The 72,089-nt window shown below is 48.6% G+C and overlaps 1 protein-coding gene and 1 non-coding gene across 2 annotated transcripts; both read left to right on the top strand.

Moving 5' to 3' along the window:
• Window positions 1-47,507: 47,507 nt before the first annotated feature.
• TRNAK-UUU lies at window positions 47,508-47,580 on the top strand. Its single transcript has one exon. It is a non-coding gene; the product is annotated as a tRNA-Lys (tRNA).
• A 3,293-nt stretch (window positions 47,581-50,873) lies between these two features.
• On the top strand, window positions 50,874-71,888 carry ZC4H2 (zinc finger C4H2-type containing). Its single transcript, XM_038748189.1, has 5 exons — window positions 50,874-51,004; window positions 67,312-67,483; window positions 68,804-68,976; window positions 69,172-69,334; window positions 70,911-71,888. The coding sequence occupies exons 1-5, from the start codon at window positions 50,952-50,954 to the stop codon at window positions 71,022-71,024; spliced, it is 675 nt and encodes a 224-aa protein (XP_038604117.1). The 5' UTR covers window positions 50,874-50,951; the 3' UTR covers window positions 71,025-71,888.
• Window positions 71,889-72,089: the final 201 nt, after the last annotated feature.

Genomic DNA, 72,089 nt, shown 5'->3' with positions numbered 1-72,089 from the left:
AGAATAAATAGAATTAAAGCTAAATGCACATCATTAACAAAATAGACTAGTAAATATGTACAAGTAAAATAAATAGAGTAATAAATCTGTACAAACATATATACAGGTGCTGTGGGGAAGGGAAGGAGGTAGGGCGGGGGGGATGGGGAGGAGGAGAGGAAAAAAGGGGGCTCAGTCTAAATAATAATAATGATGGCATTTATTAAGCACTTACTATGTGCAAAGCACTGTTCTATGCGCTGGGGAGGTTACAAAGTGATCAGATTGTCCCATGAGGGCTCACGGTCTTAATCCCCATTTTACAGATGAGGTAACTGAGGCCCAGAGAAGTGAAGTGACTTGTCCAAAGCCATACAGCTGACAATTGGCAGAGCTGGGATTTGAACCCATGACCTCTGACTCCAGAGCCCGGGCTCTTTCCACTGAGCCACACTGCTTCTGAAAAGGCTGGTTGGTTAACACACCAAGGGCTAGCAATCAACCAACCCTATCTATTGAGTGCTTACTGCACGCAGGGCACTGTACTAAGCGCTTGGGATAGTCCAATACGACAGAGTTCATATGCTCTACTCACAAGGAATTTAGAGTCTAGAGGACTACTTATAACGTGTACTACCCAGGGACAGGGCCAATCACAGGGGACAAATGGGGAGGGAAGAGCAGGGCTTGTGAGTTGGCAATTTGGCCTATTTATTTATTTTATTTGTACATATTTATTCTATTTATTTTATTTTGTTAATATGTTTTGTTTTGTTCTCTGTCTCCCCCTTCTAGACTGTGAGTCCACTGTTGGGTAGGGACCGTCTCTATATGTTGCCAACTTGTATTTCCCAGGCACTTAGTACAGTGCTCTGCACACAGTAAGTGCTCAATAAATACGATTAAATGAATTTGGGGGCAGAAGGACTTGGGAAGTGACCCTGGAGGGAAAGATCTTGGAAGAAAGGTCCTCCATCAGGACCCCAGTGGAGCGAGGCTCCTCCCCTGGAAGTGGGAAGGGATCATCACTGATCGATCGTGTGGATCAGCAGCAGATGTGAGAGAAGGAGAGAGGAAGGGAAGGAGGGAGGGGAAGAAAGGCGTACAGCCAACTTCGGGAGGGAGGATGGCTGGAGGGATTCCCCTGGCCCTTCACAGTTGGGGGTGGGGGGGCTTATTTGGTAAGCTCCTTGAGGGCAGGCCAGGGATCGTGTCTATCAACTGCATCGTGGTCTCCCAAGCGCTCAGGTACGGTGCTCCGCACACAGTATGTGCTCAATAAATACCACTGATGGTGACGATGAGTCGATTAAGCTACAAGCGGTGGTGGTAACAGCCAGAAAAGGGGGAGAGAGAGAGGTTTAGACGAGAAGAGCGCCCCAATCTTGCCTGCCCCACAGGGGGCTATTTTGGCTGGGATTCTGGGAGGAGGAAGCCCCAGAAGACCCATCTGACTTATAAACACTTTAAAGCCTCAGTTTATTTTTAGAACGAAAAAGCACGGCTGATGAAAATGGCTTGCATTTTTCTTTTTCTCCAAATAATCTCCAAACTAGAAGCAGCAAAAAGGACCTGGGTTCTAACTGGGTTCAACAACAACTCTCTCCTCGACCCCCTCCAGTCTGGCTTCCGTCCCCTTCATTCCACAGAAACTGCCCTCTCAAAGGTCACCAATGACCTCCTGCTTGCCAAATCCAACGGCTCATATTCTGTCCTAATCCTCCTCGACCTCTCAGCTGCCTTTGACACTGTGGACCACCCCCTTCTCCTCAACACGCTATGTGACCTTGGCTTCACAGACTCTGTCCTCTCCTGGTTCTCCTCTTACCTCTCCGGTCATTCTTTCTCAGTCTCTTTTGCAGGCTCCTCCTCCCCCTCCCATCCTCTTACTGTGGGGGTTCCCCAAGGTTCAGTGCTTGGTCCCCTTCTGTTCTCAATCTACACTCACTCCCTTGGTGACCTCATTCGCTCCCACGGCTTCAACTATCATGATGACTGATGACACCCAGATCTCCATCTCTGCCCCTGCTCTCTCCCCCTCCCTCCAGGCTCGCATCTCCTTCTGCCTTCAGGACATCTCCATCTGGATGTGCGCCCGCCACCTAAAGCTCAACATGTCGAAGACTGAGCTCCTTGTCTTCCCTCCCAAACCTTGTCCTCTCCCTGACTTTCCCATCTCTGTTGACAGCACTACCATCCTTCCCGTCTCACAAGCCCGCAACCTTGGTGTCATCCTCGACTCCGCTCTCTCGTTCACCCCTCACATCCAAGCCGTCACCAAAACCTGCCGGTCTCAGCTCCGCAACATTGCCAAGATCCGCCCTTTCCTCTCCATCCAAACCGCTACCCTGCTCATTCAAGCTCTCACCCTATCCCGTCTGGACTACTGCACCAGCCTTCTCTCTGATCTCCCATCCTCGTGTCTCTCTCCACTTCAATCCATACTTCATGCTGCTGCCCGGATTATCTTTGTCCAGAAACGCTCTGGGCATATTACTCCCCTCCTCAAAAATCTCCAGTGGCTACCAATCAATCTGCGCAATAATGTACAATAATGTACAATAAATATGTACAAATAAAATAAATAAATAAATAAATAAATAGAGTAATAAATACGTACAAACATATATACATATATACAGGTGCTGTGGGCAGGGGACGAAGGTAAGGTGGAGGGGGGGGCGGGGGGGGCACTTGTCTAAGCACTAGGAGAAGATAGAAGCTAATCAATTTAGACACAGTTTGTGTCCCACATGGGGCTCCCGGTCTCAGTCCCCATTTTACAGATGAGTTAACTGAGGCATGGAAGACTGAAGTGACTTGCCTGAGGTCACACAGCAGACAAATGGCCGAGCCAGGATTAGAACTCAGGTCCTTCTGACTCCCAGGCGTCCAGACTCTATCCATGAGGCCTTACGGCTCCAAGTATCATTAAAAAGCCCATCAATGCTCTCTCCTCCCCCTCACCATCACTGAAACCTGGCTCGCCCCTGACGACACGGTCTCTCCTGCTGCCCGCTCCAGGGAAGGCCTCTCCTTCTCCCCCTCCCCGAGACTCACTGGGAAAGGAGGAGGTGTCGGCTTCCTTCTCACGTGCCAATGCCACTTTCACACCATCCTTCCTCCCTCCTTCCCTTTCTTTCTCCTTTGAAACCCACATCATCCGCCTCTGCCACCCGCTCCGGATTCTTGTGGCCATCATTACCACCCCCGGGTTCCACCTCCAACTTCTTTAACCATTTTGACCTCCCTCCTCAAATCTGCCAAACAACGACTTCCCCCCTTCAAAGCCCTACTGACGGCTCACCTCCTCCAAGCAGCATTCCCAGACTGAGCCCCCCTTTTTCTCAGGTCTCCCTCCCCGCCCCACAGCACTTGTGAATGTACGTATCTATAATTATTTTTATTTATATTATTGCCTGTTTGCTTGTTTCGATGTGTAAACATCTACACTTTATTTATATTGATGCCGTCTTACTTGTTTTGATGTCTGTCTCTCCCCTTCTAGACTGTGAGCCCAGTGTGGGCAGGGCTTGTCTCTCTTAAATGTACTTTCCAAGCACCTAGCACAGTGCTCTGCACACAGTAAGCGCTCAATAAACCCGACTGAATGAATGAATGAATTAAAGCATATAAAACATATTTTATGAAAATAAAACATTTAACATTAATAGGGTTCGTAATGCACTTTCCCCTTTCTTTCGGTACTACTAGAATTTCAAAAATACTAACTGATAACTGCTAAAAAATGAAGCAAGTTTAAAGAAATGGTGCCGGTAACACAGTTCAACCTGCTTATCGGAAATAAAGCTTGCAACCTGTATAGAAATACAAGAATTTTTGTATGTGCTCAAGAATAGTTTGTTAGCATATTACTAAAAGTCTATATAATAAGCTGCTGGGGAATTCTTTAATTTATGCATGTGTCATGTGCATGTCCTAGACAAAAATTAATGTTGCTATGAGAACCTGAAATTTTTCTATCTACAATTAAAAATAGAAAATGCCACCCTATTACTGCATTTTCTATTTTTTACTACTATTTCAATTATTTCACATATTTGCCAGAAAAGTATTTTCTTCATTTTTCTCTTCTTGCTCGTTTTCTCTAAATGACTGCTAGCTTCCAAAGACCATTCCTATGCTTGATGAGTGCCACCCAACAGGGAGGTTACTGGACAGATACACGCAAATCAAATGTTCACGGTTCGGAATTCCAACTCGCCGGCACAGGCTGAAAAGTGGAAAACTGACCACTGAAACTCTTCTCAGAAAGCCAACAGGAAAACTAGAAATTCTAGGACCCGATCTGGATGCGACTGTAAGAAAATATTTGTTTCCGACAGATCCCTAATTCGCTTTACAAAGGTCGACTCCCAGATGTACCGCCCTAGTCCCAACCTCTCTCCACTTCCATCACGGATTTCCTCCTGGATCTAGGATAGAATAATAGTAATTATAATGATAATGGTATCTGTTAAGCGCTTACTATGTGCCAAGTACTGTTCTAAGCTCTGGGCAATCACGTTGTCCCCTGTAGGGCTCACAGTCTTAACTCCCATTTTACAGACGAGGTCGCTGAGGCGCAGAGAAGTGAAGTGTCTTGCCCAAGGTCACACAGCTGACAGGTGGCAGAGCAGGATTAGAACCCGCGACCTCTGACTCCCAAGCCCGGGCTCTTTCCACTGAGCCACGCTGCTTCTCAAGTGGGCATCCCACCGACACCTCCAGCTCTACATGTCCAAAATCTAACTAACTCGTTTTCCCCGGCAAATCCCCTCTTCCATCCCACTTTCCCATCACGGTTGACACCACCACCCTCCTCCCTGTCCCTTGACATTATCCTTGACTCCTCCTTCCCTTTCATCCCCCATATCCAGTCCATTGCCAAATCCTATCAGTTCTTCCTCACAACACTTTCAGAATTCCCCCCTGCCCCTCGTCCCAAATGGCTATTAGTACTAATATGTGGGTGTCCGTACTTCACTCTGCTGCCCAGATCATTTTCCTACAACATGATTTTGCACACAACTCCCCACTCCTCCAAAGACTTCTGTGGCGGCCTATTCTTCACTGCAACCAGCAGAAACTCCTGATCATTGCTTTCGAGACTTATCCACTCCATTCCGGCTCATTCCGGCTCCTCTGAAACCACCCTACTCACTGTGCCTTGCTCTCATCTCTCCCCCCACCAACCTCCTGCTCACGCCCACCCCACTGCCTTGAACCTCCGCCCCCTTAAAACTGGAGAGATTCCCAGTTCTCCCCCCTTGGTCTTCTGGAATCACATCTCCCCCCCAGAGGTGTCCCCGGTTAAGTTCTAATCGCCCCTGATGATCTCACCCACTCTGTTCTTAACCTCCCATGGCACATTTGCCATATATTACACACCCTGTTACTTAACCACTAATCCACGGACACATTCCCTTTACCCTTCTTCTGCCTATCTTTTTTTTTTTAATGTTACTTGTTAACTGTTTATTACGTGCCAGGCACTGTACTAAGCACTGGGGCAGATACAAGCTAATCAATTTGGACACGGTCCAAGTCTCATACGGGGCTCACAGCCTTAATCCATATTTTCAGGTGAGGTAACTAAGGCCCGGAGAAGTAAAGTGACTTCCCCAAGCTCACGCGGCAGACAAGTGGCAGACTTGGGATTAGAACCCAGGTTCCTTCTGACCCCCCAGGTCCCCAGCTCTAACCATTATGCCACACTCCTTCTCCAGTTCCGTAATTCATTTTATCGTCTTTCTCCCTCCCTGGGTTGTAAACCCCTGGAGGGCAAGGATTGTGTCCATCAATTCTACTGGGCTCTCCCAAACCCAGACTACAGTGTTCTGCTTACAGGAGGTGCTCAGTAAATACTCTGTACTGATGGGTCTAATCAATCACAGAACTTAAAGGGCCAGATAAGAGCTCATTTCACCAGATTCCCATCTCACAACGACCTACACTGAAACCTCTCAGAAAAGAAGGCTCCATCTTTACCGTCTCTGCAGCTCTCCAGAAGAGATTTTGCAGCCACTCTCGGTCGCTTATTCTGGTGTTTAATCCCCTGTTGCCGACTTGTACTTCCCAAGCGCTTAGTACAGTGCTCTGCACACAGTAAGCGCGCAATAAATACGATTGAATGAATGAATCTGTGAGCCCATTGTTGGGTAGGGACCGTCTCTATATGTTGTCAACTTGTACTTCCCAAGCGCTTAGTACAGTGCTCTGCACACAGTAAGCGCCCAATAAATACGACAGAATGAATGAATGAATCTGCTCGATTTAAGCTCATTTCTACGTTTTCTTTGCATTACAGCACTAACCGGAGTCAGAGACTAGACTGCCTCCATTCTTTGAAAGACTCCTTAGCCTTCTCTTCTCCGCGCAAAACAACTGTAATTCCATTATGGCCTCACAGAACTTATTTTCCATCCATTAGAGCAGGATCAGATAAATATAGTTCCAATATAGTCCCTCTAGACTGTGGGCTCCAGTTGTATCGTACTCTCCCAACTGCTTAATACAGGGCTCAACACACAGTAAGTGCTCACTTAAATGGACTGATTCCAATATGAATATTAGCCCTGCAGACAAGAACAAAAGTATACCACTTTTTGTGTGCGTGTGTGTGTGTGTGATACATGCTAAGTACTTAGCCTGTGCTAAGCCCTGGACTAGATAAAAGATAATTAGGTTGGATTCAGTCCCTTGTTCCCAATCTAAGTCAGAGGGGGTCGGATTTAATCCCCATTTATAGATGAAGAAATGGAGGCCCAGAGAAGCTAAAGGACTGGCCTAATCCTCTAACTCTCAGCCCTGTGCTTTTTTCACTAGGCCACGTTGCTTCCTCCTGCCAATACTTTACCATCCTGCCCTCATCCCAAGGGGATAGAAATGAAATGAGAATTCCTCACTAACGATCTTGGGCAAACATCTCAGACAAGTGGGTGAGTGCCTCTTTGCAAGGCTGATTTGTAGATCAGTGCTACTGCCGAAGATCTATGCGATTTAACACAAGGCATTTCCATCCATCGCCGGGAGAGTCCGCGGCCCTTGGGGTCCAGGATTCAGTATCCTGTCGTTCCGCCGGTAACTACGGGCCCAACGCTGACCCTCAGCCCGCCAGAGCCCACCGTGCACTTCGAAAACCCAACCAGCTCTGGTTTAAATCCGGCTTCACGGATCTATTTCCAAAAAGAATACAGACTGAATTCCCCGAATGAGGGCTGGCCCCTGTAAAACAAACTTCGGGAACTTGTGTTCAGATCAGACCGACGGCTCTTTCGGCATTTCTGGGGGGACTGACTTACTCCCTGTTGCGGACTTACATCGTGTCGATTTTGACTTTCCAACACGAGCTCCCTTTTTGGCACTTGTTTTGGGAACATGGGCAGTGTTAGGTGTGGGGGTTTGGAGGAGAGGGCAAGAAACTCACAGGGAAACGAGGAAGCAATTTGAAAAGCCAGGACTGGCAGAAAGTGGGGGAAAAGTTTGAAGGCGGCAGAGAGGACAGAGTGGGGAGAGGCTGGGAGGGAGGGAAGAGGTTACTTGACTGTCAGGCAGTCACCAGGGAGGGTTGATGTATCCATTTGGAAGTAATAATAATAATAATTATTATTATTATGGTACCTGTTAAGCACTTACTATGGGTCAAGCCCTGTTCTAAGCGCTGGGGTACATACAAGTCACTCGGGTTGGACACGGTCCCTCTCCCACATGGGGCTCACACTCAATCCCCATTTTACAGATGAGGCAACTGAGGCCCAGAGAAGTGAAGTGACTTGCCCAAGGTCACACAGCAGATATGAGGCATACCCGCAATTAGAACCCAGGTCCGAGCTCTATCCACTAAGCCACGTTGCCTCTCTGAAAATGTAAAGGTCCGCTACCCTACAGTGGAACCTCTCCGTCTCAGTATATTTGTATTAATCAATCAGTAGTCTTTATCGAGTCATTCTCCGATTGTCATTCAGTCATCAATCAATCCATCAATCAGTAGTTGTTATCGAGTCATTCCTTGTTAATTCTCTCATTCTCTCCCAGGCGCTTAGTGTTTTGCACCCGGGGAATGTCCTGGAAAAATGATTGGTTGATTTTGATGGGCTCTGAAGATGGGGAGACCAGTGGTCTGTCAGACGTGAAGAGGGAGGGAATTCCAGGCAGGAGGAGGGTGTGAGGAAGAGGTCGGCGGCGAGAAAGACGGGATCGAGGCACAGTGAGAGATGGCTGGCCGAGAAGAGCGAAGAGTGCGGGTTGGACTGGAGTGGGGGAGATGCCAAGGTAAGTAGGGAAGAGACCTGGCTGAGTGTTTTAAATCGATCGTATTTATTGAGCACTTACAGTGTGCAGAGCACTGTAATAAATGCTTGGGAGAGTACAATACTAGCAGAGTTGGTAGACACGGCCCCTTCCCTGTCTAGATGGGAAGATGGTCAGGAGTTTCTGCTCGATGCGAAGAGGAATGGGCAGCCATCGGAGGGTTTTGAGGAGTGGGGAGTTTTTGAGGGTTTTAGGAAAACCATCTGGGTAGCAGAGTGAAATACGGACTGGAAAGAGGAGAGACAGGAGGCAGGGAGGTCCGTGAGAGAAGGCTGGTGTGGTAATCGAGCCTGAGTATTACAAGAGCGGGATGGCAGCTTTGATGGAGAGTGAGGGGTGGATTGTGGAGACGTTGGGGAGAAAGAATTGATAGGATTTGCCGACAGACTGAAATCGGGGTGGAAAGGGAGCGAGTAAAGGACAACCCCAATACAGTGGGCTTGTGAGACAGTGGTGTGGTTAACAGGGATAGGAAGGGAAAGTGGAGCGGGGGATTGGGGAGAGAAGATGAGACAAACGTACCTACAACACTTAGCTATGATTCACTTGTACTTCCCAAGTGCTTAATACAGTGCTCTGCACACAGTAAGCACTCAATAAATACGTTTGAATGAATGAATGAATGATTCAATGAGTCCACAGCTCGGGTAACTTTGATAACAAGAGATAAGGGTGAGTATCTGATATGGGTTCCAAAACCAAGTCCCCATTTATGACCTTATTCTTATGAGGAAAATTGGTGCTGCCATACATTTGCATGTCAGACGCAGCTTTCGGGAACCAATTAAGGCGCTTATTGAGTGCTTACAATGTGCAGCGGGCGATACCATCGATCCGACTGCTCCTAGCGGCACTATTACCGTAAGAAGTAACGGGTCGGAGATCCGCAATCTTTGGGACCAGGCAGAAGATGGATTTGTGATTTCTGCCACTTTCAGCTACCTGGCCCAGAGAGGCCGTCGGAACGTCCGGTATAGCTACCGTCTAAATTCTAAATGTCAAAGTTAAAAATGTATTATTTATAATAAATGAATACATCCTCTAGAATGTACGCTCCCCGTGGGTAGGGAACATGTCTACCCAGTCGTATTTGTTGCTGATTTGTACTTCCCAAGCGCTTAGTACAGTGCTCTGCACACAGTAAACGCTCAATATGATTGAATGAAATGAATGAATAGCGCTCTCCCAACCGCTTAGTGGACTGCTTTATACACAGAAAGTGCTCAACAAATAAATCGAATCATATTTATTGAGCACGATTGACGGATGGATGTTAAGTCTGAAATGTGTGTAGAACACTGAGCCAAAATTTTCTGGAATTTACTTACCCAGAATTAAGAGAAGGTCTCCAAATACATTCTCTAGTTACACTCTGTACTAGACTGTGAATGCTTGCAGATTTTAGCTCCTCTACAAAAGGATTATGAAATTCATGATTTTCACCTAAAGGCCCTGGGTAACCTAGGTGGAATCTATATAGTTGGAGTTACTATGCCAACCATACCTGGGTGTGAAAGTTAAACAGGGTGAAATGTTCCTTTCAAATACCGCTTTGTAATTCATTTTCGTATCTTCAATACAAATAAGGAAAACAATTTTGTAATCTGGCGGCCACAGGAGCAAATCAGGCGCCGAGGGACGGGAACGGCCCGCGGGCGTGACTTTCAGGATTTCCCTGACATTTGGCAGGCAGACCTCCAACAGATTGAAAAGGGAATGCTAGGAACCGCTATAACGCGGGGCTTCTGTTCCTAAGGAAAGCTCGCCCTCCCGTACGCGATGCTTTAGCATCACCGGGCACGTGTGCAGAACCGTTTCTTCCAAAACTGCATCGTATGCTATCCGGCTCTTCAAGCCTGTAGCTCCTAAGCATCTTGTGGGCGGGATCAGAAGCAGTAATAGCAAATACTGAGCTCTCACTTGGCGCAGTGAACTGTACTGGGCACTTCCCAAACCCTTCTTAACCAAACAATGGACTGTATTGAGAACTTACTGTGTGCACAGCACTGCACTAATAATAATAATAATGGCATCTGTTAAATGCTTACTCTGTGCAAAGCACTGTTCTAAGCACTGGGGAGGTTACAAGGTGATCAGGTTGTCCCACGGGGGACTCACAGTTTTAATCCCCATTTTACAGATGAGGTAACTGAGGCACAGAGAAGTGAAGTGACTTGCCCAAAGTCACACAGCTGACAGTTGGCGGAGCCGGGATTTGAACCCATGACCTCCGACTCCAGAGCCCATGCTCTTTCCACTGAGCCACGCTGCTTCACTAACCACTTGAGCTCTACTCCTGCTTAATAATAATAATAATTACGGTATTAAGTGCTTACTACGTGCCAAGCACTGGAGTAGATACAAGGTAATCAGGTTGTCCCACGTGGGGTTCACACAGTCTTAATGCCCATTTTACAGGTGAGGTGACTGAGGTGCACAGAAGTGAAGTGACTTGTCCAAGGTCACACAGCAGACTGGTGGCAGAGCTGGGATTAGGACCCACGTCTTCTGACTCCCAAGGGCGGGCTCTTTCCACTAAACCACGCTGTTTCTCACAGACGAAGACCGTGAGGAACACGTGGGCAGTCATTCATTCATTCAATCATATTTATTGAGCGCTTACGGTGTGCAGAGCACTATACTAAGCGCTTGGGAAGTACAAGTTGGAAACATATAGAGACGGTCCCTACCCAACAGTGGGCTCACAGTCTAGAAGACAGTGGCAGGGACTGGACTGGACTGGGCAGGGACTGGACCAGACCTGATGATCCCATATTCATTCAATCGTATTTATTGAGCGCTTACTGTGTGCAGGGCACCGTACTAAGCACTTGGGAAGTACAGGTTGGCAACATATAGAGACGGTCCCTACCCAAGAGCGGGCTCACAGTCTAGAAGGGGGAGACAGACAACAAAACATATTCACAAAAGACAATAAATAGAATAGTAAATATGTACAAGTAAAATAAATAGAGTAATAAATCTGTACAAACATATAAACAGGTGCTGTGGGGAGGGGAAGGAGGTAGGGCAGGGGGGATGGGGAGGGGAGGAGGGGGAGAGGAAGGAGAGGGCTCAGTCTGCTCGGGTGCCATGTACAGTGCTTGGCACACGTAGTAAGCGCTGAAAAAAGTACCATAATTATTATCGGGAAACTGAAATACAACAGAGCTCAGAACAGGGCTCTGCTCAAAGGAGGCACTCACTAAATACGATTGATTGACGGTTGGAAGACCACTCCCTTATTCTCTCAGTTTTACCCAAAATACGACGAAGAAGAGTATTCAGAAGGATTTCATACGGGGAAAGCTAGCCAAGCAAAGCATATTCCCCAGAATTACACGCTGGGAACTAGACGCCTTCATTCATTCACTCATTCATTCAATCGTATTTATTGAGCGCTTACTGTGTGCAGAGCACTGTACTAAGCGCTTGGGAAGTACAAGTTTGCAACATATTCATCCATTCATTCAATCGTATTTATTGAGCGCTTACTGTGTGCAGAGCACTGTACTAAGCTCTTGGGAAGTACAAGTCGGCAACATCTAGAGACGGTCCCTACCCAACAGCGGGCTCACAGTCTAGAAGGGTGCTCACAGAGAACAAAACATATTAACCAAATTAAATAAATAGAATAAATCTGTACAAGTAAAATAGAGTAATAAATATGTACAAACATATATACATATATACAGGTGCTGGGGGAGGGGAAGGAGGTAAGGCTGGGGGGGATGGGGAGGGGGAGATCCATTAGCGGAGATTCATTCATTCAATCGTATTTATTGAGCGCTCACTGTGTGCACAGCACTGTACTAAGCGCTTGGGAAGTACAGGAGATGATTCCAGGCGGTGTTTTTTAATAAAGCCCACATTTCACCTCCCCGTTATAGTCTATTTTTTACAAGAGGGAAAGTGAAATGATCAACCAGCGGCAGAAGGAGCTGAGAAAATGACGATTATAAAGAGCAGAAAGTGCCGCACGTGTACTTGAGAAAGACTGTTCTAGACTGTGAGCCCACTGTTGGGTAGGGACCGTCTCTATATGTTGCCAACCTGCACTTCCCAAGCGCCCAGTACAGTGCTCTGCACACAGTAAGCGCTCAATAAATACGATTGATTGATTGATTGATTGAGAAAGAAATTCACCATGACAAAGTTGGGGCCTAGCCGCTCCTTTTTCCCACCTCGGCCCTGACGTTTGTGGAGCTAATCTGTGTAAGATCCGCATCAGATCCCGGGGTTCGGCCAAGACCCCTGGATCTAAGGGAATGGGGGGGACGGGGCTGGACCCCTTTGAGAGGAGGTGGGCAGGGGCGGGGGTGACGGATGCCCCGGGCCCGAAAGGACCGGGTCCAAACGGCATCCGTCGATCCAAACGGCATCCGTCGATTCAAACGGGATCCGTCGGCCGAGGCCGACATGGAGCTGAAATGTTCCAAGGATGAAGCAATGCCCCCATCCCACTTCTGGAGGAATCCGTGCGGACGGCGAGGTCCGTTCCCCCCGCTTCACACCTCAACCAGCCCCATATGTCCCCCACCCCCGGCTCCGTGGGTTTCAGCAATTATTAGAGCACCTGTATAGATGTTTGGACGTATTTATTACTCTATTTATTTGTATTCATTCTATTTATTTTATTTAATTAATATGTTTTGTTTCGTTGTCTGCCTCCCCCTTCTACACTGTGAGCCCGCTGTTGCGTAGGGACCGTCTCTAGATGTTGCCAACTTGGACTTCCCAAGCGCTTAGTACAGTGCTCTGCACACAGTAAGTGCTCAAGAAATACGATGGAATGAATGAATGAATGAACAGTGTGGCTCGGTGGAAAGAGCCCGGGCTTGGGAGTCAGAGGTCATGAGTTCTAATCCTGGCTCCGCCGTTTGTCAGCTGTGTGACTTTGGGCGAGTCGCTTGACTTCTCTGTGCCTCAGTTACCTCATCTTAGTACAGTGTTCTGCACCCAGTAAGCGCTCAGTAAATACGACTGAATGAATAAAAGGGGGATGAAGACTGTGAGCCCCATGTGGGACGACCTGATGACTTGGTATCTCCCCCAGCGCTTACAACAGTGCTTGGCACATAGTAAGCACTGAAAAAATACCATCACCATTATCATTAATAGTATTGTTGTTAACCGTGCTTGGCATATAGTAAGCACTGAAACAATATCATTATTATTATTATCGTTAACAGAAGTTGGCACATATTAAGCGCTGAACCAATACCATCATCAATATCATTATTATTATTATTATTATCGTTAGTAGTGCTTGGCACATAGTAAGCGCTGAACAAATACCATCATTATCATTATTGTTATTGTTAACAGTGCTTGGCACATGGTAAGCACTGAGCAAATACCATTATCATTATTATTATCGTTAAAAGTGCTTGGCACATAGTAAGCGTCGAACCAACACCATCATCATTATCATTATTATTATTATTATTAACGTTAACAGTGCTTGGCACGTAGTAAGTGCTGAGCCAATACCATCATTATCATTATTATTATTGTTAACCATGAACAAATATCGTCATCATTATCATTCTTATTATTATTGCTGTTAACAGTGCTTGGCACATAGTAAGCGCTGAGCAAATACCATATCATTAGTATTATTATTGTTAACAGTGCTTGGCACATAGTAAGCGCTGAACCAATACCATCATCATTACCATTATTGTTATTATCGTTAACAGTGCTTGGCACATAGTAAGCGAGGAACAATTATCATCATTATTATTATTATGCTTGGCACATGGTAAGCGCTGAATCAATACCATTATCATTATTATCGTTAACAGTGCTTGGCACATAGTAAGCGCTGAACCAATACCATCATCATTATCGTTACTATTATTATTATTGTTATCATTAACAGTGCTTGGCACATAGCACTGAGCAAATGCCATCATCATTATTATTATTTTCGTTAACAGTACTTGGCACATAGTAAGCGCTGAACTAATACCATTATTATTATTATTATTATTATTATTATTGTTAACAATACTTGGCACATAGTAAGCGCTGAACCAATACCATCATCATCATTATTATTACTATTAACAGTGCTTGGCACATAGTAGGCACTGAGCCAACACCATCATCATCATTATTATCATTACTAACAGTGCTTGGCACATAGTAGGTACTGAGCCAATACCATCATCATTATTATTACTATTGTTAACAGCGCTTGGCACATAGTAAGCACTGAACCAATACCATTATCATCATTATAATTATTATTATTATTGTTAACAGTACTTGGCACAATAGTGAGCGCTGAACCAATACCATTATCATCATTATAATTATTATTGTTGCTGTTAACAGTACTTGGCATAATAGTAAGTGCTGAGCAAATACCATCATCATTATTATTATTATCGCTAACAGTGCTTGGAACAGAATAAGTGCTGAACCAATACCACCATCATTATTTTTATTATCGTTAACAGTACTTGGCACATAGTAAGCGCTGAACCAATACCATCATCATTATCATTATTATTATCAGTGCTTGGCACATAGTAAGTGCTGAGCAAATACCATCACCATTATCATTATTATCGTTTACAGTGCCTGGCACATGGTAAGCGCTGAACCAATACCACCATCATTCTCATTATTATTATTATTATTATTATTATTTATTATTATTATTATTACCATTAACAGTGCTTGGCACATAGTAAGTGCTGAACCAATACCATCATCATTATCATCATTACCGTTAACAGTGCTTGGCACATAGTAAGCACTCAGCCAGTACCATTATTATTATTATTACCATTAACAGTGCTTGGCACATAGTAAGCGCTGAACCAATACCATTATTATTATTATTATTATTATTGTTGTTGCTGTTAACAGAACTTGGCACATAGTAAGCACTGAACCAATACTATCATCGTTATCATTATTATTATTATCATTAACAGTGTTTGGCACATAGTAAGCCCTGAGCCAATACCATCATCACCATTATTATTATTGTTATCGTTAACAGTGCTTGGCACATAGTAAGGGCTGAACCAACACCATTATCATTATTTTCATTGTTAACAGTACTTGGCACCTAGTAAGCACTGAACCAATACCATCATTATCATCACTATTATTATTATTAACAGTGCTTGGTACATTGAGCCAATACTGTTATCATTATCATTATTATTATTGTTAACAGCACTTGGCACCTAGTAAGTGCTGAACCAATACCATCATTAGCATAACTATTATTCTTATCATTATTATTATTATTATTAAACAGTGCTTGGCACCTAGTAAGCGCTGAGCCAATACCATCATCACCATTATTATCGTTAACAGTGCTGGGCACAAAGTAACCGCTGCCAATGCCATTATCATTATTATTATTAGTGTTAACAGTACTTGGCACCTAGTAAGTGCTGAACCAATACCATCATTATCATAACTATTATTATTATTATTATTATTATTATTATTATTAAACAGTGCTTGGCACCTAGTAAGCACTGAGCCAATACCATCATCACCATTATTATCGTTAACAGTGCTGGGCACAAAGTAACCGCTGACCCATACCATTATCATTATTATTATTAGTGTTAACAGTGCTTGGCACCTAGTAAGCGCTGAAGCAATACCGTCATTATCATAACTATTATTATTATTAACAGTGCTTGGCACCTAGTAAGCGCTGAGCCAATACCATCATCATCATTATTATCGTTAACAGTGCTGGGCACCTAGTAAGCGCTGAACCAATACCATCATTATCATAACTATTATTATTATTATTATTAACAGTGCTTGGCACCTAGTAAGCGCTGAGCCAATACCACCATCATCGTCATTATAATCGTTAACAGTGCTTGGCACCTAGTAAGGGCTGAGCCAATACCATTATCATTATTATTGTTAACAGTACTTGGCACCTAGTAAGTGCTGAACCAATACCATCATTATCATACCTATTATTATCATTATTATTAACAGTGCTTGGCACCTAGTAAGCGCTGAGCCAATACCATCATCATTATTATTATCGTTAACAGTGCTGGGCACAAAGTAACTGCTGACCAATACCATTATCATTATTATTATTATCGTTAACAGCGCTTGGCACCTAGTAAGCGCTGAACCAATACCATCATTAGCATAACTATTATTATTATTATCATTAACAGTGCTTGGCACCTAGTAAGCGCTGAGCCAATACCATCATCATTACCATTATCGTTAACAGTGCTGGGCACAAAGTAACCGCTGCCAATGCCATTATCGTTATTATTATTAGTGTTAACAGCACTTGGCACCTAGTAAGCGCTGAACCAATACCATCATTATCATAATAATAATAATTATTATTATTATCATTGTTATTATTATTATTAACAGTGCTTGGCACCTAGTAAGCGCTGAGCCAATACCATCATCATTATCATTAACAGCGCTGGGCACCTAGTAAGCGCTGAACCAATACCACGATTCTCATGACTACTATTATTATTAATAGCCCCAAACCACTATGATGAGGAGGAGGAGGAGGAGGAGGAGGAGGAGGAGGAGGAGGAGGAGGATGCTGACTACGGCTAACAGTGCAGGGCACCTAGTCAGCGGTGAGCAATGCCGCTGTTCTGAGGCGAATTACCGACCGGCGGCGGTGTTTGGCGGCGCCCCCTGGCGGTCGGGCGCGGCTGGTGTCGGGGCGGTTACTCACCCCGGCGGCCGGGGCGGTGTTCGGCGGCGCCCCCTGGCGGTGGGGCGCGGCGCGGCGCGGCGCGTCTCGGCTCGGCTCGGCTCGGCTCGGCTCGGTCGCTCAGCCCGGCGGCGGCGGCGGCGGGGCGTCCGTGTCCCCGGCGGCGGTGGGCGGGCGGGTCGGCGGGCGGGCGGTCGGTCGGTCGGTCGGATCGGGGTCAGAGCAGGCCCGAGGCGGGTCCCGCCGGGTCGGTCCCGGCCGGTCCGGGGGAGCTCAGCGGGTTGGGTCCCGGGCCCGGGCCCGGCTCCCCCTCCTCCTCTGTCCGGGCCCCGGCGGCCGGGGGGCGGGGGGGGCGGGGGCGGGGGCGGCGGCTCCCTCTCCCTCTCCCTCTCCCTGCGGCGGTGTCCGCGCCCGCATCCTTCCCCTCGTCCTCCTCCTCCTCCTGGCCGCCCTCCTCCTCCTCCTCCTCCTCCCGCTCCTCCCGCTCCTCCCCGTGCCCCTCGGCCGCCGGTCCCCGCACCCCCGGCCCTGCCGCTCGGGCTCCGGTGCCGCCGCCGCCGCCGCCGCTCCCCGGCCGCCGTTGCCTAGCAACCGCGCGCATGCGTGCCCAGCCCGCCGCCGCCGCCGCCGCCGCCGGGGGGCGCCCGTGCCCCCGCGCCGAACAGAGCCGAACCTGAACCTTGGGCGGGTCCCTTCCCTTCCCGTCCCGCCCCGCCCCGGCGGGCTCGGCTCCCCCTCCGCTGGAGAAGCCTAGCAACCGCGCGCATGCGTGCCCAGCCCGCCGCCGCCGCCGCCGCCGCCGCCGGGGGGCGCCCGTGCACCCGCGCCGAACCGAGCCGAGCCGAGCCGAGCCGAGCCGAGCCGAGCCGAACCTGCGCCTTGGGCGGGTCCCTTCCCTTCCCTCTCGCCCCCCCCCCCCCCCCGCCGTCCGCTGGAGAAGCCGCGTGTCTCGGCGGCAAGAGTCCCGGCCTTGGGAGGACCTCGGACGTCGTGGGTTCGAATCCCGCCCCCGCCGCTTGCCACCTGCGGGACTCTGGGAAAGTCACTTCGCTTCCCTGGGCCTCAGTGACCGCATCTGGAAAATGGGGATGAAGACTGTGAGCACCCCCGCCCCCGCCGCTTGCCACCTGCGGGACTCTGGGAAAGTCACTTCGCTTCCCTGGGCCTCAGTGACCGCATCTGGAAAATGGGGATGAAGACTGTGAGCACCCCCGCCCCCGCCGCTTGCCACCTGCGGGACTCTGGGAAAGTCACTTCGCTTCCCTGGGCCTCAGTGACCGCATCTGGAAAATGGGGATGAAGACTGTGAGCCCCCCCTCCCCCCGCCATGAGGACAACCTGATCACCTCGTATCCCCCCAAGCGCTTAGAACAGTGCTTTGCACATAGTAAGCGCTTAACAATTACCATTATTATTATTATTATTATTGTAACCTCCCCAGCGCTTTGTACAGCGCTTAGCACATAGTAAGCGCTTAACAAGTACCATCATTATTATTATCATTATTGTAACCTCCCCAGCGCTTAGCACAGTGCTTTGCGCATAGTAAGCGCTTAATAAATGCCATCATTATTATTATTATTATCATTGGGAGTCGGAGGTCATGGGTTCAAATCCCGGCTCCGCCAACTGTCAGCTGTGGGACTTTGGGCAAGTCACTTCACTTCCCTGGGCCTCAGTTACCTCATCTGGAAAATGGGGATTAAGACTGTGAGCCCCCCTCCATGGGACAACCGGATCACCTTGTAACCTCCCCAGCACTTAGTACAGTGCTTTGCACATGGTAAACGCTTAATAAATGCCATCATTATTATTATTGGGAGTCGGAGGTCATGGGTTCTAATCCCGGCTCTGCCGCTTGTCAGCTGGGTGACTTTGGGCAAGTCACTTCACTTCCCTGGGCCTCAGTTACCACATCTGGAAAATGGGGATGAAGACTGTGAGCCCCCCCCCATGGGACAACCGGATCTCCTTGTAACCTCCCCAGCACTTAGTACAGTGCTTTGCACATAGTAAACGCTTAATAAATGCCATCATTATTATTATTGGGAGTCGGAGGTCATGGGTTCTAATTCCGGCTCTGCCACTTGTCTGCCATCATTATTATTATTGGGAGTCGGAGGTCATGGGTTCTAATCCCGGCTCTGCCACTTGTCAGCTGGGTGACTTTGGGCAAGTCACTTCACTTCTCTGGGCCTCAGTTACCACATCTGGAAAATGGGGATTAAGACTGTGAGCCCCACCATGAGACAACCTGATCACCTTGTATCCCCCCAAACGCTTAGAACAGTGCTTTGCACATAGTAAGAGCTTAACAAGTACCATCATTATTATTATTGTTGTAACCTCCCCAATGCTTAGTACAGTGCTTTGCACATAGTAAGCACTTAAAAAAATGCCATCATTATTATTATTATTATTGGGAGTCAGAGGTCATGGGTTCAAATCCCAGCTCCGCCACTTGTCAGCTGGGTGACTTTGGGCAAGTCACTTCACTTCCCTGGACCTCAGTTACCGCATCTGTAAAATGGGGATTAAGACTATGAGCCCTGCCATGGGACAACCTGATCACCTTGTATCCCCCCAGCGCTTAGAACAGTGCTTTGCACATAGTAAGAGCTTAACAAGTACCATCATTACTATTATTACTATTGTAACCTCCCCAGTGCTTAGTGCAGTGCTTTGCACATAGCGCTTAATAAATGCCATTATTATTATTATTATTATTATTATTATTATTATCATTATTGGGAGTCGGAAGTCATGGGTTCAAATCCCACTCCGCCACTTGTCAGCTGAGTGACTTTGGGCAAGTCACTTGGCTTCTCCGGGCCTCAGTTCCCTCATCTGGAAAATGGGGGATTAAGACTGTGAGCCCCATGTGGGACATCCTGATGAACTTGTATCTACCTCAGTGCTTAGAACAGTGCATGGCACATAGTAAGCGCTTAATAAATGCCATCATTATTATTATTATTATTATTATTGGGAGTCGGAAGTCATGGGTTCAAATCCCACTCCGCCACTTGTCAGCTGAGTGACTTTGGGCAAGTCACTTGGCTTCTCCGGGCCTCAGTTCCCTCATCTGGAAAATGGGGGATTAAGACTGTGAGCCCCATGTGGGACATCCTGATGACCTTGTATCTACCTCAGTGCTTAGAACAGTGCTTGGCACATAGTAAGCGCTTAGTAATGTCATCATCATTATTATTATTATTGGGAGTCGGAGGTCAAGGGTTCAAATCCAGTCTCCGCCACTTGTCAGCTGGGTGACTTTGGGCAAGTCACTTGGCTTCTCCGGGCCTCAGTTCCCTCATCTGGAAAATGGGGATTAAGACTGTGAGCCCCATGTGGGACATCCTGATGACCTTGTATCTACCTCAGTGCTTGGCACATAGTAAGCGCTTAACAAATGCTATTATTACTATCTGGAAAATGGGGAGAGCCAACCTGGGGGGCAGGGACGGGGTCCAACTCGATTTAACAATAATAATGATGGTATTTGTTCATTCATTCATTCATATTTATTGAGCGATTACTGTGTGCAGAGCACTGCACTAAGTGCTTGGGAAGTACAAGTTGGCAACATATAAAGACGGTCCCTACCCAACAGCGGGCTCACAGTCTAGAAGCGCTTACTATGTGCAAGGCACTGTTCTAAGCGCTGGGGAGGTTACAAGGTGATCAGGTTGTCCCACCGGGGGCTCACAGTCTTAATCCCCATTTTACAGATGAGGTAACTGAGGCACAGAGTAGTTAAGTGACTTGCCCAAAGTTACACAGCTGACAAGTGGCGGAGCCGGGATTTGAACCCATGACCTCTAACTCCAAAGCCCGGGCTCTTTCCAGTGAGCCACGGATTTATTGCACCCAGCCCAGTGCTTAGCACTGACTTACACTGGTACTTCCCAAGCGCTTAGTCCAGTGCTGTGCACACAGCGCTCAATAAATACGATTGAATGAATGAATGAATAGGAAGACCTTAACAAGAACCATTCTAGACTCCGAGACCGTTGTTGCTACCCAACGGTCTCTTTGTGTTGCCGACTTGTACTTCCCAAGCGCTTAGTACAGTGTTCTTGCACGCAGTAAGCGCTCAATAAATACAACTGATTGAATGATTCAGTCATTCAATCGTTCAATCGTATTTGTTGAGTGCTTAACTATTATTAGGTGATGATGATGATGGTGTCAACAGTTGCCACAAACATGCACATTGTCAATTCGGTTGTGTTTCCAGTGACGGTGGATAGTAATAATAATAATGATGATGATGGCATTTGTTAAGTGCTTACTATGTGTGCCAAGCACTGTTCTAAGCGCTGGGGGGGATACAAGGTAATCAGGTTGTCCCACAGGGGGCTCACAGTCTTCATCCCCATTTTACAGATGATGATGGCATTTGTTAAGCGCTGCCTATGTGCCAAGCACTGTTCTAAACCCTGGGGGGGATACAAGGTAATCAGGTTGTCCCACATGGGGCTCACAGTCTTCATCCCCGTTTTGCAGATGAGGTCACTGAGACACAGAGAAGTTAAGTGACTTGCCCAAGGTCACACAGCTGACAAGCAGTGGAGCAGGGATTTGAACCCATGACCTCTGACTCCAAAGCCCGGGCTCTTTCCACTAAGCCACACTCTAAATTAATTAATTAATGATGGCATTTGTTAAGCGCTTACTAAGTACCAAGCACTGTTCTAAGCACTGGGGGGATACAAGGTAATCAGTTTGTCCCACGGAGGATTTGCCCGAAGTCACACAGCTGACAAATGGCGGAGCGGGATTAGAACCCATGACTTCTTCCCCTCTCCCCCCCCCATCCCCATCCCACCTGCCTTACCTCCTTCCCCTCCCCACAGCACCTGTATATATGTTCGTACAGATTTATTACTCTATTTATTTTACCTGTACATATTTACTATTCTATTTATTTTATTTTAATATGTTTTGTTTTGTTGCCTGTTTCCCCCTTCTAGACTGTGAGTCCGTTGTTGGGTAGGGACCGTCTCTATATGTTGCCAACTTGGACTTCCCAGGCGCTTAGTACAGTGCTCTGCACACAGTAAGCGCTCAATAAATACGATTGAATGAATGAATGAATGAAAGCTGGAAAGTGAAAAAAACAGATTACACAGAGCATCGATTCTTTTAAAATGTGGTGTTGGAGAAGGCTTCGGGGAATCATAATAATAACGTTGGTATTTGTTAAGCGCTTACTACATGCGAAGCGCTGGAATACCACGGACTGCCCGAAAAAACCAACACATGGATTTTGGAGCAAATTAAGCCAGAGTGGCCTTTTCTAGACTGTGAGCCCGTTATTGGGTAGGGACCATCTCTGTATGTTGCCAACTTATACTCCATGGGATTTGGAGTCAGAGGTCATGGGTTCAAATCCCAGCTCTGCGAATTGTCAGCTGTGTGACCTTGGGCAAGTCACTTAGCTTCCCTGTGCCTCAGTTACCTCATCTGTAAAATGGGAATTTAGACTGTGAGCCCCCCGTGGGACAACCTGATCACCTTGTATCCTCCCCAGTGCTTAGAACAGTGCTTTGCACATAGAAAGCGCTTAACAAATGCCATCATCATCATCGTCATCATTCCCAAGCGCTTAGTACAGTGCTCTCTGCACACAGTAAGCGCTCAATACATACGATTGAATGAATGGAAGGCCAGATGACTCGACTAAGATTAGCATAGTTTGGACACATCATCAGGAAGACTGATTCTCTGGAGAAGACACCAATGCCAGGAAAAGTCCAGGGAAAACGTGGAAGAGGCGGACCGGCAGCTAGTTGGATAGAGGCCATAACAACGATAAGGGAAGAACCGTTAGGACGGTTACGGATTATGGCAGAAGACAGGACGTTCTGGAGAAAATACATCCATAGAGTCGCTATGAATCGGAAACGACTCGATGGCACTTGATTATTATTATTATTATCTTCTCAGCTTTTTGTCGGGCCTGCTGGGGAGGGCGGTGGCTTGGGAGTCTGGACATCTGGGATCCAGGCCCACCTAGCCCTGGGGTAGTACATCAGTCGCCTCATCTGCCCACGTCTCCCACTTCCTCACTGGTAAAATAGGGATGATATTATCCGCCGAGATGACCGTTTAGGTGGAAGTGCTTTATATTGTTTTTTTTTCAAATCAGACATTCAGTGGTGTGTACTGAGGACTTACTGTGCACTGTACTGTGTGTCTGGGACAGTACAGTGTCATACGCTTGCTAGACACAGTCCCTGCTCAGAAGGATCTTACAATGCAGCAGGGGAGATGGAAACTAAAATAAAATGTAGAAGAAGTAACAGAGTATAGAAAGATGTCCGTAAGTGGTCAAGGATTCATTCATTCAATCGTATTTATTGTGCACTGTACTGTGTGTCTGGGAGAGTACAGTGTCATACGCTTGCTAGACACAATCCCTCCTCAGAAGGATCTTATAATGCAGCAGGGGAGACGGAAACTAAAATAAAATGTAGAAGAAGTAACAAGAGTATAGAAAGATATCCGTAAGTGGTCAAGGATTCATTCATTCAATTGTATTTATTGTGCACTGTACTGTGTGTCTGGGAGAGTACAGTGTCATACGCTTGCTAGACACAGTCCCTGCTCAGGAGGATCTTACAATGCAGCAGGGGAGACGGAAACTAAAATAAAACGTAGAAGAAGTAACAGAGTATAGAAAGATGTCCGTAAGTGGTCAAGGATTCATTCATTCAATCGTATTTATTGTGCACTGTACTGTGTGTCTGGGAGAGTACAGTGTCATACGCTTGCTAGACACAGTCCCTGCTCAGAAGGATCTTATAATGCAGCAGGGGAGATGGAAACTAAAATAAAATGTAGAAGTAACAGAGTATAGAAAGGTGTCTGTAATAATAATGATGGCATTTGTTAAGCGCTTACTATGTGCATAGCACTGCTCTAAGCATTAGGGGGGATACAAGGTGATCAGGTTGTCCCACGTGGGGCTCACAGTCATCATCCCCATTTTACAGATGAGGTAACTGAGGCTCAGAGAATTTAAGTGACTTGCCCAAGGTCACACAGCAGACATGTGGCAGAGCCGGCATTCGAACCCATGACCTCCGACACCAAAGCCCGTGCTCTTTCCATTGAGCCACGCTGCTACTCTGTAAGTGGTCAAGGATTCATTCATTCAATCGTATTTACTGAGCCCTTACCGTGTGCAGAGCACTGTACTAGGCGCTTGTTGGGTGCAAGTACCCAAGGGTTTACGTGGCTGCGTATTTTGTTTATTGTTATAATTATTAGCATCACTGTTGTATAAGCGCTTGTCGTATTTGTGCAGCACTTACTATGTATCAAGCACTGCGAGTAACTTAATCAGGTTGGACGCAGTCCCCACCCTAAATGGGCTTCACAGAATTGCTAAAATCGGCCCTTTCCTCTGCATCCAAACTGTACCTCATTAATCCAAGTATTTATCCTATCCCGCCTCCTTCTTGACCCCCCCATCCTCCAGTCTCTTCCCACTCCAGGCCATACCTCATTTTGCTGCCCGAATCATTTTTCTACGAAAACGTTCAGGCCATGTTTCCCCCTCTTCAAGAACCTCCAGGGGTTGTCCGTCCACCTCCGCATCAAAGAACTCCTGACTACCGGCTTTAGAGCGGTCAGTCACCTCGTCGCCCCCCACCTCACCTCTCTACTCTTCTCCTACAGCCCAGCCCGCACACGTTGCTCCTCTGAAGCCAACCTTCTCACCGTACCTCCGTCTCATCTACTTCACCGCCAACCTCTCGCCCACGTCTTGCCTGTGGCCTGAAACGCCCTTCATCTCTGACAGACAATTACTCTCCCTGCCTTCAAAGCCCTATTTGAAGGTCCAGCTCCAAAAGGCCTTCCTTAAACCCTCTTTTCCTCTTTCTCCACTCCCTTCTGTGTCACCCTGACTTGCTCCCTTTATTCATCGCCCCCTCCTAGCCCCACAGCACATATCCACAGTTTATTCATTTATAATAATGTCCGTCTTGTCCTCTAGACTGCAAGCTCGTTGTGGGCAGGGAATCTATCTGCTACATTGTTATATTGTATTCTCCCAAGCACTTAGTACAGTGCTTAGAACAGTGCTCAGCTCTTAGAACAGTGCTTTGCACATGTTGCCGACTTGTACTTCCCGAGCGTTTAGTACAGTGCTCTGCACACAGTAAGCGCTCAATAAATACGATTGAATGAATGAATGTATGAATGAATAAGCGCTTAATAAATGCCATCATTATTATTATTACAGTGCTGTGCATACAGCAAGCACTCAATAAATACGACTGATTGAGGGAGAACAAGTATTGAGTCCCCATTTTACAGTTGGGGAAACTGAGGCCCAGAGAAATTGTGTGACTTGCCCAAGGTAAGTGCTCAATAAATACCAATGATTGATTGACTGACCCAGTGATCTGTTTTTCCAGGAAAGTCTCCTGCTGAATGGGGGGAATGTGAATGTGAGGGCCAACGATGCTTTTCATAATTTAATAACTTGGGTATTTGTTAAGCCGAGCACTGTTCTAAGAGCTGGGGTAGATACAAAGTAATCAGGTTGTCCCACATGGGGCTCACAGTCTTAATCCCCATTTTCCAGATGAGGTAACTGAGGCACAGAGAAGTGAAGCGATTTGCCCAAAGTCACGCAGCTGATAAGCGCCGGAACCGGGATTAGAACCCATGACCTCCGACTCCCAAGCATGTGCTCTTTCTGCTGAGCCTGAGGGATGACACCAGCTACGTGTCCCCTCTGCATCCCTCTTTGTCAAGAAGGTCAGGGTGTCCCCCGGGGTCCGCCTGGGCCACGTAGCGACACTATTCGGGGCCAGGGACTGAGTGGAAATGAAAGCAAAGCTGCGTGGCCTAGTGGAAGAAACCCAGGCCTGGGCGTCAGAGGACCTGCAACCCCGCCACTTATCTGCTCTGTGACCTTGGGCAAATCACTTCCCTTCTCTGTGCCTCAGTTTCCTCGTGTATAAAATGAGGATTAAGACTATGAGCTCTCTGTGGGTCAGGGACTGTGTGCAACCCAATGATCTTGTATCTACCTCAGCGCTTAGTAAAGCTCCTAGCACACAGTAAGCTCTCACCCAATTATTATTATTATTATTGCAATGAATATTACCCTGGGAGGAGCAGAGTCAGTAACCAGAAAATGTGTTCTTGGGGCCACTACGTAAGGCAGAGGTGGTGGGGTTTTTAGGCAACAGATGCCTTTTTGCGGAAATTACGTTAAAAACCCCTTTCACTTCAAACATCGCAGTGTTATTTTTGTCGCCCTGTACGCGGATGGCGGGCAAGTCCCCGCTAGGCCTTTGCAACCTAATTTTGAAAGCGGGAACGGCGTGAAAGAGGACATGAAGCTGGTTCTGACAGCCGGCAAACATAAGGAGGCCTGCTCAACCCTCGTGAACCGCGAGGCGTGGCCCCACGGATACACACTCTTTGCTCTTAGCCTGAAACCCGGCCAGAAACGTTCATTCATTCATTCAATCGTATTTATCGAGCGCTTACTGTGTGCAGAGCACTGTACTAAGTGCTTGGGAAGTACAAGTCGGCAACATACAGTGACGGTCCCTATCCAACAACCGGCTCACAGTCTAGAAGGAGGAGACAGACAACAAAACACATAGTAAGCGCTTAACAAATGCCATCATTCTTCTTCTTCTTGTTTTAGTGGACTCTCCCAAGCGCTTAGTGCAGTGCTCTGCACACAGTTAAGCACTCAGTAAATACGACTGGATTAAATCAAAGACAGGCGAGAGGCTGGGAGGTGCCGGGAGCCCCACCCGGCCGGCCGGCCTCGGGTCGTCCCCGTGTCCGGGACCGCTCACGTTCAGATCACTACTCCTCTAGACTGAAAGCTCGTGGCGGGCAGGGGAACGTATTTACCAACTCCATCATACAGGACTCTGTCAAGTGTTTAGTACAGCGCTTTGTGCGCAATAAGCCCTCAATCAATGCCATAGCTGATGTTAAAACGGGAAGTCTGAGGGCTGAGGTGCGCTTTGCCACAGCTGTCCCCGGCACGGTGAATATGATCGTCTGTTATGTCTTTGACAATGTCAGAGAGGTGAACGAGAGACAGAAAGTGCTCTTTGACTCCATGTGAGTATGGATAGACACCAACTCACGAAAATCTCATTCTCCTGTCCCGAAATAAGGGGTAGTTTGGGGGATGGCTACCTTTGTGACTGGCTCCCAAGGGGATTGCCACCCCAAAGACCCGTGTGTCTGGTGGTCAACACAGACCCCCCACACCAAACCCAGTTCATACTGACTGGCTTTCTACCTGGGGGTGATTTCTTTGACTCCTAGTCCTCTCTCCATTAATCAATTCAGTAGTCATTATGGTTTCTAAGTGCCTACTACATACCGAGCATTGTACTAAGCATGGGGGTAGATACAAGCTAATCTGTTTGACACAGTCCCTGTCCCACATAGGGCTCATAGTCTTAATCCCCATCCCCATATATACCTGTATATATGTATATATGTTTGTACGTATTCATTATTTATTTTATTTGTACATAGTTATTCTATTTATTTTATTTTGTTAATATGTTTTGTTTTGTTGTCTGTTCCTTTTAGACTGTGTTCCTTCTAGACTGTTCCTTGTCCCTTCTAGACTGTGAGCCCGCTGTTGGGTAGGGACCGTCTCTATATGTTGCCAACTTGTACTTCCCAAGCGCTTAGTACAGTGCTCTGCACACAGCGCTCAATAAATACGATTGAATGAATGAATGAATGAGGCACATAGAAGTGCAGTGACAGTACATAAATGGCGGAGCAGATACAAGCTAATCAGGTCCCATATGGGACTCACAGTCACAAAGGAGGGAGTAGGATTTAATCGCCATTTTACAGCTTAAGTAACTGAGGCCCGGTAAAGTGACTTGCCCAAGGTCACACAGCAGCAACAGGGCAGAGCTGGGATTAGAACCCAGATCCTCTGAGTCCCAGGCCCATTCTCATTCCACTAGGCCACACAGCTTTACCACCTGTTTCCTAAAAACTTCAAGAGGTACCTAAACAAACAGATGGAGGAAATTGTGTTCCAGAAGAGCTAACTGCAAGGGAGCCTAGCTGTCACCTGTCATTATCACTCTATTTTTTTAATGTATCATTGTTGTAAAGTTTTATCTTTACACAGATCTATATTCTGAGGACATCCATCAAAAACAGCATAACCTAGAGTATAGATCACAGGCCTGGGAGCGAGCAGGTCATGGGTTCCAATCCCGGCTCTGCCACTTAATAATAAGAATAATGACGGCATTTGTTAAGCGCTTACTATGTGCAAAGCACTGTTCTAAGCGCTGGGGGGATACAAGGTGATCAGGTTGCCCCACGTGGGGCTCACAGTCTTAATCCGCCTTTCACAGATGAGGGAACTGAGGCTCAGAGAAGTTAAGAGACTTGCCCAAGGTCACACAGCAGACATATGGCAGAGGCGGAATTCGAACCCATGACCTCTTACTCCAAGTGACACTTGTCTGCTGTGTGACCTAGGGCAAGTCACTTCACTTCTCTGTGCCTCAGTTACCTCATCTGTACATATGGGGATTTAGACTCTGAGCCCCAGATGGGACGGGGGATGGTCCAACCCAATTTGCTTGTATCTACCCCAGTGCTTAGTAGTAATAATAATAATAATGGTATTTGTTAAGCACTTACTATGTGCAAAGCACTGTTCTAAGTGCTGGGGAGGATATAAGGTGATCAGGTTGTCCCATGGGGGGCTCACAGTTTTCATCCCCATTTTACAGATGAGGTAACCGAGGCCCAGAGAAGGGAAGTGACTTGCCCAAAGTCACACAGCTGACAGTTGGCGGAGTCAGGATTTAAACCCACGACCTCTGACTCCAAAGCCCGGGCTCTTTCCACTGAGCCACGCTGCTTCTCTAGTAGTAATAATAATAAGTAGTAATTAGTAGTAATAATAATAATAATGGTATTTGTTAAGTGCTTACTATGTGCAAAGCACTGTTCTAAGTGCTGGGGAGGATATAAGGTGATCAGGTTGTCCCATGGGGGGCTCACAGTTTTCATCCCCATTTTACAGATGAGGTAACCGAGGCCCAGAGAAGTGAAGTGACTTGCCCAAAGTCACACAGCTGACAGTTGGCGGAGTCGGGATTTAAACCCATGACCTCTGACTCCAAAGCCCGGGCTCTTTCCACTGAGCCACGCTGCTTGGCACGGAGTAAGCGCTTAACAAAGACCATAATTATTGTTATTAACTACTAGAATGATCGGAGGGTGCTGAAGCTTGTAAATAGTTGAACCCTGTGCACCCCACAGGAGTGGATTTCTTGTCTAGAAGCAGAGTGGCCTAGCGGAAAGAGCACGGTCTTGGAAGTCAGAAGAACTGGGTTCTAATCCCATCTCCGCCACTTACCTGCTTTGGGACCTTGAGCAAGTCACTTCATTTCTGTGGGCCTCAGTTCCTTCATCTCCAAAACAGGAATCCTGTTCGCCTTCCTACTTAGATTGTGAGCCCCATATGGGACCTGATGAGCTTGTATCTGCCCCAGCGCTTAGTACAGTGGTTGGTATATAGTAAGTGCTTAAACAACATCATAATTATTATAAATATTACCAATTGCCGTAATAAAGTGATGCCATTTTGAACACCAATATCTGGCTTTATTTAATTTTTTTGGTATTTGTTAGGCACTTACTATGTTCCAGGCACTGTACTAGATGGTGGGATCGATTCAAGCTTATCAGGTTGTACATGGTTCCTGTACTGCATGGGGCTTACAGCTTGCAGATGAGGTAACTGAGGCCCAGAGAAGTGAAGTGACTTGTGGGACAAGTCAATTGGGAGAGCCAAGATTAGAACTCAGGTCCTTCCAACTCCCAGGCTCATGCTGTATCCACTAGGCCACGCTCCCTTCTCTGTTTTCTGTGATCTGCCCCACGCCCGACTCTTGTTTACACGGACGAGGTGACGATTCCAAAAGGACATGTGGGGCACGTTTAGGGAAAAGAAATATTTTATGATTCACAGATCACTTTGACTAATTTACAGCTGTGTCTCTTCAGCTTTTTTTTCAAGGACCGGAGGTCGGTAACCAAGTCTCTTTCCTCCTCCCCCTCTGGTCAGGGAGCCTAGCTGTGGGTCTGGAGACGCAATCGGGTCTGACCGCACGGCATATGGTCACTTGGTTTTATGGGACGGTATGGTCGGAGAGCTGGTCGGGAAAGTTTAAGGTCAGAGGACACGGCTGGGGCTGACAGCACAGCGTGTGTAACTGAGCGATGGAGAGTGAGACTGGAGAACTGGTCGGGGCGCCTAGTTTCCAGGGATGCCCCCCCCCAGCAGGTGGTAACTGGGTGACGTGGGGTGATTAGGCCAGAAAGCTGGTCAGGGTGCCGAGTTCGATGTCTGGAGACACGACCGAGTGTGACCACCTGGCAACTGGATGGCACTCTGGAGATGCGGCCGGAGGTGACCTCCTGGCTAACTGGGTGACGTGAGTGAGGCCATCACCCTTGGTGTCATCCTTGATTCCGCTCTCTCATTCACCCCACGTATCCAATCTGTCACCAAAGCCCGCCGATCTCACCTTCACAACATCGCCAAGATCCGCTCTTTCCTCTCCATCCAAACCGCTACCACGTTAGTACAATCATTCATCCTGTACCGACTGGATTAATACATCAGCCTCCTTCTTGACCTCCCAAACTCCTACCTCTCCCCACTTCAGTCCATACTTCACTCTGCTGCCCGGATTATCTTTCTACAGAAACGTTCAAAGCATGTCACCCCCCCTCCTCAAAAATCTCCAGTGGTTGCTGATCAACTTCCGTATCACACAGAAACCCCTCATCACTGGGTTAAAGCTCTCCATCACCTCGCCCCTTCTTACCTCACCTCCCTTCACTCCTTCTACATCCCAGCCCGCACACTCTGCTCTTCTGGTGCTAACCTCTCACTGTGCCTCGATCTTGCCTGTCTCGCCGCCGACCCCTGGCCCATGTCCTACCTCTAGCCTGGTCCGCTCTCCCTCCTCAAATCCACCAAATGTTCACTATTCCCCCCTTCAAAGCCCTACTGAAGATGCACCTCCTCCAAGGGGCCTTCCCAGACTAAGCCCCCTTTTCCTCAGCTCCCCCTCCCTTCTGCGTCACCTTGATTTGCTTCCTTTGCTCTTCTTCCCGTCCCCACCCCACAGCATGCATGTATATATGTGTATATCTATAATTCTATTTATATTGATACCTCCCCCATCCCCCAGACTGTAAGCCCATTGTGGCAGGGATTGTCTCTCTTTATTGCTGTACCGTACTTTCGAAGCACTTAGTACAGCGCTCTGCACACAATAAATGTTCAATAGATATGATTGAATGAATGAATGAGGCCGCAGAGCTGGTCAGAAAGCTTAGGTCTGGGTCTGGAGATGCAGCTGGAGGTGACCGCCTGGCAGGTGGTAACTGGGTGATGTGAGTGAGGCTGGAGAGCTGGCCGAGGCTGACTGCACAGCATGTAATAACTATGTGTTGTGGCGGGGTGAGGCCGGAGAACTGGCGAGGGGTGACCGCCGGACAGGTAGTAACTGGGTGAATTGAAGTGGTGAGGCCGGAGAGCGGGTGCGGGAGTCTAATTCTAGGTGTGGAGACAAGGTCAGGGTTGACCACACAACATGTGGTTACTGGGGCTCTTGTTCTAAGCTGGAGACACTGCCGGGGGTGACCACCTGGCTGGTGGTTACTGGGTGATGTGGGGGGACGAGCCCGGAGAGTTGGTCGGAGAGCCTTGGTAAAGGTAAGAAGATACAAGCCGGGGTGACTGCGTATCCCCCCTTTTTAAGCTACATACGTGGAGGCCTTCTTGATCCTCAAAACCCTCTTTTCACAAAGCCCTGTGATAATTTACCAACGCCTGTTTTTATGCCATCTTGAACAGTTTTCCTCTCCTTATTCTTCCTTCAACATGGTTCGGCACCTCTAAGTAGTGTTGGGGATTTAAGCCTCTTCAAGAGCTGTTCTGTGACCTGGATTGCTGGTTTTTGTATTTTTTTCCAAAGTCCAGAATCCACCAGAATCCCGCCATGCCTTTACCTCTTTTCCAGGCACCACTGACTGGCTGTTTTGGGCAGAGGCCTTTAGAGTCTACTCCTTAGAACATCAGGAGTGGACCTTATTAGCCGGTATTTTAAAAATAAATCTTGTAATACTGTAGCTAACAAGTGAGTATAAAACTCTCGATAACGCATCATTTACCGTCATCAAAATACCTTTACTCTGGGGGCAGCTTGGTCTGGTATTCAGGTTTCTTCACAAATGAACCCATGAAGAAGGCAGAATTGAAAATGGCGTTTAAAATGGTTGACAGGTGGACACTATAATGAGTTTGGAGGATAGAGAAGACCCAAGAAGGTTATCGTGAGAGTAGATAGACTGTAAGTTCATCGTGAGCAAGGGATGTGTCTGTTTATTGTAATACTGTGCTTTCCCAAGCACTTGATACAGTGCTTGGCACACAGTAAGCACTCAGTAAATATGACTGACTGACTGACTTTATACACCCCAGAGATGATTGGGTCAGAAGAGGTTCCAAAAACGGTTATCAGGACATCCAGTCTCTTGTTAGAAACCCATATGGCTTCTCCAGTCATGTTCAAGGACTCAGCATGTCCACCCGTCAAAAAAATACACCTACTTAAAATTGACAGGTTCAAAACAACCTGTTTTCCTCATTTTCAATTTCATTTCAAAACTTTCCTCATTTTTAATTTCATTTCAATCAACTTTTTTTCCTCATTTTCAATTTCATTTCTCTTTTTTTAGACAATTAAAATACAAATGCAAACAGAGCAGTTTCTGCTTTACAAAGCCATTCTTTTAATTTTACAATTTTCATTTCCTTTTTCTTTTATTTCAACATTGTAAAAAAATTACCCAGTATTTTTATTTTACAATTCTAATTTATTTTCCTTTTTTTAAAATCATTTTTAAAAAAAAATTACACTCTTTTAATCCAAGGGGGTCTGATAATTCAAAGACAATGCTATGGTTGATACCACATCCTTCAAAGAGGTCGTAACTGAGAGAGAGTTTATGCAGTCATGTCTGAAGGTGTCTTGAGATATAGATTTTATTCACCAGATGTAGCAACATGTGGACAGTTTCTTCAGTTAGAGAGCTTTCATCTTGTATGCCACATCAGTGATAATTATTATTATTAATAATAATAATAATAGTATTAACAATTGTATTTATTTAGCACTTACTATGTACCAAGCATATCACAGGGCTAGGCCTAGGGGCCCCCACAGGTCGCGGGGCTGGGCCAGGCGTACGGTACCCACAGATTTCAGGACAAGGCCTGGGGTCACCCACAATTCATTAGTTCATTCAATCCTATTTATTGAGCACTTACTGTGTGCAGAGCACTTGGGAGAGTACAGTAGAACAATAAAATGACACATTCCCTGCCCATAATGAGCTCACACTCCAGAGACCCCAATATAAATAAATTAAAGATATGTACTTAAGAGCTGTGGGGCTGGGAGGGGGGATGAATAAAGGGATCGAGTCGGGGTGACCCAGAAGGGAGTGGAGTAAAGGAAAAGAAGGCTTAGTCAGGGAAGGCCTCTTGGAAGAGATGTGCCTTCAATAAATTTGAAGTGCGGGAGAGTAATTGTCGGATTTGAGGAGAGAGGGTGGGAATGCCAGGCCAGAGGGAGGATGTGGGTGAGGGGTCAGCAGCGAGACAGATGAGATCTCTCTCTCCAGGTCGAGGGGCTGGGCCTGGGGTCACCCACACGTCGTGGGACTGGGCCTGGGGTCACCCAAAGGTCACGGGATTTGGAGTGGGGGAACCCACGTGTCACAGGGCTGGGCTTAGGGACCCCCACAGGTTGTGAGGCTGAGCCTAGTGGCCCCCATAGGTCACAGGGCTGGGCCTGAGGGCATCCACAGGTCATAGGACTGGGCCTGGCGTCATCTCCTACCGCTGCACTGTCTCCATGCTCACCAACTCTGAAATCCCTCTCTCTGATCATAACCTTCTCACCTGCCTCCTCTCTCACATTCCTCACCCCGTAAATCTATATTACTCCCAGAGACCTCCGATCTCTCGACCCCATCCATCTCTCTCAGCGCATCACACCCCACCTCGCCTCCCTATTCTCTTTACCCACTCTTGATGACCAGATTACTGCTCTCAACTCCACCCTCTCTACTCAACTAAACTCGCTCGCTCCCCTTTCCCTTCATCGCTCTGGCACCACTAACCCACTACCTTGGATCACTGCCACTGTCCACCTCCTTCGCTCTTATGCTCGAGCTGCTGAACGCTGCTGACAAAAGTCCCAACACCAAGCCAACCTTGTTCACTTTTAATTTAGCCTTTCCTGGCTTAAGTCTGCCGTCTCCTCTGCCAGGCAAAACTATTTTTCTTCCCTTATTGTCACCCATGCCCATCGCCCCGTCAGCTGTTCTGAACATTTAACTCCCTCCTCAGGGCCCCTGTTCCTCCCCCTCCTCCATCCCTCACCCCCAACCATCTGGCCACCTACTTCATTAGTAAAATTAACACAATCAAGTCTGTCCTTTTAGACTGTGAGCCCACTGTTGGGTAGGGACTGTCTCTATATGTTGCCAATTTGTACTTCCCAAGCGCTTAGTACAATGCTCTGCACATAGTAAGCGCTCAATAAATACGATTGATGATGATGATGATGATCTCCCCAAAGTCATTCCTCCCCCTTCTCCATCCCCCCGGCTCCCAACCCTCTCCGCTACTCTCCCATCCTTCCCGGCAGTATCTTCAGATGAGATCTCTTCCCTCCTCTCAAGTGCCACCCCATCCACCTGTGCTTCTGACCCCATTCCCTCTCATTTTATGGAAACTCTCACCCCTCCTCGCCTCTTTAAACTTCCATCTTCAACCGCTTACTCTCCACTGGTTCCTTCCCCTCTGCCTTCAAACATGCCCACGTCTCCCCCATCCTAAAAAACCCTCTCTTGACCCCACCTCCCCTTCTAGTTTTCACCTTATCTCCCTCCTACCCTTCCTTGCCAAACTCCTAGAGTGAGTTTTCCACAAGCGCTGCCTCAAATTCCTCAACTCCAACTCTCTCCTAGACCCACTCCAATCTGGCTTCCGTCCCCTACACTCCACTGAAACGGCCCTCTCAAAGGTCACCAGTGACCTTGCCAAATCCAATGGCTTCTATTCTATCCTAATCCTCCTCGACCTCTCAGCTGCCTTCAACACAGGGGACCATCCCCTTCTCCTCGACACGCTATCCAACCATGGCTTCACAGACTCCGTCCTCTCCCAGTTCTCCTCTTATCTCTCTGGCTGGTCATTCTCAGTCTCCTTTGCGGCTCCTCCTCCCCCTCCCATCCCCTTACTGTAGGGGTTCCTCAAGGGTCAGATCTTGGTCCCCTTCTGTTGTCCATCTATACTCAGTCCCTTGGTGAACTAATTTGCTCCCACAGCTTCAACTATCATCTCTACACTGAGGACACCCAAATCTACATCTCTGCCTCTGTTCTCTCTCCCTCCCTCCAGGCTTATATCTCCTCCTGCCTTCAGGACATCTCCATCTGGATGTCTGCCCACCATCTAAAACTCAACATGTCCAAGACTGAGCTCCTTATCTTCCCTCCCAAACCCTGCCCTCTCCCTGACTTTCCCATCACTGTGGATGGCACTACCATCCTTCCCGTCTCACAAGCCCGCAACATTGGTGTCATCCTCAACTTCACTCTCTTATTCACCCCACACATCTGATTTTCACCAAAACCTGCCGGTCTCACCTCCGTAACATAGCCAAGATCCGCCCTTTCCTCTCCATCCAATCTGCTACTTTGCTGGTTCAATCTCTCATCCTATTCCCGACTGGATTACTGCATCAGCCTCCTTTCTGATCTCCCATCCTCCTGTCTCTCCCCGCTTCAGTCTATACTTCACTCTGCTGCCCAGATTGCCTTTCTGCAGAAGCGCTCTGGGCATGTCTCTCCCCTCCTCAGAAGTCTCCAGTGGTTGCCTATCAACCTCTGAATCAAGCAAAAACTCCTCAATCTTCGCTTCAAAACTCTCCATCACCTCGCTCCCTCCTACCTCACCTTCCTTCTCTCCTTCTCCAGCCCAGCCCACACACTCTGCTCCTCTGCCGCTAACCTCCTCACTGGGCCTCGTTCTCGCCTGTCCCCCCGTCGACCCCTGGCCCACCTCTGACGTGGTAGAGGTAGTGCTCAATAAATATGATTGAACCAATGAATAAATCCACAAGTTGTGGAAATGTGCTTGGGGTCACCCACAGCAGGACTGGGCCTGGGTTATCCACAGGTCATGGGGCTTGGCCTGGGGGCATCCACAGGTCATGGGGCTGTGAGTGGGGCACCCACAGCTCATGGGGCTGGGCCCAGGACTGTGTCCAGCTGGCCCCCAGAGTGGGAAAAACAGGAACTCAGGGAGTTTCCTAGTCCTCCCCTCGACCAGAGTCACACTAGCTTGTGAAGAAAGCAGATGGCACAGCCAGTAGCCAGCTGGCTGCCCGGAACACCCCTGTCCAGCCCTGCCTGGTGACCTCAGGTGGGGTCTGGCTGTGTCTTAGGGGCGGCCCACCCCAGCACCATCCGAAAGCCTCCATTCATTCATTCATTCATTCATATTTATTGAGTGCTTACTGTGTGCATGGCACTGTACTAAGCGCTTGGGAAGTACAAATCGGCAACATATAGAGACGGTCCCCACCCAACAATGGGCTCACAGTCTAGAAGGGGGAGACAGACAACAAAACAAAACATATGGACAGGTGTCAAGTCATCAAAATAAATTGAAATAAAGCTATATGCACATCATTAACAAAATAAATAGAATAGTAAATATGTACAAGTAAAATAAATAGAGTAATAAATCTGTACAAACACTTATACAGGTGCCGAGGGGAGGGGAAGGAGGTGGAGGGGGTGGGGAGGAGGAGAGGAAAAAGCTTGTGAGACAGGGAGGGTGGTGGTGCTGTCTACAGTGATGGGAAAATCAGGAGAAGCGCAGGGTTTGGATGGGAAGATAGGGAGTTCTCTTTTGGACGTGTTACGATTGAGATGCCAGAGGGAGATGTGACATGCAGTGAAGACCAGTCCCAGCAACTTGGCTGAAAACACCAAAAAAAAAACCCTTCACTTTTACACGCCGGAATGGGCCCTCTGACACTCGGTGTTTTACCGGTGCCCTGTTCAATCAGTCAATAAATGCTGTGCCGAAGGAGAAAGAGCCTCGACCTGGGAGTTGGGGGGATCTGGGTTCTTATCCATAGCTATGCTGCTCACCTGCTGCGCTACCTTGGTCTAATCACTTCATTTCTCTGGGTCTCAGCTTCCTCATCTGCAAAATGGGGATTCAATATCTGTTCCAGATATCTGTTCCAGATATGTTGCCAACTTGTACTTCCCAAGCGCTTAGTACAGTGCTCTGCACACAGTAAGTGCTCAATAAATACGATTGATTGATTGTTCCCCCTCTTCTTCAGGCTGTGCCCAGGAGGAATTCAGCCTGGTTTGGATGTGGCCTAGTACAGACGGAGCCCGGGTACGGATAAGGCCTGGTACGGATACGGCCTGGTACGGATACAGCTGGAAATGGGTTCACTTTGTGTTGGGAATATTTATATCGGGCATCCAGCTTCCCTGCGCCTCAGCTCCCGCCATAAGTCCTGTGGCTAGGACGAGTCCCCGGTGTTTGGAGGGAGCTGGAGAGGAAGCCGAGGCTCTGGATCACATGGGAAGACCGTTGTCCTGTGTCCAACCCGACTTGCTTGTATCCACCACAGCGCTTAGAACAGTGCCTGGCACATAGTAAGCACTTAACAAATACCATTATTATGGGAAGCAGCTTGGTGTAATGGATGGAACTGGGAGCCAGAAGGTCATGGGTTCTAATCCCGGCTTCTCTACTTATCTGCTGTGTGACCTCGGGCAAGTCACTTCACTTCTCTGTGCCTCAGTTACCTCATCTGGAAAATGGGGATTGAGACGGTGAGCCCCACGTGGGACAGGGACTGTGTCCAACCCGATTTGCTGGTATCCACCCCAGCGCTTAGTACAGTGCCTGACAAATAATAAGCACTTAACAAATACCACAATTGTGATTATTATCATCTCCGTAGCAAACACAGACTCCTCACCCTCCGTTTTGTATTTCATTCAATCGTATTTATTGAGCGCTTACTGTGTGCAGAGCACTGTACTAAGCGCTTGGGAAGTACAAGTTGGCAACATATAGAGATGGTCCCTACCCAACAGCGGGCTCACTACCCCAGCACTTAGTTCATATAAACGCCTTAACAAAAACTACAAGTATTATTACCACTCAGCTTTTTCTGGGAAGGGTAAGCTGATTTTCTCCCTTTATTCATCCCCCCTCTTAGCCCCACAGCACTTATGTACATATCTGTTATTTATTTATATTAATGTCTGTCTCCCCGTCTAGACTGTAAGCTGACTGTGGGCAGGGAATGTGCCTGTTTATTGTTATATTGTACTCTCCCAAGCGCTTAGTACCGTGCTCTGCACACAGTCAGCACTCAATAAATTTGATCGGCCGATTGACTACTAAGCGCTTGGGAGAATTCAATACAATAGAGTTGGTAGATGCAAGTCTCTGTCCACAAGGAGCTTACAGTCTCCGGGGCAGGCAGGCACTAAAAGAAGTTACAGGTTGGGGGGAAGTGGCAGAGTAGGAAGAGACACACACAAGTCCTACATCAGAGGAGAGTGACTCAGTGGAAAGAGCCCGGGCTTTGGAGTCAGAGGTCATGGGTTCAAATCCCGGCTCCGCCACTTGTCAGCTGTGTGACTCTGGGCAAGTCACTTCACTTCTCTGTACCTCAGTTACCTCATCTGTCAAATGGGGATTAAGACTGTGAGCCCCCCATGGGACAACCTGATCACCTTGTAACCTCCCCAGTGCTTAGAACAGTGCTTTGCACATAGTAAGTGCTTAATAAATGCCATTATTATTATTATTACTCCAGTATAAAGACATGGTGGGGTCAGTGGATGGGGAGAATCAGTAAACGGTATTTACTGAGCACTTACTGTGTGCAGAACACTCTACTAAGCGCTTCAGAGAGTACACTATAACAGAGTTGGTTGACATGATCCCTGCCCACAAGGAGAAGCAGTGTGGCCTAGTGGTAAGTGCTTAGTACAGTGCTCTGCACACAGTAAGCGCTCAATAAATACGATAGAATGAATGATAGAGCACAGATCTGGGAGTCAGAAGGTCCTGGGTTCTAATCCTGGCTCCACCACTTATCCGCTCTGTGACCTTGGGCAACTCACTTCATTTCTCTGTGCCTCAATCACCTCATCTGAAAAATGGGGATTAAGACTGTGGGACCCCTGTGGGATGTCTATATTTGTCTATATTCACCCCAGCACTTAGTAAGGGGCCTTGCACATAGTAAGCGCTTAACAAACACCGTACTAGTAATAATAATAATTAGTAGTAGTACTGGGAGAAGAGAGAAGAATCAGGGAAAATCTCCCGAAAGAAGTGAGATTTCAGAAGGATCTTGTACTACTACTAATAATGGCATTTGTTTAGCGCTTACTATGTGCAAAGCACTGTTCTAAGCACTGGGGAGGATACAAGGTGATCAGGTCGTCCCAAGTGGGGCTCACAGTCTTCATCCCCATTTTACACATGAGGGAACTGAGGCACAGAGAAGTGTGGTGACTTGCCCAAAGTCACACAGCAGACAAGCGGCGGGGCCGGGGTTTGAACCCGTGACCTCTGATGCCCAAGCCCGGGCTCTTTCCACTAAGCCACACAGCTTCAGTATTTATTAAGCACTTACTATGTGCAAAGGACTGCACTAAGCACTGGAAAAGACTAGACAAGTGGGAATTAGACACAGACCCTGCCCCTCCGGGAGCTCACAATCAATGAATGAAGGTGGGGGAGAAGATTGGAGACAGGCACATCAGGAACAAAGAAACAATCATCATCATCATCAATCGTATTTATTGAGCACTTACTATGTGCAGAGCACTGTACTGAGCGCTTGGGAAGTATAAATTGGCAACATATAGAGACAGTCCCTACCCAACAGTGGGCTCACAGTCTAAAAGGGGGAGACAGAGAACAAAACCAAACATACTAACAAAATAAAATAAATAGAATAGATATGTACAAATAAATTAAATAAATAAATAAAGAGTAAAAAAATATGTACAAACATATATACATATATACAGGTGCTGTGGGGAAGGGAGGGAGGTAAGATGGGGGGATGGAGAGGGGGACGAGGGGGAGAGGAAGGAAGGGGCTCAGTCTGGGAAGGCCTCCTGGAGGAGGTGAGCTCTCAGCAGGGCCTTGAAGGGAGGAAGAGAGCTAGCTTGGCGGAGGGGCAGAGGGAGGGCATTCCAGGCCCGGGGGATGATGTGGGCCGGGGGTCGATGGCGGGACAGGCGACAGCGAGGTACGGTGAGGAGATCAGCGGTGGAGGAGCGGAGGGTGCGGGCTGGGCTGGAGAAGGAGAGAAGGGAGGTGAGGTAGGAGGGGGCGAGGGGATGGACAGCCTTGAAGCCCAGGGTGAGGAGTTTCTGCCTGATGCACCGATTGATTGGTAGCCACTGGAGATTTTTGAGGAGGGGAGTGATATGCCCAGAGCGTTTCTGGACAAAGATAATCCGGGCAGCAGCACGAAGTATGGATTGAAGTGGAGAGAGACACGAGGATGGGAGATCAGAGAGAAGGCTGATGCAGTAGTCCAATAAAGCATTAAAGCAGCGCGCAGCACAAAGACAGATGCACAATACACAAAAACCAAAGTCAGTAGGGAGTTGTGGCTAGAGGAGGAGAATTTCAGACTCCTCATGATACAAAGTCCACGGCGTACCCAAAGTCACGGCCTTGATAGTCTTACCAGGTTTTGAAGCGGCCTCTGCGCTGCAAGCGCCTCTACTGCCCAGATCACTTTCTCTGCTGCCCGCGTGGTTTTTCTACAAGGATGTTCAGGACATGTTTCCCCACTCCTCAAGAGCCTCCAGTTGTTGTCCATCCACCTCCAAAACGAACAGAAACTCCTCACTGTTGGCTTTAAAATACTCAACCACCTTGCTACGCTACTATATAATAATAATAATGGCATTTTATAAGCACTTACTATGTGCAAAGCACTGTTCTAAGCACTGGGGGGGATACGAGGTGATCAAGTTGCCTGAATAAATGTAATAATAATAATAACGATGGCATTTGTTAGCGCTTCCTATGTGCCAAGCACTGTTCTGAGCGCTAGGGGGGCTACAAGGTAATCAAGGTTGTCCCACGTGGGGCTCACAGTCTTAATCCCCATTTTACAGATGAGGTAACTGAGGCTCAGAGAAGTTAAGTGACTTGCCCAAGGTCACACAGCAGACATGTGGTGGAGCCAGGATTCGAACCCATGACCTCTGACTCCAAAGCCCGGGCTCTTTCCACTGAGCCACGCTGCTTCTCCCGAATGGGACAGGATCCCATCCATCTGGAGGGGGCAGGGTTGAAGGGGCACAGGGAGGTTTACCAGATTAGCTCTTTCTGGGCAGGGAACTTGACTACTAACTCTGTTGTAAATAATAATTGTGTTATTTGTTAATAATAATAATAATAATAATAATGATGGGATTTGTTAAGCGCTATGTGCAAAGCTCTGTTCTAATAATAATAATAATAATGACATTTATTAAGCGCTTACTATGTGCAAAGCACTGTTCTAAATGCTGGGGAGGTTACAAGGTGATCAGGTTGTCCCACGGGGGGGTGCACAGTCTTCATCCCCATTTTACAGATGAGGTAACTGAGGCACGGAGAAGTGAAGTGACTTGCCCAAAGTCACAGCTGACAAGTGGCGGAGCCGGGATTTGAACCCATGACCTCTGACTCCAAAGCCCGGGCTCTTTCCTACTGAGCCACACTGCTTCTAAGTGCTGGGGAGGTTACAAGGTGATCAGGTTGTCCCACGGGGGGCTCACGGTTTTAATCCCCATTTGACAGTTGAGGGAACTGAGGCCCAGAGAAGTTAAGTGACTTGCCCAAAGTCACACAGCTGACAGTTGGCGGAGCCGGGATTTGAACCCATGACCTCTGACTCCAGAGCCTGGGCTCTTTCCACTGAGCCACGCTGCTTCTCTATGTGCCAAACACTGCTCTAAGCACTGGGGTAGAGAAGCAGTGTGGCTCAGTGGAAAGAGCACAGTTTGGGGAGTCTGAGGTCATGGGTTCAAATCCCAGCTCCACCACTTGTCAGCTGTGTGACTTTGGGTAAGCCACTTCACTTCTCTGGGCCTCAGTTACCTCCTCTGGAAAATGGGGATTGAGACTGTGAGCCCCACGTGGGACTCATGTGAGCCCCTGATTACCTTGTATCCCCCCAGCGCTTAGAACAGTGCTTGGCACATAGTAAGCACTTAACAAATGCCATTATTATTATTATTATTATACACGGTAATCAGGTTTGGTCCCAGCCCCTGTCCCACACTGGGATCACAGTCTTAATCCTCATTTTACAGATGAGGTAACAGAGAAGTGAAGTGCCCAAGGTCAAACAGCAGACATATGGAAGAGCCGGGATTAGAACCCGCATCCTCTGACTCCCAAGCCCGTGCTCTTTCCACTAGACCAGGCTGTTCTCCCACGAGCTTAGTACAGTGCTCTGCACACAGTAAGCGCTCAATAAGTACCACTGATTGATCAATAAGTTGATCAATTTGATCAATTGATTGATCAATAATTGATCAATTTGATCAATTGATTGATCAATAATTGATCAATAAGTACCATTGGATGTTTTGTTGTGCCAGAGGCGAAGAGAGTCCAAAGAGGCAGAGCAGTAGCTTTTTAACCCGGCCTTGTTAGGCAAGATGTGGAGAGCAGTAACTGGTCAGATATGGTCATGGGTTCAAATCCCGGCTCCACCAAATGTCAGCTGTGTGACTTTGGGCAAGTCACTTCACTTCTCTGGGCCTCAGTTCCCTCATCTGTAAAATGGGGATGAAGACTGTGAGCCCCCCGTGGGACAACCTGATGATCACCTTGTAACCTCCCCAGCGCTTAGAACAGTGCTTTGCACATAGTAAGCGCTTAATAAATGCCATCATTATTATTATTTATTATTATTAAAGAGGCAGAGCAGTGGCTTTTTAACCAGGCCTCGTTAGGCAAGATGTGGAGAGCTGTAACTGGTCAGATGTGGTCATGGGTTCAAATCCCGGCTCCACCAAATGTCAGCTGTGTGACTTTGGGCAAGTCACTTCACTTCCTGTGCCTCAGTTCCCTCATCTATAAAATGGGGATTAAGATTGTGAGCCCCACATGGGACAGCCTGATCACCTTGTATCCTCCCCCGCGCTTAGAAGAGTGCTTTGCACGTAGTAAGCACTTAGCAAATACCAAAATTATTATTATTATTATATGAAGAGGGAGGGAGCAGGAGATTGGTGGCAAGGGTGATGAAAGCGAGATGAGAGGGTGCAGTGTGGGGGCAGAGAGAGCTGAATTAATAACCCTCCAGGAGTTTCTGCTTGATGTGGAGATGGATGGGCAATTATCCAAGGTTTGTAAGGACTGAGAAGAAGGGCACAGCATGAGGTTTTTAGAAAAATATATCCAGAGAGCACGATACAATTATAATAATAATTATTATTATTGTTATGGTACTTGTTAAGTGCTTACTCTGTGCAAAGCACTGTTCTAAGCATTGGGGTAGATATAAGTTAATCAGGTTGGACACAGCCCCTGTGCCACATGGGACTCACTCGTAATCCCAGCATTTAGAACGGTGCTTTGCACATAGTAAGCGCTTAATACATGCCATTATTATTAATCCCCTTTTTCCAAATGAGGTGACTGAGGCCCGGAGAAGTGAAGTGACTTGCCCAAAGTCACCCAGCTGACAATTGGCGGAGCCGGGACTTGAACCCATGACTCCTGACTCCAGAGCCCGGGCTCTTTCCACCGAGCCACGCTGCTTCTCTAGAACAGTGCTCAGCGCTTAGAACAGTGCTTGGCATGTAGTAAGTGCTTAATAAATGCCATTATTATTATTATTATTATACTCTTGATGTCACACCCATTATACCAGGCACACAGCATGGCATGATTATGTCACAGGCTGTGAAAGGGGTGAAAATATAAATGCGAGTGGGGGTTGCTGGGGGCAGACTGGGGGCAGAAACCCTCAAGAAGGGAACCCAATCTCCCTTTCCATGCTGCTCCCAGGGTGGTTTTTCCCACAGCCCGTAACAGCCCGAAACATTCCAGTTGGTAGCCAGGAGCAAACATGGGGAAAGGCCCAAGACCACAAGGGATTGGTCAGCTACACCACAATCCATCAATCAGTGGAATCGACTGAACACCCACCGTGCGCAGAACGCTGTTCTTGGCGCTCGGGAGAGTACAGCAGTAGAATAATAACAATAATAATGGCATTTATTAAGCGTTTACTATGTGCAAAGCACTGTTCTAAGTGCTGGAGAGGTTACAAGGTGATCAGGTTGTCCCACGGGGGGCGCTCAGTCTTAATCCCATTTTACAGAGGAGGTAACTGAGGCCCAGAGAAGTTAAGTGACTTGCCCAAAGTCACACAGCTGACAATTGGCATTGTATATATGTATATATGTATATGTGTGACTTTGGGCAAGTCCCTTCACTTCTCTGGGCCTCAGTTACCTCCTCTTGAAAATGGGGATTGAAACTGTGAGCCCCACGTGGGACTCATGTGAGCCCCTGATTACCTTGTATCCCCCCAGCACTTAGAACAGAGCTTGGCACATAGTAAGCACTTAAAAAATGCCATTATTATTATTATTATTATTATACACTGTAATCAGGTTTGGTCCCAGCCCCTGTCCCACACTGGGATCACAGTCTTAATCCTCATTTTACATATATATATATATACGTTTGTACGTATTTATTACTCTATTTATTTTACTTGTACATACTTATTCCATTTATTTTATTTGGTTTATATGTTCTGTTTTGTTGTCTGTCTCACAGTCTTAATCCCCATTTTACAGAGGAGGTAACTGAGGCCCAGAGAACTTAAGTGACTTGCCCAAAGTCACACAGCTGACAACTGGCATTGTATAGATGTATACCTGTATATATATTTGTACATATTTATTACTCTATTTATTTATTTTACTTGTACATACTTATTCTATTTATTTTATTTGATTTATATGTTCTGTTTTGTTGTCTGTCTCCCCCTTCTAGACTGTGAGCCCGCTGTTGGGTAGGGACCGTCTCTAGATGTTGCCGACTTGTACTTCCCAAGCGCTTAGCACAGTGCTCTGCACACAGTAAGCGCTCAATAAATACGATTGAATGAATGAATTGGCAGAGCCGAGATTTGAACCCCTGACCTCTGACTCCGGAGCCCACGCTCTTTCCACCGAGCCACGCTGCTTCTCTTAGAAGCCACAGTCCCTGCCCTTAAGGAGCATCCTATCTGACAGGGGAGAAACTCCCCTGCACATAACTTGCGGTTGGATGAAGGAGAGAATAAAAATAATAATATTTTTTTTAGACTGTGAGCCCACTGTTGGGTAGGGACTGTCTCTATATGTTGCCAATTTGTACTTCCCAAGCGCTTAGTACAGTGCTCTGCACATAGTAAGCGCTCAATAAATACAATTGATGATGATGAATAATAATAATAATGGCATTTGTTACGCGCTTACTATGTGCAAAGCACTGTTCTAAGCGCTGGGGGATACAAGGTGATCAGGTCGTCCCACGTGGGGCTCACAGTCTTAATTCCCATTTTACAGTTGAGAGAACTGAGGCTCAGAGAAGTTAAGTGACTTGCCCAAGGTCACACAGCAGACATGTGGCAGAGACAGGATTCGAACACATGACCTCTGGCTCCAAAGCCCGGGCTTTTTCCACTGAGCCACGCTGCTTCCCCAGGGGAGAAGGGAGAGATGCTTAAAGGGATAAGTGCTTAAGTAGTAGAGCGTGGAAGTCGATACGTCCAGGAGGGCGACTGGTGCTTTGATTTATTTTTTTAATGGTTTTTGTTAAGTGCTTACTCTGTGCCCGGCCCTATACTAACGTACTGGGGGAGATACGAGATAGTCAGCATGGTCACAGTCCCTATCCCGCATAGTGCTCACATTTTTTAATCCCCGTTTTAAAGCTGTCACCGGCGGTGGCGGTGATGATGTCATCTGGAGGAAAGCAGGCCTGGTAGCAGTCTTGGAGGAGAGCAGCATGGCCTAGTTGGCTTGGGAGTCAGAATAATAATAATAATAATAATAATAATGATAATGTTGGTATTTGTTAAGCGCTTACTATGTGCAAAGCACTGTTCTAAGCGCTGGGGAGGATACAAGGTAATCAGGTTGTCCCACATGGGGCTCACAGTCTTCACCCCCATTTTACAGATGAGGTAACTGAGGCACAGAGAAGTCGAGTGACTTGCCCAAAGTCACATAGCTCACAAGTGGCAGAGCTGGGATTTGAACCCACGACCTCTGACTCCCAAGCCCGGGCTCTTTCCACTGAGCCACGTCACATAATCTAAGGTCCGGGGGTTTTAATCCCAGCTCCACCGCTTGTCTGCAATGTGACCTTGGGCAAGTCACTTGACTTCTCTGGGCCTCAGTTACCTTATCTGTAAAATGGGGACTAAGACCGGGAGCCCTTTATGGGACGGGGACTGTGTCCAACCCAATTTGCTTGTAGCTGCCCCAGCGTTTAGAGCAGTGCTTGACACATAGTAAGGGCTTAACAAATACCGTCGTTATAATTATTAAGTGGAGGACCAAGGATTAGAGCCCAAGGCTCACGCGCTTTCCACTAGGCCGTGCTCCTTCTCATGGTGGTTGTGGCTGTAGGAGGAGTGAGGCAGAGACAGGCTGTTTCAGTCATTTGTCTGTGTAGATTCAGTAATAATAATAATAATAATAATAGCATTTATTAAGCTCTTACTATGTGCAAAGCACCGTTCTAAGTGCTGGGGAGGTTACAAGGTGGTGAGGTTGTCCCACGGGGGGCTCACAGTCTTCATCCCCATTTTACAGATGAGGGAATTGAGGCCCAGAGAAGTGAAGTGACTTGCCCAAAGTCACACAGCTGACATTTGGCGGAGGCGGGATTAGAACCCATGACCTCTGACTCCCAAGCCCGGGCTCTTTCCACTGAGCCATGCTGCTTCTCAGGAATGAAAGGAGCTGAATGCTGAGTAGGTTCACTCATTCGTTCAGAAGCAGCGTGGCTCAGTGGAAAGAGCCCGGGCTTGGGAGTCAGAAGTCATGGGTTCGAATCCAGCCTCTGCCACATGTCTGTGTGTGACCTTGGGCAAGTCACTTCACTTCTCTGAGCCTCAGTGAACTCATCTGTAAAATGGGGATTAAGACTGAGCTCCACGTGGGACAACGTAATCACCGTGTATCCCCCCAGTGCTTAGAACAGTGCTTGGCACATAGTAAGCGCTTAACAAATGCCATCGTTATTATTATTATTATTATATTTATTCAGTCATATTCAATCATATGTAGAACCCGGATAGCTCAGTCGGTAGAGCATCAGATTTTTAATCTGAGGGTCCAGGGTTCAAGTCCCTGTTTTGGCAAATAGCTATTAGAGAAGCAGCGTGGCTCAGTGGCAAGAGCCCGGGTTTGGGAATCAGAGGTCATGGGTTCTAATCCCGCCTCCGCAACTTGTCAGCTGTGTGACTTCGGGCAAGTCATTTAACTTCTCGGTGCCTCAGTTCCCTCATTTGTAAAATGGGGATTAAGATTGTGAGCCCCACGTGGGACAATCTTGATTACCTTGTATCCCCCCAGCTCTTAGAACAGTGCTTGGCACGTAGTAAGCACTTAAGAAATACCAACATTATTTATTGAGCACTTACTGTGTGCACAGCACTGTCCTAAGAGCTAGGGAGAGTACATTATAACAATAAACAGACACATTCCCTGCCCACAATGAGCTTACAGTTTAGACGGGGAGTTTGGGAAGGCTTCCCAGAGGAGGCTTTGAGTCCCAAGGGGAAGGAGCAACGGGAGTGATCCCAGGGCACAGGTGCACAGAGGCTGTGCCCCTGGATGACCAGCGTGGCTCAGTGGAAAGAGCCCGGGCTTTGGAGTCAGATGTCATGGGTTCGAATCCCGGCTCCTCCACATGTCTGCTGTGTGACCTTGGGCAAGTCACTTCACTTCTCTGAGCCTCAGTTACCTCACCTGGAAAATGGGGATTAAGACTGTGAGCCCCACGTGGGACAACTTGATCACCTTGTATTCCCACCCCAGTGCTTAGAACAGTGCTCTGCACATAGTAAGCGCCTAACAGATGCCATCATTATTATATTATTATTATTATTCATAATCCTGCACTCGATTGATGAAGGTGTTTTTTGACTCTTACGGCGTGCAGACCACCGTGCTAAGGAATTGGAGTGTCCACTACAACAGAGTTGGTTGGCACGATCCCTGCCCACAGTGAGCTTAGCGTCCACAGTCCTGCAGCCTCAGAAGGCTCCCCCTGCCCCAGGCGGAGTCCTAAGGGCAAGTATCCCCGGCTTGGGGGTGAGGGGATTTTCCTCCTCTTCTGCTTGCGCTAACTGGGGAAGCAGCATGGCCTAATGGATAGAGCACGGGCCTAGAAGACAGAAGGCCCTGGGTTCTAATAATAATAATAATAATGGCATTTATTAAGCACCTACTATGTGCAAAGCACTGTTCTAAGCACTGGGGAGGTTACAAGCTGATCAGGTTGTCCCATGGGGGGCTCACAGTCTTAATTCCCATTTTACAGATGAGGTCACTGAGGCCCAGAAAAGTTAAGTGACTTGCCCAAAGTCACACGGCTGACAATTGGCAGAGCCGGGATTTGAACCCATGACCAATCAATCAATCAATCGTATTTATTGAGTGCTTACTGTGTGCAGAGCACTGTACTAAGCGCTTGGGAAGTACAAGTTGGCAACATAACCACTGATCACTGACTCCAAAGCCCGTGCTCTTTTCCACTGAGCCACGCTGCTTCTCTAATCCTTCTCCAATCCTATGTTGTCTGCAGTGTGACCTTGGGCAAGTCACTTTGCTTCTCTGTGCCTCAGTTACCTCATGTATAAAATTCATTCATTCATTCAATCGTATTTATTGAGCACTTACCTTCCTTCTGTTCTTGAATGTAGATTCCCACCTTCACTGCAGACCCCGTTTCTTGTCTAGAGAAGCAATGTGGCTCAGTGGGAAGAGCCCAGGCTTGGGAGTCAGACATCGTGGGTTCTAATCCCGGCTCCGCCGCCTGTCAGCTGTGTGACTTTGGGCAAGTCACTTAACTTCTCTGTGCCTCAGTTACCTCATCTGCAAAATGGAGATTAAGACTGTGACCACCAAGTGGGACAACCTGATTACCCCAGCGCTTAGTAAGCGCATAGCACATAATAAACGCTTCATTCATTCAATCATATTTATTGAGCGCTTACCGTGTGCAGAGCACTGTACTAAGCGCTTGGGAAGTACAAGTTGGCAACATATAGAGACCGTCCCTACCCAACAGCGGGCTCAGAGTCTAGAAGGGGGAGACAGACAACAAAACAAAACATATTAACAAAATAAAATAAATAGAATAGTAAATATGTACAAGTAAAATAGAGTAATAAATATGTACAAACATATATACAGGTGCTGTGAGTAGCACCTAGGCCGTGCTCGCTGAGAGGACACCCGGAAGGATCCTTGAGCCCATTATTGGATAGGGACCATCTCTAAACGTTGCCAACTTGTACTTCCCAAGCGCTTAGTACAGTGCTCTGCACACAGTAAGCGCTCAATAAATACGATTGATTGATTGATTAAACTCCATCCGCATCTCTGTGAAACAGCTTCACATATGCCATCATTATTATTATTATTACTAAGCGCTTGGAAAGTCCAATTCGGCAACAGAGACAATCCCCGCCCACACAGGGCTCACAGTCTAGAAGGGGGAGACAGGCATCAAAACAGGTAAACAGGCATCAATAGCATCAATAGAAATAGAATTATAGATCATTAATACATCATTAATAGAAACAGAATTATAAATATGGACATTTATATACAAGTGATGTGGGATGGGGAGGGAGTGATGGGGAGGGGAGAGGAGCAGAGGAAAAGGGGGCTCAGTCTGGGAAGGCCTCCTGGAGGAGGGGAACTTTCAGTAGGGCTTTGAAGGGAGGAAGAGGGCTAGTTTGGCGGATTTGAGGAGGGAGGGCAATCCAAGCCAGAGGTAGGACTTGGGCCTGGGGTTCCCAAGCGCTTAGTCCAGTGCTCTGCACACAGTAAGCACTCAATAAATACGATTCCCAAGCGCTTAGTCCAGTGCTCTGCACACAGTAAGCGCTCAATAAATACGATTCCCAAGCGCTTAGTCCAGTGCTCTGCACACAGTAAGCGCTCAATACGATTCCCAAGCGCTTAGTCCAGTGCCCTGCACATAGTAAGCGCTCAATAAATACGACTGAATGAATGAGAGGCGAGAACGAGGCCTAGTGAGCAGGCAAACGAGGATCAAGATTGCGAGCCCCATGTTGGACAGGGATTGTGTGCAACCCGACAGCAATGGACGGTTATCAGGCGTTTATTAAATACCATCATCACTATTGTTTTATCACCACCACCCCCCACCCGGTTCCAGTTGGTTTCCAAGGGCGGGCCTCCCTAGGATCCGCGTGCGCCGCCCACCCCCTCTACCGTAATTCTTCGCTTGAAAGCGCCGCGGCCGCCGGGCCTTCTGGGAGATGTAGTCCCGCGGCCCGGCCGCCGGGTGGCGTCCGCCGGCGGCGCGGACTACGGCTCCCAGGAGCCCCCGCGGGGCCCGGGCCGCTCGGCCTTCTGGGAGTTGTAGGCCCCCAGCCCGGAGGACGGGGAGGAGGAGGCGGCGGCGGCGGCGGCGGCTACTACGTTGTGCCTATTGTATCGCCGCCGCCGCCGGTCCGGGCGGTGCGCGGGCAGCATGGCCGATGAGCAGGAGATCATGTGCAAATTGGAGAGCATCAAGGAGATCAGGTAGGGCCCACGACACGCCCCGGCCCGGCAGCCCGGGGCCTTTGTGCCCCCCTGGAGGAGCACAATCAATCAATCAATCGTATTTATTGAGCGCTTACTATGTGCAGAGCACTGTACTAAGCGCTGGGGAAGTACAGATTGGCAACATCTAGAGACAGTCCCTACCCAACAGTGGGCTCACAGTCTAAAAGACCCCCGGGCCCGGGGCGGGGGCTGCCAAAATCTCGGTTGCAAACAAGAAACAGGTCCACTGCAGGTTGCATTGCCCTCCCCCAAGCGCTTAGTACAGTGCACCAAGCGCCCAGTCAATCCCGTGGACCATGCCAAGCTCAGAAGGCCCACAAAGTGACTCCTTGGCGGTGGGCGGGATTCATCATCATCATCATCAATCGTATTTATTGAGCGCTTACTGTGTGCAGAGCACTGTACTAAGCGCTTGGGAAGTCCAAGTTGGCAACATGTAGAGACAGTCCCTACCCAACAGTGGGCCAACAGTCTAAAAGGGGGAGACGGAGAACAAAACCAAACATACTAACAAAATAAAATAAATAGGATAGATAGGTACAAGTAAAATAAATAAATAGAGTAATAAATATGTGCAAACATATGTACAGGTGCTGTGGGGAAGGGAAGGAGGTAAGATGGGGGGATGGAGAAGGGGAGAGGAAGGAAGGGGCTCAGTCTGGATTCAGCTTGGGAAAGATGCGTGTGTGCAATATAGTGTGTGCATTGTGTACGCACAGGTGGGCCGAGTGTGTGTCTGCCAAAGGCCTGGTGTGTGGTTATGTGATCGGATGTGCGGGTCTGCTTTTTGTGTTTCCGTCTGTGTCTTCGGTGTGTGCACGTGTTGTGCTCGCTCCTGTGGCTCCCTTTTATTTTGTTAGTGTGTTTGGTTTTGTTCCCTGTCTCCCCCTTTTAGACTGTGAGCCTACTGTTGGGTAGGGACCGTCTCCATATGTTGCCATCTTGTACTTCCCAAGCGCTTAGTACACTGCTCCGCACACAGTAAGCGCTCGATAAATACGACTGATTGATTGGTTTTGTGTGTGGGTGTGTGCTTTGTGCGTATGGGAATGTTTTACGCGTTGTGAGGATCCTGGCTGCATATATGTATATATTGTATATATGTTTGTACATATTCATTACTGTATTTATTTTACTTGTACGTATCTATTCTATTTATTTTATTGTGTTACTATGTTTGGTTTTGTTCTCTGTCTCCCCCTTTTACACTGTGAGCCCACTGTTGGGTAGGGACCGTCTCCATATGTTGCCATCTTGTACTTCCCAAGCGCTTAGTACAGTGCTGCGCACACAGTAAGCGCTCGATAAATACGATTGATTGGTTTTGTGTGTGGGTGTGTGCTTTGTGCATATGGGAATGTTTTACGCGTTGTGAGGATCCTGGCTGCATATATGTATATATTGTATATATGTTTGTACATATTTATTACTCTATTTTTTACTTGTACATATCTATTCTATTTATTTTATTGTGTTACTATGTTTGCTTTTTTTCTCTGTCTCCCCCTTTTAGACCATGAGCCCACTGTTGGGTAGGGATTGTCTCTATAGGTTGCCAACTTGTACTTCCCAAGCGCTTAGTACAGTGCTCTGCACACAGTAAGCGCTCAATAAATACCATTGATGATGATTCGTTCACTCGGCCGTATTTATTGAGCGCCTGCTGTGGGTTGAGCAAAGTACAAGTCCATGAGATGTGAGCGCTGGCTAATAGCAGTGGTACTCAATTAATAATAGTAATAATGTTGGGATTCGTTAAGCGCTTACTATGTGCCAAGCGCTGTTCTAAGCGCCGGGGTAGATGCAGCAGTGGTACTCAATAATAGTAATAACGTTGGGATTTGTTAAGCGCTTACTATGGGCCAAGCACCGTTCTAAGCGCTGGGGGAGATGCAGCAGTGGTACTCAATTAATAATAATAATAATAATGTTGGGATTTGTTAAGCGCTTACTTCTACTAATAATAATGTTTCATAGAGTTTTTCGTGTTTTCTAATATAGAAAATGTAGCCCATTTCTTCCATCTTATAGGCTACACCTTGACCTAACGTTTTTATGAAAGAATAATTATGCCTACGCTGGGGTAGATGCAGCAGTGGTACTCAATAATAATAATGTTGGCATTTGTTAAGCACTTACTATGTGCCAAGCACTGTTCTAAGCGCTGGGGGGAGATACCACAGTGGTTCTCAATCAATAATAATAATAATAATGTTGGTATTTAAGTGCTTACTATGTTCCAAGCACTGTTCTAAGTGCTGGGGTAGATACAGCAGCGGTACTCAATTAATAATAATAATGTTGGTATTTGTTAAGCGCTTACTATGTGCCAAGCACTGTTCTAAGCGTTGGGGGAGATACAGCAGTGGTACTCAATTAATAATAATAATAATAATGTTGGGATTTGTTAAGCACTTGCTATGTGCCAAGCACTGCTCTAAGCGCTAGGGTAGATACAGCAGTGGTACTCAATTAATGATAATAATAATAATAATAATAATAATAATAATAATGTTGGTATTTGTTAAGCACTTACTATGTGCCAAGCACTGTTCTGAGCACTGGGGTAGATACAAGGTAATCAGGTTGCGCCACGTGGGGCTCACAGTCTTCATCCCCATTTTACAGATGAGGGAAGTGAGGCTCCGAGAAGTGAAGTGACTTGCCCAAGGTCACACAGCAGACATGTGGCGGAGCCGGAATTCAAACCCATGCCCTCTGGCTCCAAAGCCCGTGCTCTTTCCACTGAGCCACGCTGCTTCTTCTGTTTACTCTGTGCCAAGCACTGTTCTAAGCGCTGGGGTAGATACAGGGTAATCAGGTCGTCCCACGTGGGGCTCACAGTCTTCGTCCCCATTTTGCAGGTGAGGGAACTGAGGCCTAGAGGAGCTAAGTGACTTGCCCAAGGTCACACAGCTGACAAGTGGCAGAGCCAGTGGTATTTATTGGGTGCTTACTGTGGGCAGGATACTGGACTAAGCACTTGGGAGAATGCAACAGAGTTGGTAGGCTACTTGGGAGGGAATGAGTTGTGTGTGCTGTCCCCACCCCCCCCCAAAACAATCCCCCAATATCTTCCTTTTATTTTGGAGCATCATCCAGAAGGCCTGATTCAAGACTCTCCCCCACCCATTCTTCCCCTTCAGCCCTGCACACACTCTTTGCTTCCTCCCTCCTAATTCTAGATATCTACACATCAAAACAAGTAAACAGGCATTAATAGAAATAGAATTGTAGATATGTACATATATACACAAGTGCTATGGGGCAGGGATGGGGGTAGAGCAAAGGGAGCGAATCGGGGCGATGGGGAGGGGAGCTGAGGAAAAAGGGAAGGTCCTCTTGGAAGAGGTGAGCCATCAGTAGGGCTTTGAAGGGGGCAAGTGTGGTTGTTTGGTGGGTTTGAGGGAGGGCATTCCGGGCCGGAGGTAGGATGCGGGCCGGGGTCAACCTCGGGACCGGCGAGAACGAGGCACAGTGGAGCAACAGAGGAGCTGAGTGTGCGGGCTGGGATGTAGAAGGAAATAAAGGAGGTGTGAGATAGGAGGGGGCAAGGTGATGGAGAGTTTGGAAGCCAGTAGTCAAGAGTTTTTGCTTCATACGGAGGTTGATAGGCAACCACTGGAGATTTTTGAGGAGAGGGGGTAGCATGCCCAGAACGTTTCTGTAGAAAGGTAATCCAGGCAGCAGAGTAGAGTGTAGACCAAAGTGGGGACAGATAGGAGGTTGGGAGGTCAGGGAGGATGCTGATGCAGTAATCCAGTCAGGATAGGATGAGTGATTGTACTAACGTGGTAGTGGTTTGAAGGGGAAGTGCAGATCTTGGAGATGTTGTGAAGGCTTTGGATGTGTGGGATGAGTGAGAGAGCGGAGTCAAGGATGACACCAAGGTTGCGGGTTTGTGAGACGGGAAGGACGGTAGTGCCGTTCACAGCGACGGGAAAGTCAGGGAGAGAACAGGGTTTGGGAGGAAAGATAAGGATCTCCGTCTTGGACATGCTGCCTTTTAGGTGGCGGGAGGACATCCAGGTGGAGCTATCCTGAAGGCAGGAGGAGATACAAGCTGTGGAGGGAGGGAGAGAGGACAGGGAAGGAGATAGAGCTTTGGGTATCATCCGCGTAGAAACGATAGTTGAAGCCGTGGGAGCGAATGAGTTCACCAAGAGAGTGAGTGTAGTTGGAGAATAGAAGAGGACCAAGAACTGACCTTTGAGGAGCCCCTACAGTTAGGGGATGGGATGGGGAGGAGAAGCCCACGAAGGGGACTGAGAATGAATGGAGATGAGGAGAACCAGGAGAGGATGGAGTCAGTGAAGCCAAGGGTGGATAACGTGTTGAAGAGAAGGGGATGGTCCACAGTGTCAAAGGCAGCTGAGAGGTCGAGGAGGATTAGGTTAGAGTAGGAGCCGTTGGATTTGGCAAGAAGGAGGTCACTGGTGACCTTTGAGAGGGCGGTTTCAGTGGAGTGGAGGGGACGGAAGCCAGATGGGAGGGGGTCCAGAAGAGAATTGGAGGAGAGGAATTGGAGGCAGCGAGTGTAGATGACTCGCTCTAGGAGTTTGGAAAGGAGGAGTAGGAGGGAGATGGGGCGATAACTGGAAGGGGCTGTGGGGTCAAGGGAGGGTTTTTTTTAGGATGGGGAGATGTGGGTATGTCTCCTGCCACCTGGTAGCCCTCCCTACCTCCAGAGCTCATCAGAAACAGCCCCTCAGAGAGGCCCTTTTTTAAAAAAATTGAATTTATTAAGCGCTTACTGTGTGCCAGGCACTCTACTGTGAATCACACGTCAGACAGGGACAGGAACCGTGTCCAACCCAATTTGCTTGTGTCCACCCTAGAGCTTAGTACTGACCCTGGCACGTAGTAAACGCTTTACAAATAGCACTATTATTATTATTGTGATTATATAAGCTATTCAAGTTGTTCACAGTCCTTGTCCCATGCAGGGCTCCCAATCTTAATCCCCATCTTACGGATGAGGGAACTGAGGCGCAGAGAAATGAAGCGACTTGCCCAAGGTCACACAGCAGACAGGTGCTGGAGCCAGAATTAAAACCCAGGTCGTCTGAATCCCGGGCTGTGCTCTATCCACTAAGCTACGCTGCTTTGCGGGTGGACACACATCTGTCCCTCCTCGATCACATTTTCCCATGACTGGCCACCCTGAGTATACTATACAGATGTACCCCTTCTGTTTCTTTCTCGAAATGCTTACTTTTGTGTCCCTGCCTGGTGCTAGGGTTCTTGTTCCTGCTGTATATCTGCGTTTTGTGTCTGTCCCAGGAGGTTGTCAACTTCTCTAGGTGCTCGCTAAATCATGAGGTAGAAGATAAAGCTGCTATCGCCGATACGTTGTTGTGCGTCCTTTACATATAACGTGGTGGGGGTGTTTGGATCCTGTCTGAACACGAAGTGTTGGGGTGTATCTATGTATCTTCGAGTGTTTGCTCTCTGAGCGTGTGTGCCCTGTGCTTCTGGCAGTCAATCAGTAGATTTGATTGTGTACTTGCTGAGCTCTGTACCTAGCTTTTAGGAGAGAGTACAACAGAATTAGAAGACATTGTCTCAGCCCTCCAGGATTTTATAATCTAGTGGGAGAGGCAGACTTAAAAATAAAAGTACAGATAGAAGGAACAAGAGAATGGAAAGATGGAGTATGTGGACGAATAAATGCCTTAGTAGTGTATAAATTGATACGTGCCTATGTGCCGCAGATCAGTGCAAAAATGTAATCTAGGGAAAAGAAAGATTTCTCAGAGAAAACCTCCTGAAGGAGGTGGCATTTCAGAAGGGCTTTGAAGTATGTGGGCTGGCAGATTTGAAGGGGGAATAAAGAGTTGAAGGTGGCGAGGCACAGAAAGTAGATTAGCTTGAAAGGAATGGAGAGTGTGAGCTGGGGTGCAGTGGCTGAAGAGAGTTGGGGGGAGAGTGAGAGAGCACTGACATAGTCCCTTAAAACAATTTCTGCTTGATGTGGAGAGGATGCATTGATCCTGGAACGTCAATAGCCACATCGATGTTCCTGATGACCACTGCCCGCTTTCTATCACTCCTCAACTTTCAACTCCACCTCAGCTCACTCACGCACCAACTCGGACATACACTTGATCTCATCGTCTCTAGTGCTGTACAGTCTCTGCCCCCGCCAACTCTGAAATCCCTCTATCTGACCACCTGCCTCTCTCCCACATGCCTCTTCCCAGCCCATCTGTCCTGTTTTCCTTCTGAGACCTCTCTGACCTATTGAACCCATCCAATTTTCCCAGTTAGCCTCCATACCCTACGGTCCGCCTCCTTCACACCTACGCACGAGCTACGGAGTGCCGCTGGCAAAAATCTAGATATCAGGCCAACTGCGTCCACTTCAAGTTTATCCAAGAGTGCTTAAACTCTGCCCGGCAATATTATTTCTCCATCCTTATTATACCACCGCCCGTGCCAGTTGTTAACTCCTTCATCAATCCCCCTGTCATCCCCCCTCCTCATCTCTTGCGCCTAATCACCCGGTCACCTACTTTACTGAGAAAATTGAAACTATCAGGCATGATCTCCCTAAAATCTCCCCTGCTCCTTCTTCAACTCTCCCATGTTTCCCAGTAGCATCACAGGAGGAGATCTACTGCCTTCTCCTAAACTCTACCCCCTCCGCCTGCGCATCCAACCCTATTCCTTCACAACTTATCAAAGCACTTATCCCCTCCTTTTTTCCCTCCCTAACTGCCATCTTCAACTGTTCACTCTCCAATGGCTTTTTCCCCACTGCTTTCAAACCTGCCCATGTCTCCCTCCAGTTATCCCCCATCTCACTCCTACCGAGTCTCTCCAAACTCCTGAACTGTCTCCACTTTCTCTCCTCCAGTTCTCTCCTTGACCCCCTCGAATCTGGCCTCTGTCCCCATCACTTCACAGAAACTGACCTCTCATAGGTAACAAATGATCTCCTTCTTGCCACATCCAATGGCCTCTACTGATCCGCCTCAAACTCTTAGCTGCCTTATACACTGTGGATCCAACCTTGGCTTTACTGACACTGCCCTCTCCTGATTCTCCTCCTAACTCTGTGGCTGCCCATTCTCAGTCTCTCACAGGCTCCTCCTCGGCCTCCCATCCCATAACTGTGGGAGTCCTTTACGGCTCAGTTCTGGATCCCCTTTTATTCTCCATCGACACCCACTCCCATGGAGAACTCATTCGCTCCCAGGGCTTCAACTACCACCTCTTTGTGGAAGATACCCAAATCTACATCTCCAGCCCTGATTTCTCCCTCTGTCTCTCTCCCTCTCTCACCTCCTTAGGCCTTCAAGACATCTCTATTTGGATATCTCAGTACCACAAACTTAAATCCAAAATATAACTCCTTATCTTCCCCCCCAAACCCTGTCCTCCCCTTGATTTTCCCATCTCCGTAGACAGCACCACCATCCTTCTTGTCTCGCAAGCCCATAACCTTGGCATTATCCGTGACTCATCTGTCTCATTCAACCCACATAATAATAATAATAATAATAATAATGGGCTTTGTTAAGCGCTTACTATGTGCAAAGCGCTGTCCCACGTGGGGCTCACAGTCTTCATCCCCATTTTACAGATGAGGTAACTGAGGCACAGAGAAGTGAAGTGACTTGCCCAAAGTCACACAGCTAACAAGTGGCGGAGCTGGGATTTGAACCCATGACCTCTGACTTCCAAGCCTGTGCTCTTTCCACTGAGCCACGCTGCTTCTCTCATAGTCACATATTCAGTCCATCACTAAGTCCTGTCAGTTCACCATTCACAACATCACTGAAATCCAGTCTTTCCTCTCCATTCAGACTGCTACCATGATAACCCAAGCACGTATCCTGTCCTGCCTTGATTACTGTATCAGCCTCCTTGCTGACCTCCCTGCCTCCTGTCTGTCACCCGTCATCCGGGAACGGGTTCATTCAGTAATCGGCGTGGCGAGAGAAAGAGAGGCTGGGGATGGAAAGCCTGAGTTTTATATAAAATTTATTCCACGAGGCGAGTTGAATTATTTAATTGTTTAGGCACAATGGATTGAACTTCCCTTTAGGGAGGAGTGTAATCAATTAGTAATATTGGAGCTTCCCTAATGGGAGGAACACAATCATACGTTCCTTGTGCGTGGGTGAGGCGGCTAGCTCTCCCTCATTTGCACTTCCCGCTAGGGAAGAATCCATGTGCTTTCCCACATGGGAAGAATCCACTTACTTACCCACACGGGAGGAATCCATAACATTACCCGTGCACGTGGTGGGCGGCTAGCTCTCACCATGTGCTCTCCTTACACTGGAGGAATCCACTTATGTTCCCCATCCGCCACGGAGCATCTGGGTCCCACCCACAAACGTTCAGCGAGACACTCACCCGTCCCGCGGCTCTTTCTTCCGTGTGTTGGTTCTGGTTCCAGAGCGGGCATCTGGCCTTCTGGGCAGAGAAAGACACGTGGGCCGCTGCTGCTGTGCGGCTGCTCCTCCTGCTGCTGTGTGTCTCTGTGTTCTGCCCCAGAAAGTCAGAGGCGACAGGTATTTATCACCTGTGCTCGTAGGCCTTTCCAGCTTCCGGCCTCAGTTTATCCAATCTCTGCCCTCCCCCCTCCTCCATACCTAATTTGATTGGCACGGGGGCGAGGGATACCTTCTGTATTCCCGGCTTGGGCTGTCAATCTAGCAAGTTTGGTCATGGGGGTGGTATCCCACCCTCACTTCCGAGTTCCACATTTGACCTTGAGATGGGTGGTACCCCAGGGTCACCTTGGGACACTGTCTCCCCCCACTCCAGTCCATAATTCACTCTGCTGCCCGGATAATTTGTCTGCCAAAATGTTCAGTCCATGTTTCCCAACTTCTCAAGAACCTGCAGTGATGGTCTGCCCAGTTTTATTTATATTAACGTCTGTCTTCCACTGTAGACTGTTGAGCTCATTGTGGGCAAGGAATGTGTCTACCAACTCTGTTGTACTCTGCGAAGTACTTAGTACAGTGGTCTACACACAGTAAGTGCTCAATAAATACAATTATTTGATCGATTGGAAGGGCAGCCTGTGGTTTCCGAGCCATGGGGAGATTTTTTGCAGAATGACATTTTAGAAAAATGAACCTGGCAACAGAGCACAGATTGGTGCATATTAATGTCTGTCTCCCCATTTAGACCTTAAGCCCATTGCAGTGTGGCTCAATGGAAAGAGCCCGGGCTTTGGAGTTAGAGGTCATGGGTTCAAATTCCGGCTCTGTCAATTGCCAGCTGTGTGATTTTGGGCAAATCACTTCACTTCTCTGTGCCTCAGTTAACTCATCTGTAAAATGGGAATTAAGACTGTGAGCCCCCCATGGGACAACCTGATCACCTTGTAACCTCCCCGGCGCTTAGAAGATTGCTTTGCACGTAGTAGGTGCTTAATAAATGTTATCATTATCATTATTATTGTAGTGTGCTCTCCCAAGCACTTAATACAGTACTCTGCACACAGTAAGCATTCAATAAATTCCATTGATTGCACATAGCAGGTGCTTTGTAATAATAATGATGATGGTGTTTATTAAGCGCTTACTATGTGCAAAAGCACTGTTCTAAGCGCTGGAGAGGTTACAAGGTGATTAGGTTGTCCCACGAGGGGCTCGCAGTCAATCCCCATTTTACAGATGAGATAACTGAGGCCCAGAGAAGTGAAGTGACTTGCCCAAAGTCACACAGCTGTCAATTGGCAGAGCCGGGATTTGAACCCATGACCTCTGACTCCAAAGCCCGGGCTCTTTCCACTGAGCCACGCGGCTGTAGATGCTGTGGATTAACGGGCGAGCGTAGGGCAGAGCAGTGGGCAGCGCTATCGCCCTCCTCCCCTTCTATTGCCAGTGGAGGGGCACGGCCAGGAGTGGGCTGAGCAAGTGGGGAGGGCACCAGTGGTGGCAGCGGCACCACAGCAGTGGCAGGCTGGCTATCACAAGTGCCAGTCTCACAGCCCGGGCTATTGTACCCGCTCCCAGCCATCTGGGCCTCTCCGGAGAGCCTCAACAGGCCAGTGACACTGGCCCGGAACAGGAGGGAGAGTGGCCCGGTGGCCCTGTGTTTTGCCAAGGGAAGAGGAGAAGAGTTTGGGAAGCAGAAACAGCTGGAACCTTTTTATTAAGATTAAAGGCTTTATTATAATCAATAAGCAAAGCACTAAATACTAATCCAGAACAAATTATAAAGAACAAGAATGAAAAAGGAGTTCATGCATCACCGATCCTAATTCATCTGCTACATCCAGATCAACAACAGTTCACCCGGAGTTTCTAGAATCGGGGAAGTCAAAGGGGTTCATACATCACCGATCCTAATTCATCTGCTACATCCAGGTCAACACTTCAGCTGGGAAGCCCCAGGACAGCTCACCCGGAGTCTCTAGAGTCGGGAAAAATCCCTGGGCAGTGCATCCACTCCCAGGTGAGGCTTCGGGTGAGTCCTGGGACTTTTCCAGTTTTATAGTCCGAGACAGACAACTTATCTAACTTAGTTTATACAAGCTTTGATTATTTTTCTATCTATGTTGACACAAGGGCCGTTGTTCCCAAGGGTTCGCCCCCGCCCCAAGGAGTTGGCCAGGCGCCTGCTTCTGGGTGAGCCTCAAGACCAAGGACATCCTTTTTAAACACTACTTTCACCTGAGTGAGTAATCAACAGTCCTTTAACCCCTAAAAAGAAATAGGTGTAGAAGTTATAATCATCCTTTGCAGGAGTTGTAAACAACCCTACCATTACACCCCGGAGTGGCCCTGGCTGCTCAATCTCTCCTTTCTTGTTCTTCAGCACCCACAGTTTGGGTTTGCCTCTCCGTGGGCCAGTCCGCCTTCGCCACCAGCCCCTTCGGCTCCCTCACTTCTCTCGGGACGTGGAAGGGAGACTCGGGTAGGACTACACTGATTGCCCACCACGTCTGCGTTCATTCATTCATTGTCGTATTTATTGAGCGCTTATTGTATGCAGAGCACTGTACTAAGCACTTGGGAAGTACAAGTTGGTAACATATAGAGACGGTCCCTACCCAACAACGGGCTCACAGAAACTCCCCAGCACTGGCTATAAAGCACTCGATCACCTTCCCCCCTGCTACCTCACTTCGCTACTCTCCTGCTACAGCCCAGCCGGCACACTCCGCTTCTCTAAAACTAACCTTCTCACTGTGCCTCCATCTCATCTACGTTGCTGCCCAGGTCTTGCTTCTGGCTTGGAACGCCCTCCCTCCTCTAACCCTACAGACCCCCCTTCCCCTCCGTCAGAGCCTTGTTAGGACTGTGAGCCCCATGTGGGACAGGGGACTGTGTCCAACCCGATTCGCTTGTAACCACCCCAGCCCTCAGTACGGTGCCTGGCACATAGTAAGCGTTTAACAAATGCCAAAGTTATTACTATTATTGTTATTCATTCATTCAATCGTATTTATTGAGTGCTTACTGTGTGCAGAGCACTGTACTAAGCACTAATTGACTTATAAATACGATTGATTGATTGATTGATTATTGAAGCCACATCTCTTCCAAGAGGCCGTCCCTGACTAATCCCCCCTTCCTCTTCGCCCACTCCCTTCTGCGTCATCCTGACTTGCCCGCTTTGTCGTCCCCCCGAGTCCCATAACACTTAACACTGAACTCCTTGTCTTCCCTCCGAAACCCTGCCCTCTCCCTGACTTTCCCATCTCTGTTGACAGCACTACCATCCTTCCCGTCTCACAAGCCCGCAACTTTGGTGTCATCCTCGACTCCGCTCTCTCATTCACCCCTCACTTCCAAGCCGTCACCAAAACCTGCCGGTCTCAGCTCCGCAACATTGCCAAGATCCGCCCTTTCCTCTCCATCCAAACCGGTACCCTGCTCGTTCAAGCTGTCATCCTATCCCGTCTGGACTACTGCATCAGCCTTCTCTCTGACCTCCCATCCTCGTGTCTCTCCCCACTTCAATCCATACTTCATGCTGCTGCCCGGATTGCCTTTGTCCAGAAACGCTCTGGGCATATCACTCCCCTCCTCAAAAATCTCCAGTGGCTACCAATCAATCTGCACATCAGGCAGAAACTCCTCACCCTGGGCTTCAAGGTTCTCCATCACCTCGTCCCCTCCTACCTCAGCTCCCTTCTCTCCTTCTCCAGTCCAGCCCACACCCTCTGCTCCTCTGCTGCCAATCTCCTCACCATGCCTCGTTCTCGCCTGTCCCGCCATCGACCCCCGGCCCACGTCATCCCCCGGGCCTGGAATGCCCTCCCTCTGCCCATCTGCCAAGCTAGCTCTCTTCCTCCCTCCAAGGCCCTACTGAGAGCTCACCTCCTCCAGGAGGCCTTCCCAGACTGAGCCCCTTCCTTCCTCTCCCCCTCGTCCCCCTTTCCACCCCCGCATCTTACCTCCTTCCCTTCCCCACAGCACCTGTATATATGTATATATGTTTATACATATTTATTACTCTATTTACTTATTTTACTTGTACATATCTATTCTATTTATTTTATTTTGTTAGTATGTTTGGTTTTGTTCTCTGTCTCCCGCTTTTAGACTGTGAGCCCACTGTTGGGTAGGGACTGTCTCTATGTGTTGCCGACTTGTACTTCCCAAGTGCTTAGTACAGTGCTCTGCACACAGTAAGCGCTCAATAAATACGATTGATTGATTGATTATGTACATATCTGTAATTTATTTATTTATATTAATGTCTGTCTCCCCCTCCAGACTGTTAGCTTGCTGTGTGCAGGGAATATGCCTATTTATTGTTATATCGTACTCTCCCAAGAGCTTAGTACAGTGCTCTGCACACAGTAAGCGCTCAGTTAATACGATTGAATAAATGAATGACTGGCGCCTGGGGGTTAGGAGTCGGGGTGGGGGTGGGGGGTGGAGAGAGCTCCTTGCTGAGGTGGCGGCGGGGAAGGCAGGGGCTCCCACCTGGGATTTGCAGTAGGATTTCTGAGGAAACAGGGAAGCAGCCGAGTGTTCATTTCCCGGTCTTCTCCTTGGAGATACCCACCTGATCCCTGTCAACCGGTTCAGTCGAAGGGGCGTGGGGGCTTGGGCAGATCTTCGAGCCAAGTCTAGCTGCTGGGTTGGGTCGGTTGTGTGCCCAGAACAAATCAATAAGGTAATCACCCAATTCCCCACTTCCTTCATTATTGTCATATTTATTGAGCACTTACTGTGTGCAGAGCACTGTACTAAACGCTTGGGAAGTACAGGTTGGCAACATATAGAGACGGTCTCTACCCAACAGTGGGCTCACAGTCTAGAAGGGGGAGAAAGAGAACAAAACAAAACATATTAACAAAATAAAATAAATAAATAGAATATGTACAAGTAAAAGAAATAAATAGAGTAATTAGGAAAGCAGGGTAGCCTAATGGATACAGCACAGGCCTGGGAAGCAAAAAGGCTTGGGTTCTAATTCCGGCTCCACCACTAGTCTGCTCTGTGGCCTTGGCCAAGTCTCTTCTCTTCTCTGTGCCCCAGTTATCTTGTCTCATGCTATCGCGTCGTCTCTTTCCATGCCGACTCCGTGGACGCACCTCTCCCAGAACGCCCCACCTCCGCCTGCAGTTGTTCTGGTAGCATATCCGTAGAGTTTTCTTCGTAAAAATACGGACGTGGGTTATCGTTGCCCCCTTCGTTCGGTAAACTTGAGTCTCCTCCCTCTACTCTCTTCCATGCAGGTGCTGCCCGGCACAGGTGAGTTTTGACTTGCAGCAGATCGCCTGCCATTCGCTAGCCACTGCCCAAGCCAGGAGTGGAACGGGGATGCCTCCGCTTGACTTTCCCTCCCATAGTCGAGACTGGTAGAGTACTGGAAACTCTCCAGGTGTGACCCTGAGAGGGGGTGCCCTAATGACCTCATCTGTAAAATGGGGGTTAAGACTGTGAGCCTCTTGTGGGACAGGGACTGTGTCCAACCTCATCAGCTTATTTCTACCCCAGAACTTAGGACATAGTAAACACTTGGCACATAATAAGCGCTTAACAAATACCATTATTATCATTTAGGAGTGGATGCGGTGTCTCCACAACTTCTACCCCTTCCTCTCCATCCAAACTGCCCCACCCAGCTCCAGGCGCTCATCGTATCCTGGCTTGGCTCTACTACATAATAATAATAATAATGGCATTTATTAAGCGCTTACTATGTGCAAAGCGCTGTTCTAAGCGCTGGGGGATATAAGGTAATCAGGTTGTCCCACGGGGGGCTCACAGTCTTCACCCCCATTTTACAGATGAGGTAACTGAGTCACAGAGAAGTGAAGTGACTTGCTAAAGTCACACAGCTGGCAGGAGCCGGGATTAGAACCCATGACCTCTGACTCCCAAGCCCGTGCTCTGTCCAGTAAGCCACGCTGCTATATCTGCCCCCTCACTGCCTCTAGCCTCTCCTTTGTCCAGTCGATACTTCACTCTGCTGCCCCAATCATTTTTCTACAACATAGTTCTGTGCATGTCTTCCCACTTCTCAAAATCCTCCCATCCTCTCCATATCAAGCAGATACTCCTGAGTACTAATTTCAAGGGACTCCATCAATCAATCATATTTATTGAGTGCTTACTGTGTGCAGAGCACTGTACTAAGCACTTGGGAAGTACAAGTTGGCAACATATAGAGACAATCCCTACCCAACAGTGGGCTCACAGTCTAGAAGACTCAGTCCATCAGCTCTCTCCCTCGTACCTCTCCACTCTAGTCATTCTCCCACTGTATCGTAGCTCGCACTCTTCTTTCAAGCCAACCTGCTATCCCCATGTCTCATTCTTGCGGTTCACACCCTAGTCCCTCTGTCTGAAACTCCCTCCCACTTCTTATCCAGCCGACTGCCCCCTCCCTACCCTTCAAAGCTCTTCTGAAATGAAATCTCTCGGATTAATTTCTAGTCTCTTGGCACAACCCTGTCCCCTGCAGACTGCTCCCCTTGGCTGTTTCCATCTGTTCCTGATAATAATAATAATGGTGGTGGCATTTATTAAGCGCTTACTATGTGCAAAGCCCTGTTCTAAGCGCTGGGGAGGTTACAAGGTGATCAGGTTGTCCCACAGGGGGCTCACAGTCTTAATCCCCATTTTACAGATGAGGTAACTGAGGCACAGAGAAGTGAAGTGACTTGCCCAAAGTCACACAGCTGACAATTGGCAGAACCGGGGTTTGAACCCCTGACCTCTGACTCCAAAGCCCGGGCTCTTTCCACTGAGCCACGCTGCTTCCCCATGCTGTTCCTGTACCTGGGGGGTCTCGTCTCAGGGGGCATACAAAGCAAGCCCTCAGGCCCGACCGACCTGAGCAGAGAGGGTCCCGAGGGACCACCCTGGTGACCCCTGAGCCGGGGTGGTTGGACCCGATCACCTCCACCACCTTCAGGGTCTTACCTCATCTTACCCCCCATTTTACCTCCTTCCCTTCCCCACAGCACCTGTATATATGTATATATGTTTGTACATATTTATTACTCTATTTATTTATTTATTTTACTTGTACATATCTATTCTATTTATTTTATTTTGTTAGTATGTTTGGTTTTGTTCTCTGTCTCCCCCTTTTAGACTCTGAGCCCACTGTTGGGTAGGGACTGTCTCTATATGTTGCCAACTTGTACTTCCCAAGCGCTTAGTACATTGCTCTGCACACAGTAAGCACTCAATAAATACGATTGATTGATTCAGGGGGCCTTGGGACATTCTGCAGGTTTCAGAGGGAAACCTTGGGGCGGGATTCATTCATTCACTCAATCGTATTTATTGAGCGCTTACTGTGTGCAGAGTGTGCACACAGTTATCTTGCTCTGCACACAGTAAGCGCTCAGTAAATACGATTGAATGAATGAATGACCCACCTTCCCCCGCCCCACCCTCTGAGATCGCTTTGGGGAACTCCTGTCTGGGGCCAGGGGGATGGCCAAAAAGACGGCTGGAAGTCCCTCCCCAGTCTCAGCGTTCTGTGCTTTTCCGTGGATTTAGCGGGTTTACTCCTCTTGACGTGCTTGTCTTCCCACACAGTAAGCTCTCATTAAATGCCATTGATTGATTGATTCTCCATAGCACTTATGCACATATCTATAAATTACTTATTTACAGTTATGCCGGTCACCCCCTCTAGACGGTAAGTGCAATGTGGGCAGGGAACTTGTCTGCCAACTCTGTAATATTGTACTCTCCCCAGTGCTTAGTACAGTGCTCTGCACACAGAAAGCGCTAAATAAATGTCATTGATTGATTGATTTTTTTTCCCTCCTTCCTTCCCTCCCTGCTGGCCTGTGCCCTCTGCCACGCGCACCCGCCCATCTGGGCTGGCAGGAACAAGACGTTGCAGATGGAGAAGATCAAGGCGCGCCTGAAGGCGGAGTTTGAGGCCCTGGAGTGTGAGGAGCGGCATCTGAAGGAATACAAGCAGGAGATGGACCTCCTGCTGCAGGAGAAGATGGCCCACGTGGAGGAGCTGCGGCTGATCCACGCCGACATCAACGTGGTGAGGGCCGGGGCCTCCGCCGCCGGGAGGGCGGCGCGGACCCCCCAGGCTTCAGCAGCACTCAGCCCGGCTGTGGGAGGATGGTTGAGGGGAAGCGGCCGCCCAAACTTAGATCAGTCAGTCCGTTTGATTTATAGAGCGCTCACTTGTGTGCAGCGCACTGTACTAAACACTTGGCAGAGTACAATATGGGAGTTGGTAGACACGATCATCCCTGCCTTCCAGGAGCTTACCATCTTCTCACCCCAAGGGGAGATACTTGTTTCGGGGAGACCCGGGTTCCATCCCAGCTCCGCCACTTGTCTTCTCTGTGACCTTCGACAAGTCATTTCACTTCTTCCTGCTCCATTTACCTCATCTGTAAGATGGGGTTTAAGACTGGGAGCCACGTTGGAACAGGGACTGAGTCCTACTGAATTATCCTGTCTTTAATCCAGTGCTTAGTACAGTGCCTGGCACATGGTAAGTGCTTAACAAATACCATTAAAAAAAAAAAAGCCCTGTTCTCTCTCCAGGCCTGTTTCCTCAACCACAAAATCCTGTCTGCATCTCCCTCCTGTGGCTGAAAGGGAACAGCACTTTGCAGATTCAAGGGACTATTTTCTTTTATTATTAATAATGATAATAATAATAATATTAATGGTATTTGTTAAAGTGCATAGCCAGGCACTGTACTAAGTGCCGGGGCAGATACAAGCAAATCAAGCGGGACACAGTCCCTGTCCCATTTGGGGCTCACAGTCTCAGTCCCCATTTTACAGATGAGGTAACTGAGGCGCAGAGAAGTGACTTGCACAAGGTCACCCAACAGACAAGTGGCGGAGCCAGGATTAGAACCCGTGACCTTCTGATTCCCAGATCCGTGCTCCATCCGCTTCCCCCTACTGCTTCTCTGTAAGCTGTCAGACTCTGTCGTCAGCTTTATGCCGGCACGCAGGCCAGCCCTGGCCTCCCTCCTGAGGCCATCCTGAGGGATTTGTTCCGCGTCCCGATCAATCCGGGCAAGCTTCCCCACCAGCACGAGCTTTGACTGGGTGGTGGAATGGGATTTCAGAGTGGTGTCCCAGCTCCAGGGCTGGAGCAACGGGGCAGCGGCGGGAAGGGACCGGTTCAGAGAGGTAGGACGTCTGTCCGAGGCTCACTTCCTTGATCCGAAGGCTGGTGGCCCCAAGAGCAGACCGTGTTGGTTTGAGGCCCCGGGAGACTGGGTCGGCCTTTGAGTGGCGGGGGGAGGAGGGCCCTTTCCTGGTGTTCCTGCCGTCCCTCATCTGCGATTTTTTCCCCCGGTAACCATGCCCCCCGTCTCCGCGGGCCGCGCAGATGGAGAACACGATCAAGCAGTCCGAGAATGACCTGAACAAGTTGCTGGAGTCCACCCGGCGGCTGCACGATGAGTACAAGCCGCTGAAGGAGCACGTGGACGCCTTGCGCCTGACCCTGGGGCTGCAGAGACTGCCGGACCTGTGCGAGGAGGAGGAGAAGCTCTCTCTGGAGTGAGTCCGGCCCGCCCCCCACCCCCTGGAGTCCTGGTGGGAGGGACCCCCCCACGACCCGCCGACCCCCGCTGGGACGGATGCCCCGTTGACCCCGGCGTCTCTGGGCCGCGGGAGCGTCACACGGGGTGGCGGGCAGGGGGACGGGCGGGGCGGCCTTGCTCTGGGGTTCACCCCCGCCGCCCCCACCCCCAGTTACTTTGAGAAGCAGAAGGCCGAGTGGCAGACGGAGCCTCAAGAGCCTCCGATCCCCGAGTCCTTGGCGGCAGCGGCAGCCGCAGCCCAACAACTCCAGGTCGCCCGGAAGCAGGACACCCGGCAGGCAGCGACGTTCCGACAGCAGCCCCCTCCCATGAAGGTGAGCGGTGGGTGGGGTGGGGCCGGGGCCGAGGACACCCCCAGTTCAGCTCAGCACCTGCTTGGGGCAGAGGCTGGGGGTCTTTAGTCTTTACCTAGGTCTCCAGCTGGCCAGCATGGGCGGTGGGCCCTGTCTGAGATCGGACGTGGTCCGTGGTCCCCGCCCTCGGGGAGCGTCGGGCCTGGTCAGGGAAGTGGACAATTTGAACAGGAAACGAGGTGGAGGCAGACTGTGGCTTAGGCGAGGGGAAGGGCTAGAAGGCGCGGGCCGGCTAAGGGTCCGGCATTGGCGGAGACTCAGAGGTGGGAGAGGAACGGCGGGGGTGCTGCAGGGTGGGGCAAGGTGATGGGATTCCCGGTGCTGAGGGACAGGGGCTGCTTTAGTGTGGCTCAGTGGAAAGAGTACGGGTTTAGGAGTCAGAGGTCATGGGTTCTAATCCCGATTCCGCCTCTTGTCTGCTGTGTGACTTTGGGCAAGTCACTTCACTTCTCTGTGCCTCAGTTACCTCATCTGTAAAAGGGGGATTAAGACTGTTAGCCCCATGTGGGACAACCTGATGACCTTGTATCCCTCCCAGCACTTAGGACAGTGCTTGGCACATAGTAAGCACTTAACAAATGCCATCATCATTATTATTATTATTTCGGCTCCCTCACTGCCCCACCCAACCCAAGCCGGACTCCACTTCTGCTGATCTACGGCGTGACCCTGAGAAACACTCTTGTCCTCTCCTTGCCTCAGTCATGTATTCAATGGTTTTTACTGAGTGCTTACTAGATGCAGAGCACTGTTCTAAACACTTGGGAGAGTACAGTATTGAAGAATTTGCAGTCACGTTCCCTGCCCTTAATGATTTTCCGGTCTAGAGGGTGAGCTTACACCCTCTGTAAATAAGTATGGCAATGTTGGTTAAACCCTTTTGTTCTGCCCATTTTGACACCTGTCTCCATGTTTTGTTTTGTTGTCTGTCTCCCCCTTCTAGACTGTGAGCCCATTGTTGGGTAGGGGCCATCTCTATATGTTGCCGACTTGTACTTCCCAAGCTCTTAGTACAGTGCTCTGCACACAGTAAGTGCTCAGTAAATACTAATGAATGAATGAATCATCAATCGTATTTATTGAGCGCTTACTATGTGCAGAGCACTGTACTAAGCGCTTGGGAAGTACAAATTGGCAACATATAGAGACAGTGCCTACCCAACAGTGGGCTCACAGTCTAAAAGGGGGAGACAGAGAATGAATGAATGAATAAGAATCAGTGAATGAATAAGATCAGCAGGACGTGTCCCCTGCCCCACGTGGGGCCTTCAGACTTGGGGGCAAGGTGAACAGGGATTGAATCCCCATTTTACTGATGAGGCTACTGAGACCCAGAGAAGTGAAATGACTTGCCCAGAGTCACGCAGCAGGTATGTGGCAGAGCCGGGGTCAGAACGCATGTCCCCTGGCCACCAGCGGCTCTCGGAATCCTGGCCAGGTCTGTGTTCTCCTTCTGAGGGGCCAGGGCCCTCCCCGCACCATGGTCCCCCCTCTCCCAACAGAGAGGGGTTGCTAACTTTGCCCTGTACCCCCACAGGCCTGCCTGTCTTGTCACCAGCAGATCCACCGGAATGCGCCCATCTGCCCCCTCTGCAAAGCCAAGAGCCGCTCCCGGAACCCCAAGAAACCCAAGCGGAAGCAGGACGAATGAAGAGGGCGAGGGTCCCCTGAAAGCCCCTGCCCAGCCCGCCGCCCCTACCCCGCCCCCCCAGTTCCTGGTCTCCTATTTAACGTGACGTAAGCACAAGCTTTTTGTCCCTACCCCTCTCCCTCTTTCTGTTCCTTCCATCCTGATTCCTTCCAGTGCAGAGACTTCGCTTGTAGAAGCAGAAAGTGTACCTGGTGCTAAAGGCCTTCTCTTCACATCCCCTCCCTCCTTTCACCGTGCCCCCTTCCGCCCCATGTCTGGACCAGCCTCCAGGCCCTGAGTCGCCGTCGGGAATGGGTTGGAGGGCGATGGACATTTGGAAGAAGCTGGGGGAGGGGTCAAGCCCCCATGTGCCAAAGGCGAGGCCCATCCCACTGGGCTCCTGGATCGGATCAGGCTCACCCCGCAGCCTGGGGGCCGGCGGGAGCCAAGCCGGGCCAGGCCAAATGCCGAGGGGAAGGTCCTGGGGGGTTCGGCTCCAGCGCCTTGGGTCGGCCCGCTCCCGCTCGCAGCGAAGCCCCCACTCGGCCTCCAGGACCGGCGCAGCTCTCGAAGACATCAACCCCAGCTGCTTCCAGTCTTAGATACCGACTTCCAACCCCATCCGAGACCACCCCCCAACACCCTCCACGCTCCCCCCAGCAACTGAGATCCCAGACCCTTCAACCAGTGAGGCTCCTTGTTCTCTGCCCTCACCTCCTCCTCACAGGGCCGGATCTCTTTGAGGGCATGGGGGTGAGGCAGGGGAGATCCACCCCAGCTGAGGGGGATGCAGGACCACCCCGGCAGCACCCCTGGGTTATAGACCGGCCAAGGGGCGGGGAGGACGCTCCCTGCTCTCCTGACTGCACCGAAGAAGAATCCAGGGTCTGGCATTGACTGCTCCCCATCCCTCTGCCCCACACCTGGCTCGGCGGGCAGCCGGGAGCAATGGAAGCCAAAGGCACCTCTGAAGACTCACTAATTTAACTGGGTGCGGACGTTAGGCCGCGGGCGCTCACCTGACCCTGAAAGGCCATCCAACCCCTTCCTCCCCATCGACCTAGGCTGAAGATACCAGTTCTCCTT

This window comes from Tachyglossus aculeatus, chromosome 6, assembly GCF_015852505.1.
Source record: "Tachyglossus aculeatus isolate mTacAcu1 chromosome 6, mTacAcu1.pri, whole genome shotgun sequence".
NCBI lineage: Eukaryota > Metazoa > Chordata > Mammalia > Monotremata > Tachyglossidae > Tachyglossus > Tachyglossus aculeatus.
Note: the sequence above shows the minus strand (reverse complement) of the source record. Positions and strands in the feature narration are given on the sequence as shown.

What these genes read in the sequence shown, in the direction of transcription:
- ZC4H2 (XM_038748189.1), top strand. Translation starts at nt 50,952, where the DNA reads ATGGCCGATGAGCAGGAGATCATGTGCAAATTGGAGAGCATCAAGGAG. An exon ending in TCCACGCCGACATCAACGTG is followed by an intron (nt 67,484 to 68,803) that starts GTGAGGGCCGGG and finishes CGGGCCGCGCAG; the next exon opens with ATGGAGAACACGATCAAGCA. An exon ending in AGCAGCCCCCTCCCATGAAG is followed by an intron (nt 69,335 to 70,910) that starts GTGAGCGGTGGG and finishes GTACCCCCACAG; the next exon opens with GCCTGCCTGTCTTGTCACCA.